The sequence below is a fragment of the Oncorhynchus clarkii genome, chromosome 1 (assembly GCF_045791955.1).
Source record: "Oncorhynchus clarkii lewisi isolate Uvic-CL-2024 chromosome 1, UVic_Ocla_1.0, whole genome shotgun sequence".
Lineage (NCBI taxonomy): Eukaryota > Metazoa > Chordata > Actinopteri > Salmoniformes > Salmonidae > Oncorhynchus > Oncorhynchus clarkii.
Window position 1 is genome coordinate 50,188,581 of NC_092147.1, and position 72,089 is coordinate 50,260,669.

Sequence of the window (72,089 nt, forward strand, 5' to 3'; positions counted from 1 at the left end):
ACCAATCAGATGGAAAAGGCCACTTTGCTTATTGCTGGCCGAGCTTTCTGATTCTCTGACTTGCAACACTTTTCTGAGACTTGACAGTCACTGGGGAAGATAACTAGAATGGGATTTTATCCTGCTCGAGTATAAATAGTTTCCATGCGTAATTGACCTCTTTCCTGGACGCACGTTCACGCACACACCCACACACTCTACCAGATCAAAAGGCTATATCCTCTAGACTCCTAAACCCACTGATTAAACACATTTCAGAAGTATTTTCTTTTTATTTCCTGGGCAAATCCGGCCAGAGCCAACTAGATGTGTTTCATTAAGCTGCACTGTGGAGTGCGTATGCGTGAGCGCTATGTGCGTGGAACACGTACAGTACATGCGTATGTGTATAGACTACAGTATACGGTAAGTGTTTGTGAGGAGACAGACGGGTTCTGTTGGAAGTGATGTGGCGTGTAGCCAGATGAGTCTCAGTCTTACAAGAAGAGAAAACTGGGGATATGGCATTGTTCCAAAAGCAGATACCAGCTTTAGCTCTCCAAATCCCCACCGGCCCAGACTGAAATTTCAGCCATGTAAAGCGAGCAGGAGCGGAGCACGGCTTCACAAAAGATGACATTGGCTTGTATGTTTTAGGCAATCACGCTCAGGGGGATTCTATTATGCGGCAAGTCACACAGAGTTAGGCGAGACACCAAACACTTTCATGTGTGGATTAACGTTCACCCATTGCCAGATAATAGATATTTGCTTTCGCAAATCCATTCCCCCTATTGATTTTTTTCAACCCCTTTAATAACTTCTTGCAAGCAAGGCACATTTTAATAAGAGCAAGAATGCTGACATCTAAGATGTTGGGGGACAAAGGGTTTGCTCTGTTTGACAAAGATAAGCAGCTTATTTTATTTTTTCCATATATTGATATATCAAATATGAATTTCAATATGATTAGTTCGTTTTTGGTTTCATATGTTTCAGGGCAAAAACGCATGCATATAGATCGAAAGAAAGTGGTGTATTTGATTGTAATTAAGACATTTGTATACATCCCATGCGTGGATTCTAGTGTTTAAACACTGTATAAACTGTGTATACGCAGTAGGCCTGTGAACTGGACTAGAACTCATATGGGGAGAATCAGTGGAAGGTTATTTCCAGATCCTAATATAACCCAAATACTACCATGAATGGAGATTTAGAAATGGCTACACCTCACTTTTCTTTTTTTTGCCTTTCCTTTTTTTTAGACTTTCTCCCTTTGATGAAAACGTTTGGCAACTTAACTTTCTCTGGCTACTCAGTGACTTCATTGACTTTTAGTCTCTTAATGAAATACCATACCATAAATGAATAGGTCGACCAGGGGGAATCACGTTACATGGCAGTATCATGATGACACAATCGGGTGGGAGGAGCAGAAGGCTTAGTGGGACTGCCGTATCATGTCTGTCTCAAAGAATTCCAGGTCTTTCTGATGTACGTACCGTATCCCTTTAAAGGATTTACGAGCAACAACAATTTCACTGAAGTTGTTCACTGAAAATGCCTTGATGCATTACAGTAAATCAGAAGAGATTTACTTAGATGTCTCCTTCGTAAGTGTGCTGAGTACATATCTGCATGGTGCAGTCATATTACAGTATCATGACAAAGATATAGAACAGTGGCCAGTCAGCCAGACAAGACAAGACAGGTATTACGGAGATAATGCAGAGAGGGAGTACTGTGTAAATATGATTGTGAATGTCTTGAGATAAAGGTAAGTAGCTAAGCCTCCACTTTAACTATGGGCTCTTCTTTGTGTGCGTGTGTGTGTGTGTGTGTGTGTGTGTGTGTGTGTGTGTGTGTGTGTGTGTGTGTGTGTGCGTGCGCATATGTGTGTGTGTGCATGTAGTCCTGTAATGCCAACTAAATGAAAAGCACAGCCACCACTTCCTCTAAGCAACCGTTTCCTCCCTGCTCGTCCCTCCTCCTCCCTCCTCCTCCCGTTTCCTCCCTCTCTCACTGTGTGTTTCCATCCATCCGCTCCTCATGTAACCGCATGTGGAGACAGCACCAGACGTCACTTAAAATAGTCTTCTTCATTGAACGTCACAAATCCAAAGGGGTGGAACATAAGCTGTGTTATTTCTCCGAAACTGTCCTCCCTCCCATTTCTTAAAGGGGTTTTGATTGTCTGCAAAGCTTCTTAGCTGTCCATCACACTTCAAAGTTTCACCAACAACAGGTTAGGCCGTTTGAACCAAATGAATGAAATCGAAGAGTTACAGAATGTACATTTGTTTTATACCTTCGCTTCTCTCCTCGTCTGATTGGTATGTAAACCTAACATTAAAAATACCCTTGTCATTGCTTATGATTTCAACAGCTCCCAACAGTGCACGTATGCCTATGATTTCAACAGCTCCCAACAGTGCACGTATGCCTATGATTTCAACAGCTCCCAACAGTGCACGTATGCCTATGATTTCAACAGCTCCTAACAGTGCACGTCTGCCTATGATTTCAACAGCTCCCAACAGTGCACGTATGCCTATGATTTCAACAGCTCCCAACAGTGCACGTATGCCTATGATTTCAACAGCTCCCAACAGTGCACGTATGCCTATGATTTCCTTGTGCAATTCTTTTTGGAATTGAGTTCATGTTGCACCTCTGAAACATAATTTCATGCAATTAGCAGCGATCCACAATCTTTCCATATCCTCCAGGACCTTCAAAGACACGGGACGCAGCCATGGGAACACCTGTTTCCCTTGGTTTCACCATCATCATACTCTTGTTTGCCCCGAGGGGGGGTGTTGATGTAGAATCTTAGCTATTCTAAAGGGGCGTTTGTGACAGCTGTATGCAATGATTTCCTAGTTACAAAATGTTGTAAAGATTCTGGGATCTTTTTTAACAAACCTAGCGCAATGGTAAATCTCAGTGCTGGCAGTAGCACTATAGGTCCGGGGGTGTGACAGAAATATTTTTGCTATTTTCACAGCAGTTATTATGAGCGCAATAACTGGCCGTAGTGCGAAAGGGCTGGGTTTTGATGAAACTTGTAGGTGTGACGAGGGCTTGGCCACTCACTGGCCAATCAAGGCATCCCATGGCTTTATATTTGTCATCAACTCCAATTTGGCTTTTCCTAGTCCATTGTGGATTTATTCTCCTGTTTATTAAATAGCATAGGCTACACTAGTGAGTAATAGCAACAGTAAAAAAAAATCCAGTGTTATATCAATATAATAGGAGCGTTGACAGTCAACATTGTTTTAATTGACTTCAATGAATATAGGCCTTTACCAGTAGCGTAGCCAGAAATTTGTTGGTGGGTAGGCCTGCAGAAAGGTTAACCCCCCCCCCCAGCTCAAAAAAGTGTGGGCAGAGAATGATGTGAAGTTTTATTGGTAATCTCATACTGTTCTACACATTTTGCCAAGAGGCTGTGAAAATGTAGCAACTTTTAAAGCTAATTAAAGCTCAAATATATGTCTGTTTACTGTGATAAAGAAACTGGATTATGAGCTGTTTGCTAAATGTACAAATGAAGTAGGTAGTGTCATGGAGCGTATAGCCATAGAAGCACAGTGACACATGCCTCAATGCCGTCATAGTTGTGGCATTTTGGGGGCGTGGCTTTCAGTCAGAATTTTTTGGGGCCACCCATGCCATGAGAGTGAATGTCATTCCAGTGCTAGCTATGAATTCTATCTGATGGTTTCATTGCCGCAGAAAGTATGTTTGGAGTGGGGGTGCGTGCTGTCAGGGGTGCTGTAAGGTGGAGGGTGGTGGGCAGAGGTGGTGGTGGGGTGCTGAGGAGTATTTTTCTCTGCTCTGCTGACAAGTATTTTTCTCTGATCGTACAGGAGTAATAAAGGCCTAGTGCATTCATTTGGTGGATTGTGTTATTTTTAAGATTCAGTTTTTATATACATTTTTTGTATCTATTTTTTATTAATCAAGTGGTGTTATAGCACCCTCAGCACATCTGGTAAATAAAATTGCATTGGTCAAAATGCTTGTGTTCCTAAAAAACACTTTGAATTTTGTGGAAATGTGAAATGAATGTAGGAGAATATAACACATTAGATATGATAAAAGATTACGTTTTTATTTTTTGTACCATCATCTTTGGAATGCAAGAGAAAGGCCATAATGTATTATTCCATCCCATGCGCAATTTAGATTTTGACCACTAGATGGCAGCAGTGTACGTGCAACGTTTTAGACTGATCCAATAAACCGTTTCTGTTCAAATGCTGCTGTATCAAGACTGCCCAAATGTGCCTAATTGTTTTATTCATATATTTTCAAGTTCATGACGCTGCACTATTATCAAACAATAGAATGGTATTATTACACTGTAATAGCTACTGTAAATTGAACAGTGCAGTTTGATTAACAGGAATTTAAGCTTTCTGCCAATATCAGATATGTCTATGTCCTGGGAAATGTTCTTGTTACTTACAACCTCATGCTAATCACATTAGCATACGTTAGTTCAACCATCCCGGGAAACATAACAATAATAACATGGGTAAATAACCCTACGCACGCCAGGACAAACGTGCACAAACACTTACAAATAACAATCACCGACAAGGACATGAGGGGAAACAGAGGGTTAAATACACAACATATAATTGATGGGATTGGAACAAGGTGTGATACAAGACAAGACAAAACCAATAGAAAATGAAAAGGTGACTTCGACCTCAGAACGCCGCCTGAACAAGGAGAGGGACCAACTTCGGCGGAAGTCGTGACAACAGCTTTGCACACGCTTGGCATTATCTCAACCAGCATCACCTGGAATACTTTTCCAACAGTGCAACAGTTGTCAAACGAGCGTGCGTTTGCCAATTGCGCTGGCTTTACGCCGGCTGAAGATAGAACCCTATATCTGTAGGAATTTGCTCTTCTAGAACAAATAATTTGTGTGTGTGTGTGTGTGTGTGTGTGTGTGTGTGTGTGTGTGTGTGTGTGCATGGGTCTGTATTTTAAGGAGTTTCATAGCCGAGCATGGAGTGCCAGGTTCATTGGGGACTGCACCTGACAATCAGATGCATGTTCTTGTTTTATATTTGACAGACTGTGTCAGATGAGTTTCTTGCTCCCAGTGCTCTATATCTTTCATCTCACCTCACATTCTCTATCTACAGTCTACATGTCAATAAATTACTACAGGGATTTCCTCAAATGTACCCCATAAAGTGCAAACCAACGTAAATCTGCAAGTTGACAAGAGTTTCATGGCCAAGCTTTTTACATTCATTGTTATAACTCTTGATATCCACTTCAGTCCTGTCAGCAACTCCCACCAGCTACAGAAACCCTTTAATCAAATTCAAATGTATTTTATAAAGCTGTTTTTTACATCAGCAAGTTGTCACAAGTTCAACAACAAAAACATGGTCACGGTTCACAATTTCCTTTCAGTTAATGCCATTATATAATGAAATAATGATCCATCTGGGTGCGATTAATTCATGGCTTTGTAGATGGATTGCCCTAGACTAGCCTGCCTCCCACAAACAAACATTGTGCTGATGAGTTACTGCCCATTAGGGAAAAAAGTGTTCAATGAGAGACAAAAAAAAGTACATGCGCACACAGTTTGTTCTCTCATTTGGGCTCATGTGGGATTGTGTGAGATCGGAAGGCCCTGTGCTCTTCCTGAACTGCACTGTCGGTTAAGGGCTTGTAAGTAAGCATTTCACAGTAAGGTCTACACTTCTTTCAATGTTTGATTTTATTTTATTTTATTTAGTCTCAGCCCCCCCCCCCCCCCCCCCCCCCCCCCCCATCACTTCTGACTATCATGGCGACCTAGTCCTCCTTCCCTATAGCAGTAGCCAGAGGATTACATTAGTGTCACATAATGGGATTTCTCAGAAGAACTGGTTAAGGTGTGTTTAAATGAATGTGATTTCTCAGAAGAACTGGTCAAGGTTTTTAAATGAATGTGATTTCTCAGAAGAACTGGTCAAGGAGTGTTTAAATGAATGTGATTTCTCAGAAGAACTGCTCAAGGTGTGTTTAAATGAATGTTGTTTCTCAGAAGAACTGGTCAAGGAGTGTTTAAATGAATGGGATTTCTCAGAAGAACTGGTCAAGGAGTGTTTAAATTAATGTGATTTCTCAGAAGAACTGCTCAAGGTGTGTTTAAATGAATGTGGTTTCTCAGAAGAACTGGTCAAGGAGTGTTTAAATGAATGTGATTTCTCAGAAGAACTGGTCAAGGATTGTTTAAATGAATGGGATTCAATATTTAGGTGATAGCTGAGGATACACACACCATAAAATGTTGGTGTGGTACAGTTCAATGGAAAATAAACTATGACATGTAAAGACTGCACACTTTACGTTACTCACAATCCTTTTATGAATTAAGGTTTCTTGTTGTTCTATCTATTTTAACTCGCATCAATAGATAATTGAACAATTTTGCATTCATTCATGGAAGCTCTATAGAAAATAACATTTCAAGGAGAACGAAGCAATTTTAATTTCCATGCTGTAATTATCCAGAGTGACCTCTCTTCAGTGGTTTACCTTTAAATGCCCTTGATAATGATTGCAATCTTTTCCCACTCCAGTCTCAAGGCTAAGATTCACTCCAAATCCTCACCCTCGTCCTATAGGACTGCCTGGATTGCAGTGACAAGTGTTACTGTGTTGACTGTACTGGTTCCACCCATACAAAATGTCCCTACATCGGACCCAACCCCCCCATTATAATCTCTATTTAATCCTTTAGCCAATACAGTCTCTTAATTGGACATAAATTAAGGTCTGAATGTACGAAGGTACAATGACTACAATGACTGCAACTCCAATCCCAAGGCTATAGTATGATTCAAACCCAACTTCATCGAGCCATCAGACCCCAATCCCCTTATTATCTTTTGATCCCCTTTTCTAATACCGAATCTTAATTGGGCACAAGGCAAGGTCTGACTGAAGCAGGGATAGGGTTAATTGCCTACAATCCCAGGTAGCCTAAAGGTCTGGGCAGGGTGCCCTTATGCTTGCCTGATGTTACATTATTTATTTATTCAGGACCCCAGATGGAGGGGGTTTCAGGCCGGCTGTGAGAGGACGTAATCCCTGAAGCACCCACACGCACTGCCACCAGACCAGGCCTGTGTGTCTGAGTCTACTAGCCCTGGGGCCAGCAGGGACTAAGCCACACATACACACGCAGGCACACACACACACACACACACACACGCAGGCACACACACACACACACACACACACACACACACACACACACACACACACACACACACACACACACACGCACACACACACACACACACACACGCACACACACACACACACACACACACACACACACACTAGCTCCCTTTGGTTTGCGCTGGGGACCGTGATGATGTCACCCACCCTAGCCAAGCCCAGGCCTGGGTACCTTGGCTGAGTGGCCGGGGGGGACGGAAGCCCAGTTAATGCCCCTGGCCCAGTGGCCCAGCAACAGAGTCAACACCTCCCCACGGACCTCCGCTGTCTGGCCCTGGTCCTCCGTTCCAACCGGCTGACCCGGCCTACCGGCTGCTGCCTCCTGTCCTCCCTTTGTCTGGGGCCTAGCTGGGACATTATCACCACAGACGGACCTCTGTTGTTCTCCAAAAGTGCGTATGTGTATGGGGGGTGGGTGCTGTGTGTGTGTGTGTGTGTGTGTGTGTGTGTGTGTGTGTGTGTGTGTGTGTGTGTGTGCGTGCGTGCGTTTTAGGATGTTTTCAAAGGGAAAGGAAGGATCTCTATCTCATTCACCACATTGTTATTTTATTAACTGAATACTGAATAAATTGGTCATTTGGGTGGGTTCTGTGTATCTAATAGGCTACATGGTGCGAGTCTCCAGAGAAAGCATGGCTAATTGGAGAGAAAATGGGGTCGCTTGAGGTCTTTTGATACAAGGCCAAGGGTCCAGATACAGGTCAAAGTCAATTATAAATGTGAAAACAAGCACGTATTCTAATACAAAATGTTTTTGGATTATTACGTAAATATTTCTACCATTCATATACACCCAGTAGTAATCCATCAGTCTACAGTATACTACTACTATTTACACACTGCTATAATCACATTAGCCCGTTTATTTACATAATAATTGGTAATCCCTCACACTCTTGCTCTATCTTGATGGCCTTATACCCCGTCGGGGGCGCTGGTGTTGCTAGCCTCTATAAACCCTTTCCCTTGGAAGACGTAAGCGCTGTAGACGATCGACTACTAAATAGCTACTTCATGGTATTGAACTAACTTTGGTGCCTTTAGCGTTTCTCAAGAGTTTTCCTCGGAAGAAAACTACCATCGGTTTAGATTCTCTTCTCAAATGATTGTTCTCAAAAGTCCTTTCTGAAAATGCAGAAACAGGAGGTAAAGTGAATTGAGAGAGTAGTCAGGTTTATAGGCTGTGACATCCAGGCTGGGAGCACTGTCAGCTAATGCCGAGGGGAAATTGAGCATCCATCCCCCATCCTCCCAAATATCTACAGTACCTCTACCTTGGGCAACAGCCAGGAAAATACAGTCGGGACAAGAAACATTTCTGTGTCTGCATTTTGTACCCATATAGAAGGTCTGCGATTAAACTAGGGAAAAACTTAGACAAAGACTACTGTCGAAACATGTGAGCTTTTTTGTATAAAAGAGCACTATGTATTTATAATTATGGTTCTGACTCACTGTTCCCTCTTGGTCTGGTTGTTATTGTAAAAGAGAATGCATTCTCACTTACTTCCCTGGTTAATTAAAGGCAATTACTGTCCATCTTTGGGTGTTGCTGTCCTCATCCCTCTTTTCAAAGCTTAGCATTAGCGAGAATACTGTATAATTTGTATCTGCCCTACTTTACAGAGTAATGCAGGTTTTGTTTCTATTGTGTCTCAGAACAACACACAGCCCAGTGGTTGATATTCATTACTGCCATAACATAATAATGAATTCAGCATCAGCCTGTCCTACTGTATATTGAAATATGCTAAAGAGTGTAGGAACGATTGGTGTAATCGAATTATGTCTGAGTGAGATATGGGTTGTATGACAGTGTGTGTGTGTGTTTCTTTGTATGTTCCTGTGTGTGTGTAACAACAGGGTTTTATGAGGATATGTGAGACGAACCGCTGCTGTGTGTGTGTGTGTGTGTGTGTGTGTGTGTGTGTGTGTGTGTGTGTGTCTCCACGTTGTTGTCACAGGGAGAGGTGGAGGTGTGTGATTGTGGTGGTGGATTACCGCAGTATCTCACTGCACACTCTCTAAGACACCGTGGGGGGCTGTCGACTCAATATAACTGATTTCACTTCATCCCTCAATGGACCTTCTCCAACACTTTCAGCAGGCTGCGAGAAGAGGAAACGATATTTCACACTTCCAGCTCCCTGAATAGGACTTTGGATGTCTGATCGTATCCCCTTCACTTGCATTGTACTTCCTCCATTTTTCTTCACTGGCAAAATAAGTGTGTTTGATGTTTTTCAAAAACTTTCCCAGTGAGTCAACAGAAGTCAATATATGTGTCCCAAATGGTACCCTATTCCTTATGTAGTGGACTACTTGTGACCAGAGCTCTGGGCCCTGGTCACAAGTAGTGCACTATATAGGTAACAGGGTGCTATTTGGGACTCACTTAAAGTCACTCTGCTGCTTCCCAGAAAGGTAGTGAAGAAGACAAACTCCAGGCCATTGTTTTCCAGTTTCAGAGATCACAGTCCATGTTTCCTCTATGATACACGGGCTCTAAATAGTTGATGTTTTTTTTTAGAAGTTGTAGTTTGGGAGCGGGTCTTATCACAGACTGCTGCTCTGGTGCCGCCACCGCTGAGGAACAGATCAGGTTCAAAAAGTGTTTGTTTTCTTTCATATACTTTAAGTGTTTGACGGAGCCTGCCTGGAATGCCAAACGGGACGGATTTTGAACTTCTGGGACTATTCCTTTGGTTCCGTTGCGTCGGGCTAGCTCAATCAAGGGAAGCTAAAGTATTTAAAAATATGTATATATACTATTTGAAGCCAGGTCTGAGAGAGGAAGCTGCTTATATCATCTCTGTTTTGCTCCGGGCCCAGCTGTTTCAGCTCTCCGGGTTATCCAGCTATCTGCCGATGCCGATCGCCTTTGATGTGAAGAGCGCAGAGAGGCTGCAGAGAGGCGCAGCGTCAAGGGGAATCACTCTGGCACCAGTGACCCCGAATTAGCCTGTTTGAGTTCAAGTTTAAACAAATGGGAAGGACTGGGCTTTTCTTTGTGACACAGGACAGCAGACCATCTGTCTTGTTTCCTCTTGACTCAGTTTTGACTAATAAAAGCTAATGGAGACGTTTTCTCTCCAGAGCTAAAGAAGATGTTTTCCATTCATCCTAGTCATCGAACAATGGCTCTCGAGTGAGTTACTGCCTGTTGTGACCGATTTGGATCTTCGTTCGCCTAAAGAGCAGTCGGCGACCCGAAGTATCCCCAGTTACAAGGACGGTTAAATACCAAAGGATCCTCATAATGATTCATTCAAACGCCACGACGATTATTTCCAACGCTTCTTTCAAAACAAGAGCTTGGGATCAATCAACAATCGAAGCGAAACAAGCTTTGAGAGGTCTGTCATGGCGACGGTTTGGAGAGAACGAGCAAACACTAGTTTCTCAGGCATCACAAATGATTATGTCATGGTTCCCTGCCTGAAGGTTATTCCATGGTCTCCCTCCGCTCTGCCTTTTATGACTAATGTACACTTAATCTTCCACAGATGAACCGCTCAACTCGTTCCAGCATTTCCCCCTCTTTTCGATTGCGCTAACAATGCTGCCAAGCTTTCATTTAACAATAAAGACTGTTATTCTATTGGAATGACTGTGGTTTTTGTTTCAGACCCTCCTTCCCCCCCCCCCCCCCCCCCCCCCTCCTTTCCTCCCTCCACCATCATACTTTTTTTTTTTTGTCTAATGCTCGTCGGTTCACTTCATTTGTCTTCTCTGCCATTCATGAGGATTTGAGAGCAGGGATCATCATGAACTCATAAAGTTGAATCCATCCCAGATCATTTTCTTCATTATATGATTTTGTTCTCTGGAAAAGGGTTGAGAGGGAGTTCTTTCCCTGGCCTAGAGGAATTAGAGGAGGAGCTGGTGCTGGGGAGGTGGGGAGTAGACAGCTGGGGGCTACACATCTGAGATGTAACACTTGTGCGTGCCGTGAAGTAGCTTAATACACTCGGTCTGTGACGGACTGGTCAAACTGACTTAAGATGGGTCAAAACAGATTATATACAGTCTATGACAGACTGCACACAGTCCATGACAGACTAAACACAGTCTATAGGACAGACTACACACAGTCTATGACAGACTACACGCAGTCTATGACAGACCACATACAATCGATTACAGACTACACACAGTATATGACAGACTACACACAGTCTATGACAGACTACACACAATCTAAGACAGACTACACACAGTCTGTATGACAGACTACAAACAGTCTATGACAGACTACACACAGTATATGACAGACAGCACACAGTATTCGACAGACTACACACAGTCTATATGACAGACTACGCACAGTCTATATGACTGACTACACACAGAATATGACAGACTACATATAATCAATTACAGACTACACACAGTCTATGACAGACAATACAGTCTGTAATACAGACTACACACAGTCTATTACAGACTACACACAGTCTATATGACAGACTACAAACAGTCCATGTTAGACTACACACAGTCTATGACAGACTCCACACAGCATATGACAGAGTGCACACAGTATATGACAGACTACACACAGTATATGACAGACTACACACAGTCTATGACAGACTACACACAGTATATGACAGACTCCACACAGTATATGACAGACTCCACACAGTATATGACAGACTACACACATTCTTTGACAGACTCCACACAGTATATGACAGACTACACACAGTCTATGATAGACTCCACACAGTATATGACAGACTACACACAGTCTATGATAGACTCCACACAGTATATGACAGACTACACACAGTCTATGACAGACTCCACAAAGTCTATGACAGACTTCATACAGTATATGATAGACTAGACACAGTCTATATGACAAACTACACACAGTATATGACAGACTACACACAGTATATGATAGACTAGACACAGTCTATATGACAGACTACAAACAGTATATGACAGACTACACACAGTCAATATGACAGACTACGCACAGTATATGACAGACTACACACAGTCTATAATACAGACTACAAACTGCCTATGATATACTACACACAGTCTATAACAGACCACACACAGTATACAACAATCTTGGTCAAAACAGAATGACTAGAAGGTCATATATCATCACACAGCTGTAGGTGAGAAGCAGACCTACAGTACCAGTCAAAAGTTTGGAATAACAGTGAAGACATCAAAACTTGATGGTTTTTTGAGACTGCACTTGAAGAAACTTTCAACGTTCTTGAAATGTTCTGCTTTGACTGACCTTCATGTCTTAAAGTAATGATGGACTGTCTCCATGATTCCACGTGTGTTATTTCATAGTTGTGATGTCTTCACTGTTATTCTATCATGTAGAACATAGTACAAATAAAGAAAAACAACCTTTTGACTTGTACTGTATGCGTCAGAGAAACATGGTAGGCAATGATGAACGGAGAACTTGACCATGACAACGGGCGAAAGAAACCCTGTTAAAAAATCATTCACTATTTCTGTTAGTTCTGCTCGGCTGCAGGAGAGGGTTTTATAACGCTGACTAGACTTGTCAACCTTCCCTGACTTCTAAACCTTATCATTGAATGATTCTACCAGATCCAGCTACAGTTTATAATGCGTACATCACCAGGAACATCATGTGAAACACAGTTCATACACGATGTACTATGTTTATGCTACAGTCGCTTTCTTGCAACTTAAAATGTCATTTAAAGTCAATGTGATTTAGGCCGAAGTAAAGATTACAACAGTTTATAATACGCGAGCAGACTAAAACATATTCCTTCATTCCAACTCTCATCACTGACATACAGAGCATTTGGAAAGTATTCAGACCCCTTGACTTTTCCGCATTTTGTTACGTTACATCCTTATTCTAAAATTGATTAAATTGTTCCCCCCCCCCCCTCATCAATCCTCACACAATACCTCTAATGACAAAGCAAAAACAGTTTTTTAGACATTTCTGCAAATTTATTAAAATAAAAAATGGAAATATAACATTCACATAAGTATTCAGACCCTTTACTCAGCACTTTGTTGAAGCACCTTTGGCAGCGATCACAGCCTCAAGTCTTCTTGGGTATGACACTACAAGCTTGGCACATCTGTATTTGGGGAGTTTCTCCCATTCTTCTCTGCAGATCCTCTCAAGCTCTGTCAGGTTGGATGGGGAGCGTTGCTGGACAGATATTTTCAGGTCTCTCCAGAGATGTTCGATCGGGTTCAAGTCCGGGCTCTAGCTGAGCCACTCAAGGATATTCAGAGACTTGTCCTGAAGCCACTCCTGCATTGTCTTGGCTGTGTGCTTAGGGTTGTTGTCTTGTTGGAAGGTTAACCTTTGACACAGTCTGAGGTCCTGGAGCAGGTTTTCATCAAGGATCTCTCTGTACTTTGCTCCATTCATCTTTCCCTCAACCCTAACTAGTCTCCCATTCCTTACCGCTTAAAAACATCCCCACAGCATGATGCTGCCACCCATGCTTCACCGTAAGGATGGTGCCAGGAATCCTCCAGAAGTGACGCTTGGCATTCAGGCCAAAGAGTTCAATCCTGTATTCATCAGACCAGAGAATCTTGTTTCTCATGGTCTGAGAGTCCTTTAGGTGCCTTTTGGCAAACTCCAAGTGGGCTGTCGTGCCTTTTACTGAGGAGTGGCTTCCTGTTTGGCCTGGCGGCCAGCTCTAGGAAGATTCTTGGTGGTTCCAAACTTCTTCCATTTAAGAATGATGGAGGCCACTGTGTTCCTGGGTCATTCAACACTAAATACATTGTTTGGTACCTTTCCCCAGATCTGTGCCTCAACACAATCCTGTCTTGGAGCTCTACGGACAATTCCTTGGATCTCATGGCTTGGTTTTTGCTCTGACATGCACAGTCAACTGCGGGACCTTGTATAGACAGGTTCGTGCCTTTCCAAATCATGTCCAATCAATTGTATTTACCACAGGTGGACTCCAATCAAGCTGTAGAAACATCTCAAGGATGATCAATGAAGCCAGGATGCACCTGAGCTCAATTTTGAGTCTCATAGCAACGTTTCTGAATACCTATTTCTGTTTTTTATTTGTAATACATTTGCTAACATTTCTAAAAACTTGTTTTTGCTTTGTCATTATGGGGTATTGTGTGTAGATTGATGAGAAATCGTTTAAAAAAAAATCCATTTTAGAATGGCCGTATCCTCATTCCCTTCTGCTTGTAACACCTCTCTAACTTTCCCTTCGTCAAATCAGTACCAGACACTTTTAGTGTCCTGAAAGTACGGTTGTTGGTTTTGTGTTAAGAAACTGTTTCAATATTAAAGGAAACCATTACTTTATCCCCTTTGCCAAGTGTGTACAGCTGGTCCTGGTGTCGTTGTGGGTGCAGCTGATTAGTAAGCTGGGGGCTGTTGGCGAGGCAAGGAAAATACTGCAAGATTCTATCTGTAACACAGGCATTTCTCTTCTTCTCCCTGTGTTTGATTAGCTCACAGGGATAGAGGATGCCAAGTCTGCCTGCCATGTCTATTTCTTCCATTTCTTTGAAATACATTCAAATCTCAAAAAGAGACCAAGTGATCAAATGTTAGTCATTAGGTTTGTTTCTCAGCATTTTCTTTTAACCCCAATGTGTGATTAGAGTTCATTTCAGATCACTTGCAGGGTTATTTTCCTGACTATAAATACGGTTCCATTAACTACCTTAATTATCTTGAATTGACTACAAAGCTCATTATTGCTTTGGCCTCCACAGTAACTGTTATTCTAAGAGCTGAAAGAAAACCTTAAAACTGTCTTTTCTTTCTTGGGTGATTGATTTCAGATGTTTAGATTTTATTAGGATCCCCATTAGCCGATGCCAATGGCGACAGCTAGTGTTACTGGGGTCCGACACTAGAAAGAGAAATTAAAGACGAAAGACGTGACAATTTACAGTACATACAATTAAAAACATTATCGTGTTGTGTGTGTGTGTGTGTGTGTGTGTGTGTGTGTGTGTGTGTGTGTGTGTGTGTGTGTGCATCTATCAAGTTACACATGCAGTACATGTCAGTATATACAAACAATAAGTAGGTCACATAAGGGAGAGGCGTTGTGCCGCGGGGTGTTGCTTTATTTGTTTTTTGAGAACCAGGTTTTCTGTTTATGAGATGGACGAGAGTTCCGTGTAATCATGGCTCTGTATAACACTGCACATTTCCTTGAACCCGTTCTGGACCTGGGGACTGGGAAAAGACCCCAGGTGGCATGCCTGGTGGGGTAACTGTGTGTGTCAGTGCTGTGCGTGTAAGTTGACAACGCAAACCATTTGGAATTTCCAACACATTCATTTCTCTTATGAAAACAAGAAGCGAATGCAGTGCCTGCATGAAGGTTGGAAACGGACTCTGGAAATCTGCCCCAGTACCGATTACGGGACATTGGTAGAGCACTGGAGTTGATTCCGTCCAATGTTCAATGCCAAAAGAAAAGCTATTTGTTTGGCCATAGTGCTGCCAGAATGTCCAAGAAAATGATACAAGATTCAGATCCAAGAATATGTATCTGTGCCTTACATGAATATTCATAAAGACCTTGCTATATAAAAAATTTAAAAAACAAATAACACCTCAAAGCACTTATTGCTTTCATCTTATTATCTACGTGCCCATATAAGGAGAATGGCCCTGGAATGACGGGACACCTCCTATGAAGGAAATCTTATCTTGTCTGTGCAGAGGTTCAGCTAATATAGAAGCTAAGCTCAAAATGATTTCCAAAGGGATCTAAAGAAAGGGGGATGTGATGACCGGCATGGATAGAGGTCATCCTCTCATCCTCTCTCACTCAGTCTGAGTACATTTAGCTGGGAGTTAAACAGCTTACCGCCGGCAGGCTGCAGCGCACTGTGTATGGTGTGGCGGTGCCCTGTGGCCCTGCGTAGCCATGGCGGATCAGCCCTGTCTCAGCCCTGTGGAGAGTACCGTGCACGTTGTGTATGGTGCCCCATGCTGGAGCTGTGGCTCAGCAAGCCCTGTGGAGATTGTGCCCTGCCCCTTTGGCAGCCGTGGGTCATGGGTCAGCTCTGTCTCAGCACTGTGGAGACACAAAGGGTCTGAGGAATGGAGGGCTCAATGCAGACCGAAGGCCATGCGCTCTGGTTTCTGTTGGCCTGATAATCATGTTGCTCGTGGGGCTGTAAATCTAATTGGTCTCTGTGGAGTCGTCCCCCTTGTCTCACATTCCTGGCATGCAGTCTGGCACACAGTCTTAATCATTTGTACGTTGTCCGGGGTGATGTTTCAGACACTTAGCTTCTGTAAGTTAGCGGGGAAAGGGAACCAGATTTAAAATGTTACAAATCAAAGAGGAACTGAGCTAAATAGCTGTAACGCTGTGAACAATTGACACTACTTAGATCCTAATTCCACTTAATAGATCAACAATTCACATGTTGTGGACTACTGACCGAGGCAAATCCTTCTAAGCCGTGCAAATTCCAAGAAGGCGTCAGTCAGCACCTTACAGTAATCCGAGAACGTTATACATCAGAGTGGTGGAAGTGAGAAAATGGAACTAGTCGACACTAGATGGACGTTGTCCGGCAACCCAGAAATAGAAAAGAGTGAGAGCAGGCAAAGAGGGTAATATAATGTCAGAAATAAATACATGTAGATTGCGCTCTTTCCTCTGGACATGGACCCCACTATATCCATGCTGGCTCTGTTGAAATCAAAGCAAAGCAAGCTGCTGATCAGACGACCGAGATAAGGCAATACAGAGAGCAATGTTATGCTGAGAAACGGAAGACAGTAAACAGTGACATCATCCACTGCTTTGGAACTGGGCATCTCTTATAATTGGATACATGAGCCTTTCCTCGTATTTTTTCTCCAACCACGTCTTATTCTGGATACATCCGCTATAGGAGAATATAATACTGTATATAATACAGTATGTCATTGTTCCTTTAGGGTTAAAGTGACTTACAGTGAAAATCTGTTAAATCTGTCAAATCCTCCCATGTCTTTCATAGAGAGGATGGAACAGGGACCTCTCAGATGGAGAGAGCATGGGACCAGAACTAATGAAGACATCCACAGTTCCTCTCAGGACAAAACAGACATTTACAAGGAGACATGAATATGGCTTTAATAAAAAGGCCATAATCGAGTGCTTGGTATCCATTGCTTTGTTAGAAAAAAAACATTCTCAATGCCAAACCATCTTGTGAAAAATGTCTGCGATATGCAAGTCTTCACACGGATGACTGCACGCGCACGAGCACACGCACACACACACAAACAAGTACACACGCACACACATACTCTCCGCCGTTGATAATGGCTGACCCTGGCCATGACCCCACTCTCCGAGGGTATCTCAAGGGCAGTTGGGACATGCAAAAACACACAACCAAAATAGGACAAATACATAAGCACCCAGCACCCACACCCACACAGACTGATGCTATGGTGTAGAGGGCTGCAGGGACAGATTGTCCATCTGGGAGTTCTGGCAAATACTAGAAGGGCTAGACAATTTTTTTGTTGGTTGAGCTGGTTGAAATTGACACAGACGAAATTGCCCCCCTGGGTGCACATTTTGGTTTTTGGCCTAGCACCACACAGCTGATTCAAATAACCAACGTATCATCCAGCTTTGATTATTTGAATCAGCTGTGTACTGCTAGGGCAAAAACACTAAATGTGCACCCAGGGTGGGCCCCGGGACCGAGTTTGGGAAACGCTGACAGACAGCCCAGAAACGTATAAACGTATGTATAAAGAGCACAATCTACATAGTCGCCTCACTCAAAATTTGGACTGTTACTATACCAGAATCGCAATATTTTTGCCATGCCAAAAATGAAAACACCAAGCAAACTTGCTGTTTGTAAAATATTGTGTGCTATAGATTGGACTCTGGATGACAAGATGATGATGTTGGGTTGCCTGTTTTACTTTGGCATATCAGTTTGCAAACAATGTAAACAAAAAACAAAAATCATTGACTCTCTTTTTTGCTTTCTCCCGTAAGGCAGCTCCAAAATGTAGGTGTTTCAGCCTAATTCAGTGCTTTCTGTGGTGGTGGGGCAGCCAGCGGAAAATAAGTGGTAATGTTCTCTAGTTGCGCAGTGATTGGCTCAGTGTTCTGTCATTCATGGGGACACTACAGTGCCTTGCGAAAGTATTCGGCCCCCTTGAACTTTGCGACCTTTTGCCACATTTCAGGCTTCAAACATAAAGATATAAAACTGTATTTTTTTGTGAAAAATCAACAACAAGTGGGACACAATCATGAAGTGGAACGACATTTATTGGACATTTCAAACTTTTTTAACAAATCAAAAACTGAAAAATTGGGCGTGCAAAATTATTCAGCCCCTTTACTTTCAGTGCAGCAAACTCTCTCCAGAAGTTCAGTGAGGATCTCTGAATGATCCAATGTTGACCTAAATGACTAATGATGATAAATACAATCCACCTGTGTGTAATCAAGTTTCCGTATAAATGCACCTGCACTGTGATAGTCTCAGAGGTTTGTTAAAAGCGCAGAGAGCATCATGAAGAACATGGAACACACCAGGCAGGTCCGAGATACTGTTGTGAAGAAGTTTAAAGCCGGATTTGGATACAAAAAGATTTCCCAAGCTTTAAACATCCCAAGGAGCACTGTGCAAGCGCTAATATTGAAATGGAAGGAGTGTCAGACCACTGCAAATCTACCAAGACCTGGCTGTCCCTCTAAACTTTCAGCTCATACAAGGAGAAGACTGATCAGAGATGCAGCCAACAGGCCCATGATCACTCTGGATGAACTGCAGAGATCTACAGCTGAGGTGGGAGACTCTGTCCATAGGACAACAATCAGTCATATATTGCACAAATCTGGCCTTTATGGAAGAGTGGCAAGAAAACTAAAATTGAACTTTTTGGCAACAATGCAAAACGTTATGTTTGGCGTAAAAGCAACACAGCTGAACACACCATCCCCACTGTCAAACATGGTGGTGGCAGCATCATGGTTTGGGCCTGCTTTTCTTCAGCAGGGACAGGGAAGATGGTTAAAATTGATGGGAAGATGGATGGAGCCAAATACAGGACCATTCTGGAAGAAAACCTGATGGAGTCTGAAAAAAGACCTGAGACTGGGACGGAGATTTGTCTTCCAACAAGACAATGATCCAAAACATAAAGGAAAATCTACAATGGAATGGTTCAAAAATAAACATATCCAGGTGTTAGAATGGCCAAGTCAAAGTCCAGACCTGAATCCAATCGAGAATCTGTGGAAAGAACTGAAAACTGCTGTTCACAAATGCTCTCCATCCAACCTTACTGAGCTCGAGCTGTTTTGCAAGGAGGAATGGGAAAAAATGTCAGTCTCTCGATGTGCAAAACTGATAGAGACATACCCCAAGCGACTTACAGCTGTAATCGCAGCAAAAGGTGGCGCTACAAAGTATTAACTTAAGGGGGCTGAATAATTTTGCACACCCAATTTTTCAGTTTTTGATTTGTTAAAAAAGTTTGAAATATCCAATAAATGTCGTTCCACTTCATGATTGTGTCCCACTTGTTGTTGATTCTTCACAAAAAAATACAGTTTTATATCTTTATGTTTGAAGCCTGAAATGTGGCAAAAGGTCGCAAAGTTCAAGGGGGCCGAATACTTTCGCAAGGCACTGTACGTCACCGCCAAATCTAAAGGTAGAGCTAGAAAATTCAAGCCCATTGGGTGCTGCCATAGAGTTACATTGGAAGTGCCAATGCAAGAAGGCTCAAGGTCTTTGGCCGCAGATAAAATTATGTTAAATCACGTTATATCTACAGTAGCTTAGATTGGACTGTCAACATCCGACTTTCAAAATCTTAGCTAGCAGTCATCATCATGAATCAAGTCGAGAATCTACTGGAAAATTATTTTTAATCCTTGTCATATGAAGAGAAATAATGAAGAGAAATTACAGACAAAACGTATCAGTGCTCATCAGCCATTGGACATAACAAGTTGGAAAATTCTAATTCAACAATGAGTGGTTTAGAAGGAATCAGAGGCTAACTGCAAGCATTGCAAAGCAATCACTAGCCTGCTATTCAGTGGAGTGGGTGTGTGGTCCCAAGTCTGGGTTTAAGGTTATCTTTTACAAGCTTAAAATTAGAAACATTTAACATTGGCTAAGCTGTCAATCCAGCATGACTTCTGCCACACTGAAAACAACTGTTAACTCGGAACTGGGAAATTTGATTTCAGTGAGTTCAAGACAGCTGGGAACTCTGGAAAAAACAAGCTCTGATTGGGAAAATACGTTTTTAACGGTCATCCAACTCGGAATTGTAAGTCAGGAACTCGGGCCTCTTTCTAGAGCTACAACCTGAAGATCACTGACGTCATCATGATTCAACCTTGTTTTTTTCAGAGTTCCCAGTTGTCTTGAAAGCACCATAAATCCAGAGAATGCCAGACCATCATGACAAAATGTGATGACAAAATTTGACCACGAAGGACCGCCAAGCCACCTTCCTGTTCAAGTGAGCACAGCACAACAAGTTGAGTCCAAAAATGTCTTGTATGCTGCTGCATAAATTATGTAATATGCCAGGGAGATATGTATACTAGCTAAGAAAGTAATACTACGCGTATGGTGTGTAGTAAGCTGTTAGTAGCCCATATGCCTCACCCTAATAATTAGGTCTATTTTCCCCTCTTTATTTTACCTACTGTTCTGACTTGATATTGTAAGAGCTTTTATTGTCTGCTTATATGCCCCCTTTATTTATCCTACGGTTCTGACTTGGTGTACAGGGAGAACACTGTATGAACGGCCCATGTTCTGAATTCTGTTGCTGTACATTTCAAAAGTGCTGAACAAATAGTTATATTAACTACGTCCTTACTAGCGCGCTCAGTAATGTCTTAATCGAAAGTACCTATCGCCTCTTATCCGCTTGTCGTCCCCTTATGCCATAGTTTGTACAAATCTCAATTGTCAGTAGAAACCACATTTGTTTAAGCAAGTCAGCCATATCAGCAAAGTTTTTTTAAAAGGCAGTAAATGAGGCTGAATGAACTGTTTCGCTGCCAGACCCATTTATTTGTCTCCATCAGAAGACGTCCCACTCCTAATAGTTAGGCTATGAAACGTAATACCGATAGTCTAATATAATGGGCCACGTGAATCTCCGGTAATTTAACCTATTTCTTAGGTTATTTTTGCGCATTTTGTTATTGCCTATCCCTTACTTTATGTTCGATTCGGCTATACAGGAGTTATGTCCCGGATCAAGTTGAGCCGGTACAGTAAGTATAGTAAACACAGACAGCAACAAGCAAAGCAAGTCCAGTTTTCTAAATATTTCTGAGAATGTCCTCTTTCAGATGCCCCAACCGTTCAAATGTAAAACGTCATAAATCCATCAGATTGTCGGTGATCCAACGTTGTAAATCATCATTTGTCAAAACACAGTTTTAGTTCAACTTCAAATCAGTGATGCTCAGCCTCTGAACGTCTATTTTATTATGTTTTACAAGTTTGAGACCCGTATCTAGGAGAGTAGATGAAGGGACATGTTCATGATTCTTCATCTAGTAGTATTTCAGTGATTCCATGGCAAGTCAGCTGCGTCACATACGCCTTAAATATCATTGCGGGACTGCGATTGGGTTTGGCACCAGTTATGGCGGGAGCTGAAGGGAGACGGCCAGAAAGCCAGCGGGAGAGGGCGGCTGCGGTATGAAGAAATCAGTCCGGCGCAGACCTCTACAGTACTATGGTGTCAGAAGATTAACAGTGGTGGAAGCCCATAGCTAGCTGGCTAACAGAACAGAGCTCTGGGAGAGGCCCAACTTTTCAGAGCCCAATAAACCCAGACATACAGATGGATAGAGTATTAACATCCAGTGGTAGATGAACACTGTGGGATCCATAGTGAACAACGTAACCCTTGACTTTAGGCCCCTTTTATGAAGGGGGCTCCCGAGTGGCGCAGCGGTCTAAGGCACTGCATCTCAGTGCAAGAGGCGTCACCACAGTCTCTGGTTTGAATCCAGGGTGAATCACATCCGGCTGTGATTGGGAGTCCCACAGGGCAGAGCACAATCGGCCGAGCGTTGTCCGAGTTTGGCCGGGGTAGGCCGTCATTGTAAATAAGTATTTGTTCTGAACTGACTTGCCTAGTTAATGAATTAAATCATAATAATAAAATATGAAGGCTAATGCATCGTCAGATCCCTTATAGGCAGTCATGAACATGATGCTTCCTGTGTTTCACATCTAGGCTATATTTCAGTTTTCTATGACACCTAAAAGAAACACATGGGAAAATGTTGGGGGAATTTCAAAGTCAGGTGTGTGTTTAGAAATCATGAAGAGAATACAGGGCATTAGTGATTCTACTGAGAAAGCTGGTGAATGTGCCTCCGTTTGCCCACTTGTGACATGTGCTGTCGTCACAGATGACAGTAGTGGGAGGTCTCGTACCAACACTATAGAGAGGTCTCTGTGAGTGAAGCCTGAACGTGGGTTGGCAGAGGGACTCTGCAGTTTGCACTTTGTCTCTTGTCTGCACTGCTGCCAAAAAGGACAGAGAGATGGAAAAGAAAGTGAAAAATGAGAGAAACATTTTAGAAATCCCCTTTAGTGCATATGCCATTTTAATATGGACATTATGTGTTTGGGTAAAATAATGTTTGACAGCACTAACAAACTTAAAAATACAGTAGAGTGTTATTTTGTAGAATGGCAGCAAAGCTCTAATATAGCTATTTTTCGATATTCCTTAATTAAATTGAATAAAAGCCCTCAGTTGGGATCCACAGCTGATGCAGATAAGCGCTGTGGTTCAATCTGTACTGCTAGTATTCAATGTGAGTAGGCCCGAGCCAACGTGATGCGAGATGGCTAGTTTTGACAAGGACCATTTATAGCAAAATCAAATAAATTAGGGGAAAATGTCAAATGCCTCTTTAATCTGCCATAATAATGGCATACAGGTCAGCAATGTTTGACATATAGCCCTTTCCTTGGGTCTACACACTCATCCACACACACGCGCACGCGCACACAACACAACCCCAGACACCCCCTGTCCTGTCAGGCAGGCAGGTAAACTAGAGGTCAGGGATTATCCAGGGATAGCCAGGGCCTTACACACTCCCTGTGTGTGCAAATCCACCCACCGCCGGCTGTGTTTATGAAAACATTCCCTAAAGCCCTTGCTAAATATTACATAGGCTTCCAAAACAGGACGTCATGCAGTGCAGAGCAGTGATTTGGTGGGGCTGGGTTTTTTTTACGCGTCTGTCTGGCCTATTGAAAGAGAAAGTGTGTGTGTGCGTGTTTGTGTGTGCGTGCGTGCGTGCACAAATCTGTATGTCCATGTGAGTGTTACATCTACGTACAGTATGACGACTCTACAAACTTCATGCCTTCCCTCTCTTGAGACACTCCTAGCCCTCAGGTGACGTTATTGACTCAATTGCTGCTTCTGTTTCCCTTCCTACCTGGCTTCCTTTTCTCTTCTTCATTGTCTCCGCATGAATAAACTCCTGTCACTTAAATTCTCTGCCCACAGTACAAGTTTGCTTGAACTCCCTCCAAAAGTCACTGTCTGAGAAGCAATTCAATCAAATGTCACAGTGTCTGAATGGAATTGCCATTAATGGTAGGACTAATTAGCTTCAGCTTGCCCCATTCTACATTCTAAAAATGCTCCATTCTAATTATGAAATAGTTTTTTCATGTTATGATTTCTGTTACTGAACAGTTTAAACATATGTTATGATTGCTAGCAGCAGAAACATTCTGCTTCAAATCTTAGGATGTTTTGTCTTCGAACCATTTATCTGGGGTTCTCCAAAAATAATGCAAGTTTGCTCCAATTGTGCTGCATCCACTCACTATGGTAAAAACATTGTACATTTTTATTTCACCTTTATTTAACCAGGTAGGCCAGTTGAGAACAAGTTCTCATTTACAACTGCAACCTGGCCAAGATAAAGCAAAGCAGTGCGACACAAACAACAACAGAGTTACACATGGAATAAACAAACGTACAATAGAAAAAAATCTATATACAGTGTGTGTAAATGAGGTAAGATTAGGGAGGTAAGGCAATACATAGGTGGTAGTGGCAAAGTAATTACAATTTAGAAATTAAACACTGGAGTAATAGATGTCCAGAAGATGAATGTGCAAGTAGAGCTACTGGAGCAAAAATAAATCAATGACAATATGGGGATGAGGTAGTTGGATGGGCAATTTACAGATGGGCTATGTACAGGTGCAGTGATCTGTGAGCTGCTTTGACAGCTGATGCTTAAAGTTAGTGAGGGAGATATGAGTCTCCACCTTCAGTGATTTTTGCAATTTGTTCCAGTCATTGGCAGCAGAGAACTGGAAGGAAAGGCATCCAAAGGAGGAATAGGATTTGGGGGTGATAAGTGAAATACCTGCTGGAGTGCGTGCTACGGGTGGGTGCTGCTATGGTGACCAGTGAGCTGAGATAGGCGGGGCTATACCTAGCAAAGACTTACAGATGACCTGGAGCCAGTGGGTTTGGCAACGAATATGAAGGGTGGGCCTGCCAAAGAGAGCATACAGGTCGCAGTGGTGGGTAGTATATGGGGCTTGGTGACAAAACGGATGGCACTGTGATAGACTGCATCCAATTTGCTGAGTAGAGTGTTGGAGGCTATTTTATAAATGACATCGCCGATGTCAAGGATAGGTAGGACAGTCAGTTTTACGAGGGTTTGTTTGGCAGCATGAGTGAAGGATGCTTTTTTGCAAAATAGGAAGCCGATTCTAGATGTAACTTTAGATTGAAGATGCTTAATGTGAGTCTGGAAGGAGAGTTTACAGTCTAACCAGACACCTAGGTATTTGTAATTGACCACATATTTTAAGTCAGAACCGTCCAGAGTAGTGATGCTGGACGGGCGGGCAGGTGCGGGCAGCAATCGGTTGAAGAGCATGCATTTAGTTTTACTTGCATTTATGAGCAGTTGGAGGCCACGGAAGGAGAGTTGTATGGCATTGAAGCTCGCCTGGAGGTTAGTTAACACAGTGTCCAAAGAAGGGCAGAAGTATACAGAATGGTGTCGTCTGCGTAGAGGTGGATCAGACAATCACCAGCAGCAAGAGCAACATCACTGACATATACAGAGAAAAGAGTCGGTCCGAGAATTGAACCCTGTGGCACCCCCAAAGAGACTGCCAGAGGTCCGTACAACCGGCCCTCCGATTTGACACACTGAACTCTGCCTGAGAAGTAGTTGGTGAACCAGGCGAGGCAGTCATTTGAAAAACCAAGGTTGTTGAGTCTGCCAATAAGAATGTGGTGATTGACAGTCGAAAGCCTTGGCCAGGTCGATGAATACGGCTGCACAGTATTGTCTTTTATCGATGGCTGTTATGATATCGTTTAGGACCTTGAGCGTGGCTGAGGTGCACCCATGACCAGCTTGGAAACCAGATTGCAATGTGGAGAAGGTACTTTATGTACCATATCTTGGATACAGTATGAGCTGATACCCTAGCCTGAGGAACTGTATTGACAGATTTGATTTAGTCTGTCTTCTTTGTGTGCTATTCTGTAGAGATACAATGTGTCATTTCTCATGTTTAGTCATCTCCAGCACAAATTCCAATGATCTTAACTCCTGCAAGCTGTTTACAGCAGCATTATGGGCTGCGATGATCCGATTGTCACTGAGGACTGTCTTTATTTGCTTTCAATTTCATCAGAGTCTGTCAGCTTCTGTGGTGACTCTCTTTGGGAAAGTATGGCAAAAATAGAACAGATTTTTTTGTGCATATTTCCTATCCCTCTGTCATCTCACTTTTTCTTGCTTTGTGAACTATCTTTGATTGTACAGACTACTGAGACCACAGTGCAGTAGTTATGTTGTGCAGTAGAAATGCTTCCTGTTGTTGATGAGCTGAATAAGTATCCATATATAGACATAAGCCCATCTCGTTAGAAATATGTCAGCATGTTGACATTTAACCATAGTAGCTATATGTCATTCAACGTGACATATTTGTTTTATAACACAAGAGATAGTCTGCCATACATAGGATCCTGAATATGTCTTATAGGGCAGCTGGACATGGTAATTGTAAAGCGAATGGAGTGGAAAACATAACAAGTAGTGAGTAACTATGTGGTGTTTTAGCAGAGTGGGGACAAAGAGAAGGGAATGTTATGTTGTTGATTATGTTTTGGGTGTTTTATTGTCTTGAAAAAAAGTATGTCATTTCTATTGGGCAAAGCAATGATTTATATGATCTGACAGGACAGATATATAACTGGAGGGTGATGTTGGATCGGTATTGGTGCATTTCAGTTGAATGTTGATGCACCAGGGGTATTCAACTCTTATCCTACGAGGTCTGGAGCCCGCTTGATTTCTGTTCTTGCTGATACTTAATTGCACTCACCTGGTGTCTGGTGTCCCAGGTCTAAATTGGTCCGTGATTAGGGGGGAACAATGAACAAAAGCAGTGGAAATGGCTTCGAGGTCCAGAGTTGGGTTTGAGGACACTACACCTAGACACTGCCACAAACACCCTTAGTCACCAGTACATCCAGAACCTAACAAGTATATTTTTTTTAACACAAGTTGATAGGCATATCATTGGAAAAATCTGATGTCTCAGATTTTCTCACAGAGATTTCAGAGAGTGTGACGAGCTGGATAAAACTGATCCAGATGTGTGATCCAATCCACTCCTCTTTTCATAAAACCTCATTGGACCAACCCAGCTTGTTCCCAAATCTCTCCATGTTTGGCATGACAACGGCCATATGAGTTGGCTATAGCCTATAGCACAAACAGACCTGGGACCAGGGCAGTCTATTTGAAGAAAGATAATTACGAACAGTAAGAATTCTCTGACTTGAACATTTTCACTCCCACTGTACTTTTCTGCCCAAAGCATCACCGGGGGCACACTGCCTGCCCTTCAGGACACCTACAGCGCCCAATGTCACAGGAAGTCAAAAAACATAATCAAAGACATCAACCACCCGTGCCACAGCCTGTTCACCCCGCTATCATCCAGAAGGCAAGGTCAGTACAGGTGCATCAAAGCTTGGACTGAGAGACTGAAAAACTGTTTCATTCTCAAGGCCATTAGACCATTAAATAGCCATCTCTAGCTGACTACCACCTGGTTACTCAACCCTGCACCTTAGAGGCTGCTGCCCTACATCTATAGACATGGAATCACTGGCCACCTTAATAATGGAACACTAGTCACTTGAATAATGTTTACATACTTTACTCATCTCATATGTATATACTGTATTCTAGTCAATGCCACGTCGACATTGCTCATTCTAATATTTATATATTTCTTAATTCCATTCTTTTACTTTTAGATTTGTGTATTGTTGTGAATTGTTGTGAATACTATTCCACTGTTGGAGCTAGGAGCACAAGCATTTCGCTACACCCGCAATATAATCTGCTAAATATGTGTATGGGTTCAAACTGTGAGGTTGGTGAACAAGATGAACTGTAATACATTGACATCACCTGACCTTCTCTCTAATCAGTTCCAAATGTTATCTCACTATGGACAAAACCTTCGCCCTGCAATCCACTCTACTTCCCTGTTAACAAGTGCATTTACCTAGCCCTGACCTTGCAGATATTGGATCTTGTTCACTAGGCACCAAACAGAAGGAAATTACCCAAAAACAGGGAGGGACTACTACCCAACTTGCCCAATAAGAAACGCACATTTTTGTTTTCTGTTGCGAAATCTTTAAAAATGTTTTCCATTGTGTGCCCTAATGAACAGGAGCCAGGTCTGTAAGCCTAGCTAAGTCAAGGACCGGGGTTAAGGGTGCATCAAGGATTGGTCAGGCTCAGAGGTCAAGCCTGACAGATTTCATGCTTTAATTTGGACTGTCATGCTCTAGATTACCACAGGAGATGGAGAACTCTGAGTCAACCCAAATAAGTCAACCTAGAACGATGCTGACTTTGCCAGGTTTTTCCTAACATGGTTTGTACAAATCTCAGGGTATGTTTCGTTCATGACCCTTGGACAAGTCGTCATTGTACGTAATTACAGCATGCAAAGCTAGCAAAGTAATTATGTCATCAGTTCCATTTGAGAAAGGTTGGTAGTTCATTGAACATACCATATCTCATCGCCGCAACTATTCAAAAAACTCTACAAACAATGTTTCAGTTCAGTTGACTTGGGGTTTCAGTTCTTGCTTTCTTTTTTAGGTTACACGTTATTAACTTTAGGGTTAGGATAAGGATTCGGGTTGCCGTGGCTTGTGAAAGTATTCACCCCCTTGGCATTTTTCCTAATTCTAACCTATAATTAACATTGTTTTTTTTTGTGGAGGGGGGAGGGTTGTATCATTTGATTTACACAACATGCCTACCACTTTGAAGATGCAATTGTGAAACAAACAAGAAATAAGACAAAAAAACATAACAAAAAAACATAACTATTCACCCCCAAAAGTCAATACTTTGTAGAGCCACCTTTTGCAGCAATTACAGCTGCAAGTCTCTTGGGGTAGGTCTCTATAAGCTTGGCGCATCAAGCCACTGGGATTTTTGCCCATTTTTCAAGGCAAAACTGCTCTAGTATCCTTCAAGTTGGATGGGTTCCGCTGGTGTACAGCAATAATTAAGTCATACCACAGATTCTCAATTGGAGTGAGGTCTAGGTTTTGACTTGGCCATTCCAAGACATTTAAATGTGTCCCCTTAAACCACTTGAGTGTTGTTTTAGCAGTGTGCTTAGGGTCATTGTCCTGCTGGAAGGTGAACCGCCGTCCCAGTCCAAAATCTCAGGTTTCCCTCAAGAATTTCCCTATATTTAGCGCCATCCATCATTCCTTCAATTCTGACCAGTTTCCCAGTCCCTGCCGATGAAAAATCCCGACAGCATGATGCTGCCACCACCATGCTTCACTGGTGTTCTCGGGGTGATGAGAGGTGTTGGGTTTGCGCCAGACATAGCGTTTATCTTGATGGCCAAAAAGCTCAATTTTAGTCTCATCTGACCAGAGTACCTTCTTCCATATGTTTGAAGAGTCTTCCACATGCCTTTTGGCAAACACCGAACGTGTTTGGTTATTTTTTTCTTTAAGCAATGGCTTTTTTTCTGGCCACTCTTCCGTAAAGCACAGCTCTGTGGAGTGTATGGCTTAAAGTGGTCCTATGGACAGATACTCCAATCTCTGATGTGAGCTTTGCAGCTCCTTCAGGGTTGTCTTTTGTCTCTTTGTTGCCTTTCTGATTAATGCCCTTCTTGCCTGGTCTGTGAGTTTTGGTGGGCAGCCCTCTCTTGGCAGGTTTGTTGTGGTGCCATATTCTTTCCATTTTTTAATAATGGGTTTAATGATGCTCCATGGGATGTTCAAAGTTTCTGATATTTGTTTATAACCCAACCCTGATCTGTACTTCTCCACAACTTTGTCCCTGACCTGTTTGGAGAGTCCTTGGTCTTTATGGTGCCGCTTGCTTGGTGGTGGCCCTTGCTTAGTGGTGTTGCAGAATCTGGGGCCTTTCAGAACAGGTGTATATATACTGAGATCATGTGACACTTATATTGCACACAGGTGGACTTTATTCAACAAATTATGTGACTTCTGACGGTAATTGGTTGCACCAGATCTTATTTAGGGGCTTCCTAACAAAGGAGGTGAATACATATGCACGCAGCACTTTTCCGTTTGTAATTATTTTTGAATTATTTTAAACACGTTTTTTTTTTCACTTCAACAATTTTGACTATTTTGTGTATGTCCATTACATGAAATCCAAATAAAAATCCATTTAAATTACAGGTTGTAATGCAACCTGTAATTCAGTTTTTAAAAACCTTATGGTATCAGTTTCAGATACAAAATGCTTCTTAACCTTTAAGGCCAACCTTAGCGGAGTTTCTCCAAAGCATGGTGATGCATGATCCTCGATGCAGATCTTCTAGAAGATGTGTGAGGGGGTGGGGACTAGAACTCTAGGCCCAGGGTGTGGGGCTTACTAAAGGGAGATGCCAAGCCAAGTAATCTAACAGCACCTACATGTATGATAAACTACATGTGGGTACACCATCCAGGAATGAAGGTAGGAGGAGGATGGCAGTATAATTAGCCTTTGCTTCAGACAGACTATACATTTCGGAGAGATTTAAAAGAACATTCCCTTGAAAAATCCTCATCATACAGTTATTACCACATTCCATATAATTCATAGTAAACCATTATTTGAAATATTGTTTGTGGTTAATATGAACACCCAGCCCAAACTCCATTTTCATCCTCCTACTTATTCTAAATCAAGCAAGACTTTGTTGATGACTTTCCGTGAACTTTCTGTCCCGCAGTATATTTCTGTTATCAAGGGGATTTGCTCAAAGTCAGTAAATCATTTTGTGGTGTTCCAAGACAGAGCAATGATGATCAAAGTTCTTCTTAACCCAGCTGGCTAATTATGTCATTTGAATTCAACAAATCAGTTTGACAAGAATTCAATGTATCCCAATTATGATCAATTTGTTAGGTGACGTCCTTACAACCTTAAGCCCTGCATTTAAAATGCTTAAAAGCCACATAGTTTAATACACAATTCAACCTGAGTCTATCTGTTAGTTGACAAGAATGTGCCTAGGGTAAAAAGCAGAAAATAGCCCTTTGAGAGCAGAACAGAGGGGAGCAGAGTGGAGCACGCCAAACCCTTTGAGATACAATCACATCTCCACATTTACCAGGGCAGATCTGAATGTTCTTTCTCTCTGGGCCAAGTAACCACCCAGAGGTTTAAAGGTCTAAAGCCGCCCACTTAGCAAGGCCCACCCTGGCCACTTCCTGTGGATGGCTGATCTCCTGTAGCATGTTGCTGGCCCGGGGTGAAAGTAAGACGAATCCGAGATCTGTTTGTGCTGTCTTCTGTGACAGTGAACATAGAAATTGGCAAGATTGCGGAAACAGATCTGGGACCAGGCTAGGGAGAATGTGGAGAACTGAGGAGGATGTGGGGGGCAGGTGTGTGACCTGGCCTGGGATGAGGCAGGAGTGAGCTGCCACTATGCCCTTGGCCTAGTGTGACTACACTGTTGGAGGGGAGATGTTATCGGCTGGTCCGTCCCGACAGGGGATTCTGGAACTAGGGCAGTGGGCAGCACCTCTCAGGCTAATGACACTTCTTCCTTGCTCTCCCCTGGCTGGTAATTGTTGCCTTGGCTTACAGCCTTAGACTCAAGCCCTTTGTGGTGTTCCAAGAGGCAGGAGTCATGATCAAAGTTGTTCTTAACCCAGCAATATCTTAATCGGCTAGCTAATAAACAAGGCTCTGGTTTCAGAAGGTCTTTGTGTGTGTGTGTGTGCGTGTGTCTTTGTGTGTGTGTGTGTGTGTGTGTGTGTGTGTGTGTGTGTGTGTGTGTGTGTGTGTGTGTGTGTGTGTGTGTGTGTGTGTGTGTGTGTGTGTGTGTGTGTGTGTGTGTGTGTGTGTGTGTGTGTGTGTGTGTGTAAAGCTTGCTCTTTAAGTTGGACATAACACGGGCATTTAGGTTTACCTCAGCCTAGACCTGGCTCTGTGTCTGTGCAGATGTTGGCTGTCATGCAGACTTAGCTATGATCTCTGATGACTGATGTTCACTGCAGCACTAACACATCATACAATACAGTTTGTTCATTGGGGAGGATTGAGCTGTTCCATTTATTAGAAGATATACTGTAAGACACACCTTATCTTTGTGGGATTAGAGGAAGATCTAAAACAATCTGGAGAGAATAAAATGCACAAGCTGCTCCAGCCATCCCAAAGATTCCACTGCTAGATACCAAGAGGCATGTCAAGGTGATGTGGAAAGAAAGGTATTTGAAGCGAAAAACTGACCTTCATTGAGGTTCTTGGCAACACTTTACATTAGGTTGCTTTAGTACAGCAGGGTTTCACAAACTCGGTCCTCAGTCCAAGTTTAGTTTTTTGACCGAGCACAACACAGCTGATTCAAATAAGCAACACATAATTAAGCTTTGATTATTTGCAACAGCTGTGTAGTCCTAGGGCAAAGAAAACGTCCACCCAGGGGGGGACACAAATTCCATCTTTCACAAAAAGGTTTTTTCTGTCCACAAGCTCTGATGAGCAACAGCCCTCCAGCTCTGCTATAGCTGAAGGCTATCTGAACAAACAGAACTACACAAATGTAGGTCGATGGAGGTCGAAACATTGCGCAATATGGTAATAATAGGAAGTAAGGTGCTTTGATGTGAACTCTAAATAGGCTAATATTGGATGGCATTTTAAAATCCCAAATATATATTTTATTAGGTTGTCCAACTGTCATTTCAGACCATGCCTTTTTCTCCCCAATTTCGATCTTGTCTCATCGCTGCAACTCCCCAACGGGCTCAGGAGGCGAAGGTCAAGTCATGCGTCCTCCGAAACATGACCCGCCAAACCGCGCTTCTTAACACCTGCCCATTTAACCAGGAAGCCAGCCGCACCAATGTGTCGGAGGAAAGACTGTTCAGACTGACGACCGAGGTCAGAATGCAGGCGCCGGGCCTGGGTCGCCACAAGGAGTCCCTAAAGAACAATGAGCCAAGTTAAGCCCCACTTGCCAAACCCTTCCCTAACCCAGACGATGCTGGACCAATTGTGAACCGCCCGATGGGACAACCGATCACTAGCACTGCGATGCAGTGTCTTAGACCACCGCGCGACTCGGGAGCCCCTCAGACAATATCTTAGATTCAGCTGAACACCAAGCTGCTTCTTGCGATTGAAAGTTTTCATGAAGTGTTGCCTGTATTTGTGAGAAAAAAAAGCTTCTATATATACAGCTAATATGAATCATTTAGTTTGAAATGAACTGAGCATGTGTGTGTGTGCATGCACGCAAACACACACAAACAAGCACACGCACAGAGGCCTCCATTATGATAGACAGTGGTGGTGTGAGTCAATTTATGACTCTGTGTGTCACACAAATATGCCCACACATTCTGTGTCACCACTGTCTCTGTCTGGCATATGTGGTCTTAACAGTCCACCCAACACGTGCACAAAACTCAATCTCCCTAGTGATGGTGAAAAACATGTTCCTTTTTCTCTTTCTATCCATTTCCCCTGCTCAGTTCAGCGAACTGCGATATTATAGAACAGGGTTCCCCAACTGGCCCGCGGGTGGTTTTACTTGTCCGCCCAAGTTTTCTGAGCACCAAAAAAATGTTGAATTTTTTTTTCCATTGTTGGACATAAAATGCTGTAAAAACACCCGGAAATCGGCTCCACGTGATTTTAATTCTGGAAATATGTTTACATGTATTCTCACGCATAATAGAGAGAAACGTGATCGTGTACAAATGTAAGCAAGGTTTCGAAATGAGTATGTTGTGGTCAAACATTATATCTGTTCGGGCTTCTTGGTGTCAATTTGCAGTTTACAAATGATTTTTGATTACGTTCCGACCCCCCCCCCCCCCCCCCCCCACCATCTGCTTAAGAAAACATCAGCCTGTGTCTGAATCTAGTTGCTGATCCCTGTTGTGAAACATCTTCAATATGTTCACTGTAATGACATTGTGTCACAGAGAACATATGATTTGCTTACAGGAAATAACCAGCCCCTTTGCACACATATCCTGGAAGATATACAGTGGGTGTATCTATAGGCAAACGGATACTGTAGTAGAGTGTCTATACTGTACTGTAACCCACCACAAGAGCACCGAACACACACCTGTGTTCACGTACACACCAGAGTCTTACTTACTTAAGCCAATAGACACTCGTATTCTTTTTGAAATATTGTACTGTAAATGTATAAGCAATCAGCTCACAATTGTCCCTCCTAAGTTCAAGAATGTTAATCATTTTCCACTCTGTGTTGAGTGATTTTAGAAAGTGAAAATGTCTATTTGGGTTCTCTTTGATGAGCAACAGTTAAAAGGACTTCATATGAATATGTGTAAGCATATGCAGGCCTATCTGACTGCAATGAGTGAAGGGATACCACTGTTTTAGGAAAATGTATCAAGGAATTCCTTACTTACTTATGAGTGACACGTTGCTGTCATCCCCACCTGACTAGAACATGGGCTCCCCAATGTGCCCATCCCAAGTCTGGGGTTCTGGCTGGGGTTTAGGCCTAACTCACGAGCCCCCTGTCACGACCATCAGCACAGCTGAAACAAAAGGCAGACAACCACCCACTATATTTCCTCTGATGTACTATCCAGCTGCCCACAGTGGGTTCTGTGTTGGCAGGGAAGAGCGAGTGTGTGTGTGTGTGTGTGTGTGTGTGTGTGTGTGTGTGTGTGTGTGTGTGTGTGTGTGTGTGTGTGTGTGTGTGTGTGTGTGTGTGTGTGTGTGTGTGTGCGCGTGTTGGCAGGGAGGAGCGTGAGGATTATTGCCAGCCGAGACTGAGGACATGAAATATTTATATACTAGACTGACGCTCTGCTCAGCGGTGGCAAACAAAACCCCATTTTATAGGATAGGGTTAGCACTGCTAGCCTGGTTAAACCACCACACTGAATGCCCCATCATTGGTGATGCTGCTAGTCCAGTTTAACCAGTCTGAATACTGCACTCAATAGTGATACTGCTCTCCTGGTTAAATCAGACTGAATGCTGCACTCAGTGTTGAGTCCTGAAGCACAAGCTCTATTGATTGCATTTGTTTGTATATCTGTTACGATATCGGTTTGAAAATGGATCGATTGTTGTTGTTTTTTGTTCAATAACGGCCAAACCCGAAAGGGAACAAAATGCACCAAAAGAGACCATACCAAGAGACCAGTCTGTTGGGTCAGAAATAAAAGGCCTTTGAAAATGGTTTCTAACTCTTCAGTGAGGGACCGTGGATTGCTGAAAGGGCCGTATGCCGTGTCAACAGAAAGCTGCCTGGCTGTGCGTGGCAGCAGTAATGGGAGCTCTACTCGAACTCCAACCAAAGGTGTGACTGTGGTGTGTGGATGTTAGGCTAGTTAATCCCAATGCCGTAGAGAATGGAAAAGAGGGATTAACCCATGGTCCTTCACTGAAGAGTTTAACCCTAGCCTCCCTGAGGACGGTCCCTTTCTAAAGAAACCCAATGTTGGATTGGGGAAGAACGGGAACAGCCTTGCCCTCTCTCTCTCTCTCTGTTGGGGATCCCCTCTTCTTCATTGTCCCATCACGAAGGCCAGCTGTCATTGTCCTCAGGAGGATGAAGGGATGAAGGAGGAAAATAAACCATTGATGGGTGCATCCATCTGTGTCTGTCTGTCAGCTCCCGGTGTGTTTTAAAGAGATGGACCCCCTCACTGTGGAACTCAAATGACTTCAGGGCAATAAGGGGGGTCTAAGTTGGGGATCTAAGGGGGATCAAATGGGCGATCAAATGGCTTTATCACATCTAAATGAGATGCAATTAGTCTTGATTCAGGTTTGTTATCTTACAGCCATGATGACTTTGTTAAAAAAATGTAGATAAGACATAAGACAGGGAAACTCAGGCATTGACATGACTAAGCATGGCCCATTGACAAACATGACTAAGCATGGCCCATTGGCAAACATGACTAAGCATGACCCATTGGCAAACATGACTAAGCATGGGCCATTGACAAACATTAGTAAGCAAGTGCATGTCAACGTGTATAACGTGTCTAACTATTGCGTCATGCTTAGCTAAGTGATCTTGGTCCCATTGATTACAGGTTCAATACCAATGGGTGTTAATGCAGTGCAACGATGCCAGGGTGGAACAATAACAAACTAGCCAAGCGAAAGAGAACTGAACACTAACAGCTCTTTTGTGAAAGAGCCATGTTTTCCATAGGCAGGTCAGGCGAGGTCAGTAGAGCTACGGGCATGGATCTGTATAGAACCAACTGACTTGTACAAATCAAATTAATTGTGTAGATATTGGCAGCGTTCCAATATCCATACCAGCATACCACTTCACACTTCATGCTGCGTGGTTTGCTGGTGTGGATTTCAGAATAGAGCAATATCCTCTATAAGTCCGTCCCCGTGAAGAAGATATGTGTTGTAATAACTAGACTGACGTAAATGTGCTGTGTATCAGCAAATTGAATATCCCTGACACTATCATGTAAACCACTGTGAGATAGCTAATTCACAACAACAGAAGAATCTGAGAATCTGCCCTCTAACTATTCGATCGGACAGCATAATCCACTTTTTGAATTACAGGAAGAGAATATGTATGTCAAATAAAATTGCATTTGTCACATGCGCCGAATACAACAGTTGTAGACCTTACCGTGAAATTCTTACTTACAAGCCCATAACCAACAACTCAGTTTTAAGAAAATTGTGTTAAGAAAATATTTACTAAATTAACAAAAGTAAAACATTTAGAAATAAAGTATCACAATAAAATATTAATGATGAGGCTATAAACAGGGGGTACCAGTACCGAGTCAATGTGCGGGGGTGCAGAAGTCAAGGTAATTTGTACATGTAAGTAGGAGTAAAGTGACTATGCATAGATAATAAACAGCAGGAAGCTGATGTACTGGGCTCTGTAGCGCCTTACGGTCGAGTGCCGTGCAGTTGCCATACCAGGCAGTGATGCAACTGGTCAGGATGCTCTCAATGGTGCAGCTGTAGGACTTTTGAGAATCTGTACCAAGGCCAAATCTTTTCAGTCTCCTGAGGGGGAAAAGACGTTGTTGTGTACTCTTGATGACTTTATTGGTGTGTTTGGACCATGATAGTTTGTTGGTGATGTGGACACCAAGGAACTTGGAACTCTCAACCCGCTCCACTACAGCCCCGTCGATGTGAATGGGGGCCCTGCTTTTCCTGTAGTCCACAACCTTCTCCTTTGTCTTGCTCACGTAGAAGGAGAGGTTGTTTTCCTAGCACCACACTGTCAGATCTCTGACCTCCTCCCTATAGGCTGTCTCATCATTGTCAGTGGTCAGGCCTACCACCGTTATGTTGTCAGCAAACGTAATGATGGTGTTGGAGTTGTGCTTGGCCATGCAGTCGTTGGTGAACGGGGAGTACAGGAGGGGACTGAGCACGCACCCCTGAGGGACCCCCGTGTTGAGGAGCAGCGTGGCAGATGTGTTGTTGCCTACCTGTACCACCTAGGGGCGGCCCGTCAGGAAGTTTAGGATCCAGTTGCAGAGGGGAGGTGTTTAGTCCCAGGGTCGTAGGAGAATATATGGAGAACATAATATGTTCATTAATATGTTCATTAATCATGTACCTTATGGCAGGCCTCCAAAGATGGAGAGAGAGAGAGACAGGGAGAGTGAGAGAGGAGCTGGGCCACCGCTAGCTATCTCGTTTAGACTCACTACACCTGTACTTTTTTATGAGAGACTGAGAGGGGATGGCAACAACAGAGCCTCTTCACAGAGCTCATTCTTCTCACAGCTGTAGAGGACTGTTCTGTAGGTGGTCCCGTTCCCCACACACACCTGCTTGAATGTGGATAACCGGGCCTTCACCACGCTGTGCTGAGCAGAGCAGCTGCAGCACAATAGCAGGGCTGATATTTAGAGCTGGGTCTGACATCGTTTAACACCCATGCTTTAACAGTATCACTGCATGAAAGGTATTTGTGCGGTTTGGCCCCGGGCAGGTAATGTCAGCTGTATGCCATAGCCTTGTGGAGTTAGGCTAAAGCTGGCGATCAAAACACATTGCTGATAAGGCTAATGTTGGAGCTGATTGATGGCAATAGAGATCCTTTTTTTCAGGTGTGGAACTAATTCCACATATGTGACTGGCTCTGACAAACAGACGCTTGAGGGGGCAAAATCTACATTTAGATTTTACATTTCATCATAGTAGGCTGAACTAACGTGTTAGTAATGTGTGGTGGATGTCATGATGTGGTTGACTCACCTCGAGTGGTTAGGGGTTGGAGGGGGGTGTCCATGGCCAACTGTTCTCCCGACTGTGGTCACCATAGAGGTCTGTCTCGGTCTAAGCCCTGTGGCCCAGTGGATGTTGTCCACACCCCTCCCTACCTGGAAGTGAGTTATACTGTCAGCAGCTTCTGTGAGTGGCCGGATCCTACCCTTTCATCCTGGGATGACGACTCAGAGGTCGGGAAAGACTGGGAGAGCATTCCCAGCTCCACCTCTCCACCCACTTTACAATCAACTCTTAATCAATGAGCAATGGTTGGTCGTGGGACACATTGAACGTATCATGCTACTTCAATGGCTATTGTGCCTTTTCAATTGATGATGGTTTATGACAAATTCAAGGATGCTGGACACATCTGATGGAAATGAACCTCCTATTGGTAGTGGTGAGAGGTTAGCATGTCTTAGGCCTAAGTTTCCGCTTATGTTTCCGACATTATGGCAGGCTATTTGTTAGTCAACATCTCTATAATTAGATATGTGAAATAACACATATGGAATCATGTAGTAACCCAAAAAAGTGATAAACAAATCGAAATATATTATGTATTTTCTATTTCTTCAAAGTAGCCACCCTATGCCTTTTTTGGTCATTGTCCTGATGAAAAACAAACGATAGTCCCACTAAGCGCAAACTAGATGGGGTGGCGTATCGCTGCAGAATGCTGTGGTTGCCATGCTGGTTAAGTATGCCTTGAATTCTAAATAAATCACCAACAGTGTCAACAGCAAAGATCCCACACCTTAACACCTCCTCCTCCGTGCTTCACAATGGGAACCACACATGTGGAGATCATCCATTCACTTACTCTGCATCTCACACGGCGGTTGGAACCAAAAATCTATAATTTGGACTCATCAGACCAAATTACAGATTTCCACCTGTCTAATGTCGATTGCTTGTGTTTCTTGGCCCAATCAAGTCTCTTCTTCTTATTGGTGTCCTTTAGTAGTGGTTTCTTTGCAGAAATTTGACCATGAAGGCCTGATTCACACAGTCTCCTCTGAACAGTTGATGTTGAGATGTGTATGTTTCTTTAACTCTATGAAGCATTTATTTGGGCTGCAATTTCTCAGGCTGGTATCTCTAATGAACTTATGCTCTGAAGCAAAGGTAACTCTGGGTCTTCCTTTCCTGTGGCAGTCCTCATGAGAGCCAGATTGATCATAGCGCTTGATGGTTTTTGTGACTGCATTTGAAATGTTCTGCATTGACTGACCTTCATGTCTTAAAGTATTGATGGAATGCCATTTCTCTTTGCTTATTTGAGCTCTTCTTGCCATAATATGGACTTTGTCTTTAACCTCTTCATCCTACCCCCTCCTTTTTTGAAAATTCTGTTAAAAATCGCGCAACTTTTCAGCGTCCTGCTACTCATGCCAGGAATATAGTATATGCATATGATTAGTATGTGTGGATAGAAAACACTCTGAAGTTTATAAAACTGGTTAAATCACGGCTGTGACTATAACAGAGCGTGTGTTTCATTGAAAAACGCAAGAAAAACTGCTCTCTGAAAGCAAAAAATAATTTCCATAAGTCACTTCCACCAGTTGTTAAAGGAGAACAGAATTTAATGGGAATTTGCCTGCACCATCTACAAATTCCGCACGATGGCGCCATTGTACTAATTTTCAATCGAATTAATTGTTGGAAAATCCATCTGTCTGACCCCAAGTTCTCCAGTCTTCACCCGGATGCAGTTTAGCGAGAGATCAGATTGCATTGTTGTTGAAGTGAGGACCTATTGAAGAGACATCGCCCTGTAATCGTTTTGATAGATTATAAACGTTTACTAATACCTAAAGTTGGATTACAAAAGGATTTCGAAGTGTTTTGTGAAAGTTTATCGTCGACTTTTTTAATTTTAAAAAATTACGCAGCGTTTAAAAACGATGATTTTTTCTGAATGACAAAGATCCCATACAAAGCTATTTTGGGTATATATGGACCGATTTAAACGAAAAAAAGACCCAATAGTGATGTTTATGGGGCATATAGGAGTGCCAAGAAAGAAGCTCGTCTAAGGTAATGAATGTTTTATATTTTATTTCTGCGTTTTGGGTAGCGCCGTCTATCGCAAAATCTGTTGTTTACGTGTCGAGCTGGCATTTTGGGGGGTGCATGCTATCAGATAATAGCTTCTGATGCTTTCGCCGAAAAGCATTTTAAAAATCTGACTTGCTGGCTAGGTTCACAACGAGTGTAGCTTTAATTTAATACCCTGCTTGTGAATTTTGATCAAGGTTTGAGTTTTAACGAGTACATTTAGCATTTAGCGTAGCGCATTTGCATTTCCAGGTGCCTACTTGGGACATATGCGTCTCAAGTAGGGGCAAGAAGTTTTAACCAAATAGGGCTATCTTCTGAATACCAACCCTACCTTGTTACAACACAACTGATTGGCTCAAACGCATTAAGAAGGAAAGAAATTCCACAAATGAACTTTTAACAATGCACACATGTTAATTGAAATGCATTCCATAGAGATGGTTGAGAGAATGCCAACTGTATGCAAAGCTGTCATCAAGGCAAAGGGTGGCTACTTTGAAGAATCTCAAATACAAAACATACATTTTGATTTGTTTTACACTTTTTTGGTTACTACATGATTCCATATGTGTTATTTCATAGGTTGATGTCTTCACGATTATTCTACAGTGTAGAAAATAGTACAAATAAAGAAAAAACCTTGAATGAGTAGACGTATCCAAACTTTTGACTGGTACTTTATCTAATTATAGAGATGTTGACTAACAAATAGCCTGCCAAAATGCCGGAAACTTTAGCGGAAACTTAGGCCTAAGACATGCTAACCTCTCACCATTACCAATAGCAGTGGAGGTTAGCATGTTTTGGGGGTATAATTTTGACCCTCTGTAACTTTGTCACTAATCATTATTCATAATTAATTCAGGATTATCCATAATCATGGTAGCATCCACATACATTTGGAAGTGTTTAGAAACATATGCTGTTCTTATTTATAATTAAAGTGACTCAAAATGACACAATACATTATTTACCATTCATTTCCATTGGGCACAAAATGATCTGAAACACAACCAAAACAAATAGCAAATGATTCAACAAGTTTGTAGAGTCACAGGCTTGATGTAGTCATTGTGTGCTGGGAATATGGAACCAAATACTAAACTTGACTACTTTATTTATAAGAATCTTTAGGGGTGTCATTCATTTTGACCCCTACCTTTGAAATTCATTTTACATTTTTTGTTCAACCAAAATCTTTTCTCTGAGCAATTGTACTACTGTAAAATAATATAATTTCCCCCTTTTTTCAAATCAAATCAAATCAAATCAAATTTTATTTGTCACATACACATGGTTAGCAGATGTTAATGCGAGTGTAGCGAAATGCTTGTGCTTCTAGTTCCGACAATGCAGTAATAACAAGTAATCTAACTAACAATTCCAAAACTACTGTCTTGTACACAGTGTAAGGGGATAAAGAATATGTACATAAGGATATATGAATGAGTGATGGTACAGAGCAGCATAGGCAAGATACAGTAGATGGTATCGAGTACAGTATGTACAAATGAGATGAGTATGTCAACAAAGTGGCATAGTTTAAAGTGGCTAGTGATACATGTATTACATAAGGATACAGTCGATGATATAGAGTACAGTATATACGTATGCATATGAGATGAATAATGTAGGGTAAGTAACATTATATAAGGTAGCATTGTTTAAAGTGGCTAGTGATATATTTACATCATTTCCCATCAATTCCCATTATTAAAGTGGCTGGAGTTGAGTCAGTGTCAGTGTGTTGGCAGCAGCCACTCAGTGTTAGTGGTGGCTGTTTAACAGTCTGATGGCCTTGAGATAGAAGCTGTTTTTCAGTCTCTCGGTCCCAGCTTTGATGCACCTGTACTGACCTCGCCTTCTGGATGATAGCGGGGTGAACAGGCAGTGGCTCGGGTGGTTGATGTCCTTGATGATCTTTATGGCCTTCCTGTGACATCGGGTGGTGTAGGTGTCCTGGAGGGCAGGTAGTTTGCCCCCGGTGATGCGTTGTGCAGACCTCACTACCCTCTGGAGAGCCTTACGGTTGAGGGCGGTGCAGTTGCCATACCAGGCGGTGATACAGCCCGCCAGGATGCTCTCGATTGTGCATCTGTAGAAGTTTGTGAGTGCTTTTGGTGACAAGCCGAATTTCTTCAGCCTCCTGAGGTTGAAGAGGCGAGGAGAGGGCTCAGAACGCACCCTTGTGGGGCCCCAGTGTTGAGGATCAGCGGGGAGGAGATGTTGTTGCCTACCCTCACCACCTGGGGGCGGCCCGTCAGGAAGTCCAGTACCCAGTTGCACAGGGCGGGGTCGAGACCCAGGGTCTCGAGCTTGATGACGAGCTTGGAGGGTACTATGGTGTTGAATGCCGAGCTGTAGTCGATGAACAGCATTCTCACATAGGTATTCCTCTTGTCCAGATGGGTTAGGGCAGTGTGCAGTGTGGTTGAGATTGCATCGTCTGTGGACCTATTTGGGCGATAAGCAAATTGGAGTGGGTCTAGGGTGTCAGGTAGGGTGGAGGTGATATGGTCCTTGACTAGTCTCTCAAAGCACTTCATGATGACGGAAGTGAGTGCTACGGGGCGGTACTCGTTTAGCTCAGTTACCTTAGCTTTCTTGGGAACAGGAACAATGGTGGCCCTCTTGAAGCATGTGGGAACAGCAGACTGGTATAGGGATTGATTGAATATGTCCGTAAACACACCGGCCAGCTGGTCTGCGCATGCTCTGAGGGCGCGGCTGGGGATGCCGTCTGGGCCTGCAGCCTTGCAAGGGTTAACACGTTTAAATGTCTTACTCACCTCGGCTGCAGTGAAGGAGAGACCGCATGTTTTCGTTGCAGGCCGTGTCAGTGGCACTGTATTGTCCTCAAAGCGGGCAAAAAAGTTATTTAGTCTGCCTGGAAGCAAGACATCCTGGTCCGTGACTGGGCTGGATTTCTTCCTGTAGTCCGTGATTGACTGTAGACCCTGCCACATACCTCTTGTGTCTGAGCCGTTGAATTGAGATTCTACTTTGTCTCTGTACTGGCGCTTAGCTTGTTTGATAGCCTTGCGGAGGGAATAGCTGCACTGTTTGTATTCGGTCATGTTACCAGACACCTTGCCCTGATTAAAAGCAGTGGTTCGCGCTTTCAGTTTCACACGAATGCTGCCACCAATCCACGGTTTCTGGTTAGGGAATGTTTTAATCGTTGCTATGGGAACGACATCTTCAACGTACGTTCTAATGAAGTCGCACACCGAATCGGCGTATTCGTCAATGTTGTTGTCTGACGCAATACAAAACATCTCCCAGTCCACGTGATGGAAGCAGTCTTGAAGTGTGGAGTCAGCTTGGTCGGACCAGCGTTGGACAGACCTCAGTGTGGGAGCCTCTTGTTTTAGTTTCTGTCTGTAGGCAGGGATCAACAAAATGGAGTCGTGGTCAGCTTTTCCGAAAAGGGGGCGGGGCAGGGCCTTATATGCGTCGCGGAAGTTAGAGTAACAATGATCCAAGGTCTTTCCACCCCTTTTGCATACAATATACTGTAGCTCAGTATTGGAATTATTTATTTTATACAGTCATTGTTGGTCTTTATCAAGGGTGTCAATTTGGGACCCGACTCTAGAGCGTATTTTCTATATTTGCAGATTAGGTTCGAGTGCAGGCCTCAGATTTGTATTTTATACCATATAGTCGGGCGGTTGCGGCTGGGTTATTATTAATTGTGGGCGGCTGTGGATCAACAAACAGCTGACCACTAGAAGGCGCGCCTCACACTTTGAAAACCTCCGCTCTCTACCTTTGCTCTCCCTTTATTGCTCGTTTTGTCACGTAAACCGAAGTGGCGGTTTATGTGGCAAAACATCTTTCTGTGGTGTAATGATCATACACATTTAAATGAATTGCTTCAACCTGCATCTATTCAACTTCAATAACATGCTCATAAAGTATCTCAGCCCCCTGCCAGCACAGCCCTGTGTTAGGCGACTAGTGTATGTGTCTGTGTGTTCCATTTGTCTCTGTGGATCAGATGTCCCAGGCCAGGGAGTGGGACATCACTAGTCTTCCTTATATGGGCTCGAGCAGGGCGAGCAGCAGAGCCTGTATAACCAAGCCCTACTAAACCTGTCCCTTTTATTTACATGTGCGTGTGTGCATGCATGACTGTGTGTGTGTGTGTGTGTCTGTTGCTGCTTTGATATATGCTCCAGGGATATACTGTAAAGTCCAGATACTTTGACTGTCTCTACTGTCTCACAGACAGCCATCTTGATTTATCATGTCATCTGTGCTGAGACTAACTGAAGTCAGGCAGCAGCAACAGTAGCAGCAGTCAAATATGAGCTATGATTTGCCCCGTTTTATATTTTTTTCTCATAACCTGGGTGGTATTGTGAGAAATGTGTTGTTGGAACTGTCATTGTTTAATGGAACTGTTTTATCAAACTATAATTCCCATAAAGCCATGCTTCTCCTCTTTCTAGCATCGTAGGCAATCTCACATAGCATACATAGCAGCTGATTTGTTCAGTTTTGTCTGTTTTTTTTTATCAAGTCAATGTTTTGTATCTAGCATTTCATTTAGTATGTACCGGCCATGTGAAATAATCATTTTCGATACGGTGTCCATATTAAGACAGTCACACATCCATGGAACTTGGGTTAGTGTCACTGGCAGTTTGGACTTGGTGTCATTAACGCTTGAAGTAGGAGTCCTAATATGGACACCGTACTCCTGGTCCTGGGGGATTTTCTCTTCAGATTTGGCCATGTGACCACTTGAGCAAACATGTATTTAGAGGAGCGGTTGTAAGAACAGAACCCTTATTCAGACCAGCAGCAACACTAGGGCAGCAGACTCTGCAGTCTCCCCTAGCCTAGTCATCCCTTTAAATGTATCTCTACAACTCAACAGAACATGTCCTTTGATCCTACCTACATATATTGCTCTGTGTCTTGAGTTTTCTATATCACTTTGCTCATTGTGTATTCATGAACAAGGTTCCATATCTTCCTGAGACCCAGCAATTCATTTTTGTCCTCTCTAGTGAACATCAATTCTTGTTCAGTATCTCTGAGGCCATACAATCCACTGTAATAAGTCTTGTTGTCCCTTTGAGAGGATATTCTGGGCTTTTCAATGATGCAGTATCACTTGTGGGGGTGTGACCTTGACAACTTTTTCTTCCTGGTTCTTTAAAAAATGGCTGCCGTCAAAATTAGCAGTGAAGAAGTGTGTGTAATTATGAATGATCATTTTTTCAGAGTTTGATATTCAAATTGTTTCTAGTAAGTGAAGACCTCAGGAATAGTTAAGTCGTCAAGACTGTGTAATAATTTTTTTCACATGGCATAATAACTAAATAAGAGCTTATCAAGAAATGTCCTCTGTAGTGGACACCCGGATGCCGTAACTATCTTTCTCACTTATTGTACCCATTGACTGTAATGCAATTTTTTCTCTCACATTTACATCCTAATGACCACTACAGAGGACAATTTTGCACTTACAATTAAAGATAAATACCAATATTTTTTTTTATTCATGCTAGGTAGCACAAAGTACACTTAGCCATTTTTCTAAGTCTCCCAGAGACAATATAACATGATTAAAAGCTTACTTTATAAGTGCAACACTAATGGGAACTTAAAGGTAACAGGATTGTGGTTCCGTTTGTCAGTAGCAGCTCATTTCAGAGGCTTTTAGGGGTTTTAATTATCACTCACAGTTCCCAGACCAGTCTAGCCTGGGTCAATTAAAAATTCTGTATGGTTTTCTGTAGAAATTAGTGCTCTCAAGTGTGTGTGTGTGTGTGTGTGTGTGTGTGTGTGTGTGTGTGTGTGTGTGTGTGTGTGTGTGTGTGTGTGTGTGTGTGTGTGTGTGTGTGTGTGTGTGTGTGTGTTCGCAGGAAACTCACATCTATCAAACTAACAACCCTGTCCATTTAGGCTCTTGACAAAACACTACAGGACTCACTGAGTAATCTGATTGGTTGACACTGAATGCTGCTAAGAACAACTTTAAACTGAAGTACTAGTGTGAATGGAATGAGTATTCTGTATTATGGTAAGGCCTTCTCACCTAGAAAAGTTTTGATGAAACGATGTTGAAAAGACGACTATGCCTGAAGTCCAATCTATGATCAGGTTTTGTTTGAACGTGAAAGTTGAAAATACCTATTTTCCAAAGACTTCAAAACAACTTATTTTCAATGTACTTGCAGCCAATACACATGGATGCAGTATAAAAAAAAGGAAAATGTTTATTAATCAAATTGTATTACTCACACGCTGAATAAAACAGGTGTAGGTAGACCTTACAGTGAAATGCTTACTTACGAGCCCCTAATCAACAATGCAGTTAAAAATAAAATAAGAGTAAGAATAAGAAATAAAAGTAACGTGTAATTAAAGAGCAGCAGTAAAATAACAATAGCGAGACTATATACAGGGGGTACCAGTACAGAGTCAATGTGCGTAGGCACCGGTTAGTTCAAGGTAATATGTACATGAAGGTAGAGTTATTAAAGTGACTATGCATAGATGATAAAAACAGAGAGTAGCAGCAGTGAAAAAGAGGGGGAAGTTTGGGGGGGGGGTCAATGCAAATAGTCTGGGTAGCCATTTGATTAGATGTTCAAGAGTCTTATGGCTTGGAGGTAGAAGCTGTTTAGAAGCCTCTTGAACCTAGACTTGGCACTCCGGTACTGCTTGCCGTGCGGTAGCAGAGAGAACAGCCTATGACTAGGGTGGCTGGGGTCTTTGACAATTGCAAATAGTCTGGGTAGCCATTTAACAATCATACACTGTCTACAGTATCACTCCAGTATTTACATACAGTATTTCTTTAAACATTCAAGTGCTAATTCTCTTTATTCCACTACTGAAGAAGCATGAATCAAATCATCCTACTTATTCATATTTCATATTTTGGACATCCAGCATGACAAAATATATTTTTTATTATTATTTATCTATTATTTATTGACTATTCGAAACATACAATATACTTGCAGTGAAGCCACTCTATAACTACATCATACCAGTTATCCAACAACCACATCATACCAGTTATCCAACAGATTCCCATTCAGAGCGACACACAGAAGCATCCAGGGTCAATGCCCTGCTCAATGGCATGTTGACCGATCTACCACCAGGCCAAAAAAAACGAACCCTCCAAGATCTCCCCCACAGTTCCCCAATAGCTGCCCCTCAACCAATCGAGACCCCTCCCACAGTCCCCCCGAGTATTTTTTATTTGTATATTTTTAAATACAATTCAGTCCAATCCTCACCCCCAAAGAACCCCCCAATGCACTAACAACCAAGAGAATGAACCAAAGAGAAAAAAGGAACTAAAGAGAAAAAGACAGCAAAGAACAATGCAAAAAAATAATTTAGAAAGATAATACATTTAAAACAAAGGACATCAAGGACAACTAAAATCATAACAGCAATGCCAACTGTATATGTTTGTGTGCATGTCTGGCACTATTACATGTATGTGTGTGTTCTTGTATGTGTTTATTTGAATGAGTGTGTGTACAGTGCCTTGCGAAAGTATTCGGCCCCCTTGAACTTTGCAACCTTTTGCCACATTTCAGGCTTCAAACATAAAGATATAAAACTGTATTTTTTTGTGAAGAATCAACAACAAGTGGGACACAATCATAAAGTGGAACGACATTTATTGGATATTTCAAACTTTTTTAACAAATCAAAAACTGAAAAATTGGGCGTGCAAAATTATTCAGCCCCCTTAAGTTAATACTTTGTAGCGCCACCTTTTGCTGCGATTACAGTTGTAAGTCACTTGGGGTATGTCTCTATCAGTTTTGCACATCGAGAGACTGAAATGTTTTCCCATTCCTCCTTGCAAAACAGCTCGAGCTCAGTGAGGTTGGATGGAGAGCATTTGTGAACAGCAGTTTTCAGTTCTTTCCACAGATTCTCGATTGGATTCAAGTCTGGACTTTGACTTGGCCATTCTAACACCTGGATATGTTTATTTTTGAACCATTCCATTGTAGATTTTGCTTTATGTTTTGGATCATTGTCATGTTGGAAGACAAATCTCCGTCCCAGTCTCAGGTCTTTAGCAGACTCCATCAGGTTTTCTTCCAGAATGGTCCTGTATTTGGCTCCATCCATCTTCCCATCAATTTTAACCATCTTCCCTGTCCCTGCTGAAGAAAAGCAGGCCCAAACCATGATGCTGCCACCACCATGTTTGACAGTGGGGATGGTGTGTTCAGCTGTGTTGCTTTTACGCCAAACATAACGTTTTGCATTGTTGCTAAAAAGTTACATATTGGTTTCATCTGACCAGAGCACCTTCTTCCACATGTTTGGTGTGTCTCCCAGGTGGCTTGTGGCAAACTTTAAACGACACTTTTTATGGATATCTTTAAGAAATGGCTTTCTTCTTGCCACTCTTCCATAAAGGCCAGATTTGTGCAATATACGACTGATTGTTGTCCTATGGACAGAGTCTCCCACCTCAGCTGTAGATCTCTGCAGTTCATCCAGAGTGATCATGGGCCTCTTGGCTGCATCTCTGATCAGTCTTCTCCTTGTATGAGCTGAAAGTTTAGAGGGACGGCCAGGTCTTGGTAGATTTGCAGTGGTCTGATACTCCTTCCATTTCAATATTATCGCTTGCACAGTGCTCCTTGGGATGTTTAAAGCTTGGGAAATCTTTTTGTATCCAAATCCGGCTTTAAACTTCTTCACAACAGTATCTCGAACCTGCCTGGTGTGTTCCTTGTTCTTCATGATGCTCTCTGCGCTTTTAACGGACCTTTGAGACTATCACAGTGCAGGTGCATTTATACGGAGACTTGATTACACACAGGTGGATTGTATTTATCATCATTAGTCATTTAGGTCAACATTGGATCATTCAGAGTTCCTCACTGAACTTCTGGAGAGAGTTTGCTGCACTGAAAGTAAAGGGGCTGAATAATTTTGCACGCCCAATTTTTCAGTTTTTGATTTGTTAAAACAGTTTGAAATATCCAATAAATGTCGTTCCACTTCATGATTGTGTCCCACTTGTTGTTGATTCTTCACAAAAAAATATAGTTTTATATCTTTATGTTTGAAGCCTGAAATGTGGAAAAAGGTCGCAAAGTTCAAGGGGGTCGAATACTTTCGCAAGGCACTGTACATGAATGTGTACAAACACCTGCACGGCATCAGCCTCAGGCAAACCGGCATTAGTTGTAAAAACACTGCCACTTAGTATACTTTTAATTATGTTTTATTTTGACTTAAAAATATATATATATAATAATCTTTGACCATCATTCTCTCTCTCACACAGCAACTCCACTCCCACTTGTCTCCAATTCCACATACCAACCCTCAGCTTCCCTCAGCCCATTCCATCTATCTCTGCTGGCCACCCACTTCGGGTTTCTTCTATGCAGCACATATCTTTCAACTGTGCTGTGATGTTTAATGTACTATTTCAATCTATCTAATCGAATAGAATCCACAGATTGCGAGTTGAAGATAAATACTTTTACTAAGAGTATTAGTATATTAGTAATTGACTGACCCGGTCTCTCCAGATCTCCTAACAGTACTCTTTCTAGGGTCAATTTTAGATCAATGCTATGCATTTTCAGCATTCCTGAACCTGAGACCAGAAACAGGCTACCTGAGGGCAATACCAAAATAAATGGTCTATTGATTCTGTATCCTCACAACAAAATCTGCAGCGCTTCGATGATTTTATGCCCCAAATATTCAACATTTTGCTTTGGCAAGAATTCTAATTCTAATTTTAGCTGAAAAGCACAGTCTTGAATCTTGCGTTGTTTTATATATCAACTCATACACCCTCTATACCATGGAATCGTGACATCAAAAATCTCTTCCCAACTATTTTGCAATCTGTATGGCAAAGATACATTTTTTATTACTAAATGCCTCACCATTAATTTAATTATTGCCAATACATATTAAGAAAGGGGATTGCGTTGAGTTTTGATATGAACATTTCATGTAACATTTAGTAATCATTATTATTTATGCAACCAACAGAGAATTGATTTGTACAAGCTTATATTTTGGGTTGGGCATACTCCTTTAATCACTGGCATCAACATACTGATATTGAGACACTCCCCCACCATGCGCCTCACACGCACTATGGTGCTCTCCAGGTGGCTATGCAATCCTCCCAGCATACATTGCAGTAGCTCTGACAGGGGGAAGGACATCAGGGTCGTGATCATTAGGCACCAAACAGAAGAAAACTGACGGGACTATATGGACACGTCCCATAACAAAACTCTCATTGTTGGGTTTTTTCCATTTCTCAAATTAACAAATGGACAGGTCTCTGATCGTGTGACATAATACTGTGCCATAGTGTTGGGGGTGTTACTTGAGCGTAGCTCCTGTACTGTAGCTCTGCATCACACAGTAGCCCCACGTACAGCATCAGAGCCTGGTTCACATAGAGCTGCTGCTCCAGAGGGGGTTGGCCCACACGCACGCACACAGTCACACACGCAGTCAACAACATTGTAATTAAATACACATCATCACAACACTCACCTGTATCAGTAGTGGCCTCTCTCTGTCCTGAGCCAGGTAGCCTAGAAGAATCCTGCAAACACAAGTCTGGGAATGAAGTTGAAGACTTCAGCTATGACAGAGGCTTTTTCAATTCAAACAATGATAGACTGACTACACTCATAGTACAGAATGAATGACTGACTGCCCAGTTCACCATCAGTTCACTGTCTCACCTCATACTTGTATTGGAGCAGCAGCAGTTTATGGGTGATAACAAACTGGGCCTTTTTGTTCCTCAAAACCAGGTTCCCCATGATCCTTGAGCTCTGTCAGTCCCGGAGGAAAAAGAAGACTTGCTTTACAAGAGAAAGAGATGGGACAAAGACACAGACTGTTTTTGACACCTTTTGATAGCTAGAAGTTATCTCCCCATCCCTTACCTGATGACAGCCTGCACCGGCCCAGTGAGCACTCCTTCCAGCCAGCACCCCGGGACGTTCTCCAGCAGCTTCCAGCACACCATGTCTGAGCGTGTGCAGGAGGAGAAGAGAGGGGCCAGCACTTCAAACACTAAACCTGCAGCAAGAGACACACAATCATGTAAGATGACACAATGGAAAAGTGTTGCAGTTGACAATCATCAGTGCAGGAGGAACACATCATGCTGAATGCAGCCTAGCTTAGCACTGTGTCCCTGAACACAGGCCTTCCCCAATGCATGGGACACAAACATTAGGGAGCCGTCATTTCCATCTGGTAACAACAGTGAGTGACATACAGAACAACATACATGCTTGATGTAAACAGTTAAAAGTTAAAAACAGCAATAAATAGGCCCATAATCAGAATGTAATATACTGCGTTAAATAATTACTATGTTCTGCATTATATCAATTAGACATACAGATGGATGGATATACAAACCTCTAGGAGCCTGAGAGGTTCTCTCTAGAGCTGTTTAAGGATGTTTATAAAACCCAATAAAAAGCTTAGTCCCCCCCGCCCATAATCAAACAGAAGATATCCTCTATTTGGTAAAAGACCAAGTCCATTTTCTAAATGTTTGATTTTTAGTTCCAACCAAGTAGGTGAACGGATGATCTCCGCATGTGTGGTACCCACCGTGATGCATGGAGGATAAGGTGTGATAGTTTGGGGGTGCTTTGCTGGTGATACTGTCAGTGATTTATTTAGAATTCAAGGCACATTTAACCAGCATGGCTACCACAGCATTCTGAGGTGATACGCCATCCCATCTAGTTTGTGCTTAGTGGGACTATCTTTTGTTACAACAGGAAATTGACCCAAAACACACCTCCAGCCTGTGTAAGGGATATTTGGCCAAGAAGGAGAGCGATGGATGACCATCATCAGATGACCTGGCCCCCACAATCACCCGACCTCAACCCAATTGAGATGATTTGGGAGGAGTTGGACCGCAGAGTGAAGGAAAAGCAGCCAATAAGTGCTCAGCATATGTGGGAACTGCTTCAAGATTGTTGGAAAAGCATTCCTCATGAAGCTGGTTGAGAGAATGTCAAAAGTGTGCAAAGCTGTCATCAAGGCATAGGGTGGCTACTTTGAAGAATCTAAAATCGAAAATATATTTAGATTACTACATGATTCCATGTGTGTTATTTCATAGTTTTGAATGTCTTCACTATTATTCTACAATGCAAAAAATATAAAACATTAAGAAAAACCCTTGAATGAGTAGGTGTGTCCAAACGTTTGACTGGTACTGTAAAAGTCAAGGGGTCTGAATACTTTCCGAATGCACTGTATATATACACTTCACATGCGACTCTCAATAAGACTGAGCAATTAGCTTATTAAAATGTTTTCTGACTTCCTAAAGATAATTAAGATATACCGTACAAGGAAGCATTTGTCAATGAGTTGACATTGACTAGCAAAAATTGGTCTGAGAACTGTCTAAATCACAGGCAGATATTTAATTAACATTGTACAATGAATGTATTCACATACAAGGCATGAAGCTTAACTTACAAAGCAAACAAAGATCCAAAGGTTAACAAAGCATTAACAAAGAGATGCCTATTAGGCCAGAGGCCTAGAAGCATAGGAAATGAAACTTGATCATGCAACCTTCCTCCATGGACTGAATAGAAGATAAGAGAGAGAGAGCAAAGGCCTTTAATTCCATTTATAACATCTGAAGGTGTAACCTTTCAACCCATAACCTACCACCAATGACCAACCAAACAATACCAAGCTTACAGTGTAACCAGCATCTAAAAGCTTGTGTGGGGGATGAGACCAAAATAAATAAGAAATAATTACTGAGAAGACAATAAAATCTCTCTGTATAGAGTAATTCCGAGTTCCCTCTGTGCAGATACATGTAACCACAGAGGTCATACATCCATATAGATAGCATCAGAGTTTTCCTCAGTCAACAAGTTTCAGATAGAACAATGCTATATGATCTATGTTTGGTATCTATCACAATAGTCAGTACTCTGGATACTGTAGATGTCACGACTTCTTCCGAAGTCGGTTCCTCTCCTTGTTCGGGCGGCGTTCAGCGGTCGACGTCACCGGTCTTCTAGCCATCGCTGATCCACCTTTCATTTTCCAATTGTTTTGATTTGTTTTCCCACACACCTGGTTTACATTCCCTCATTACGTGACGTGTATAATACCCTCTGTTCCCCCCATATCTGTGTGTGGAATTGTTTGTTGTAAAGTGATTGTGCATTTCTAACTGGTTTGAGACAGGTTATTTCGACCCGTATTTTGTTGTTTCTGGGTGCAGTTTGTTTTGCCTAAATAAACTGCTCCGGTTGTTACCCATGTCTGCTCTCCTGCGCCTGACTTCCCTGCAGCCAGTTACGCACCTCTTATAGTAGATACCAAATATAGGTCATATACAGTGCCTTGCGAAAGTATTCGGCCCACTTGAACTTTGCGACCTTTTGCCACATTTCAGGCTTCAAACATAAAGATATAAAATTATATTTTTTTGTGAGAAATCAACAACAAGTGGGACACAATCATGAAGTGGAACGACATTTATTGAATATTTCAAACCAAAATTATTCAGCCCCTTTACTTTCAGTGCAGCAAACTCTCTCCAGAAGTTCAGTGAGGATCTCTGAATGATCCAATGTTGATCTAAATGACTAATGATGATAAATACAATCCACCTGTGTGTAATCAAGTCTCCATATAAATGCACCTGCACTGTGATAGTTTCAGAGGTCCGTTAAAAGCGCAGAGAGCATCATGAAGAACAAGGAACACACCAGGCAGGTCCGAGATACTGTTGTGAAGAAGTTTAAAGCCGGATTTGGATACAAAAAGATTTCCCAAGCTTTAAACATCCCAAGGAGCACTGTGCAAGCGATAATATTGAAATGGAAGGAGTATCAGACCACTGCAAATCTACCAAGACCTGGCCGTCCCTCTAAACTTTCAGCTCATACAAGGAGAAGACTGATCAGAGATGCAGCCAAGAGGCCCATGATCACTCTGGATGAACTGCAGAGATCTACAGCTGAGGTGGGAGACTCTGTCCATAGGACAACAATCAGTCGTATATTGCACAAATCTGGCCTTTATGGAAGAGTGGCAAGAAGAAAGCCATTTCTTAAAGATATCCATAAAAAGTGTCGTTTAAAGTTTGCCACAAGCCACCTGGGAGACACACCAAACATGTGGAAGAAGGTGCTCTGGTCAGATGAAACCAAAATTGAACTTTTTGGCAATAATGCAAAACGTTATGTTTGGCGTAAAACGTAAAAGCAACACAGCTGAACACACCATCCCCACTGTCAAACATGGTGGTGGCAGCATCATGGTTTGGGCCTGCTTTTCTTCAGCAGGGACAGGGAAGATGGTTAAAATTGATGGGAAGATGGATGGAGCCAAATACAGGACCATTCTGGAAGAAAACCTGATGGAGTCTGCAAAAGACCTGAGACTGGGACGGAGATTTGTCTTCCAACAAGACAATGATCCAAAACATAAAGCAAAATCTACAATGGAATGGTTAAAAAATAAACATATCCAGGTGTTAGAATGGCCAAGTCAAAGTCCAGACCTGAATCCAATCGAGAATCTGTGGAAAGAACTGAAAACTGCTGTTCACAAATGCTCTCCATCCAACCTCACTGAGCTCGAGCTGTTTTGCAAGGAGGAATGGGAAAAAAATTCAGTCTCTCGATGTGAAAAACTGATAGAGACATACCCCAAGCGACTTACAGCTGTAATCGCAGCAAAAGGTGGCGCTACAAAGTATTAACTTAAGGGGGCTGAATAATTTTGCATGCCCAATTTTTCAATTTTTGATTTGTTAAAAAAGTTTTAAATATCCAATAAATGTCGTTCCACTTCATGATTGTGTCCCACTTGTTGTTGATTCTTCACAAAAAAATACAGTTTTATATCTTTATGTTTGAAGCCTGAAATGTGGCAAAAGGTCGCAAAGTTCAAGGGGGCCGAATACTTTCGCAAGGCACTGTAGCATTGTTCTATCACAATAGTCAGTGCTCTGGATGCTGTAGATACCAAACATAGGTCATATAGCATTGTTCTATCACCATAGTCAGTGCTCTGGATGCAGTAGATACCAAACATAGGTCATATAGCATTGTTCTATCACCATAGTCAGTGCTCTGGATAATGTCACATAGACATACATTTTGACCCTTCAGAGGGGGAAGGGCTGACTAGTCCTTAGGCATTGACCAATTGGACCATTTTCCATGAAGCTCCAGGTAACAGAGAGAACATTCATTCAGGCCATGCCTACACGTGTGTGAGCCAGGGCTTCAGACAGACAATAACGTCATCAGTGGCATGTGTCAGTGGAGGGTCATTGCTGCCAGACAGACAGTGAGGGCCAAGGCACCAATTAGCAGAGCAGACCTTTACAAAGTCAACACATAGGCAGAGCCATGGTGACAATAGATGATGCATCTCAGGCTATGCAAAAGTATATCCCCTGCTATGTCTGGCCTGGAGGTTCAGTTTCTCAGGACCATTCTCAATATGTGTTATTTGATATTACAGGGATCTGTCATTGTATTGTGATAAATATGATATTGATTCAATATTAGTCTGATTTCACAGATGGGCCTTTTGTTTATCACAATCAGATTGGACTGTAGGCTATTTACTAATGCAATCGAGGTTATGGCTTTTCCCATTCTCACAAGCGACAACAACTCTAAGGTAATTTCACGTGAATAACAAAAGTGAAGGCGAACAAATCATTCAAAGACAGATATCCATTAGGCAAAGGAGAATTCCTCTCATCCATTTTTACGAAGCTGGATTCACGAGCCCCATGCTGATGTTCTTTGATTGGGTGGCTGGGTTGGAAGGTGGACTGGAGAGAGAGAAAATGAGAGCTTGTTTCTTTCTGCAGAGTGGTGGTCGGGCAGTCAGTCTAGGCAAGCCAGTTAAATGCATACAGCAGGGCGGGCGCCCTGGGGGTGTCTTGGTAATTGCTGGCGAGTCATAAAGGGCAAATAGAATGTTTACACTACCCTGGGGTCACCAGCATCATGTGTGCGCACACACTAACGTGGTGAGCACCACCCAGCTAACACATTTCTGTTAGTTCTTCTGAGAACCTTTTTAGTATGTGTTGGCATAAGATTTAGGAGAACATTCCCTTACTGTCAAACAAAACATACCCAGAACGTGGTTACCATGTTCTCAGAATATGCAATATTAATGTTCTAGACACGTTTCGTGGGACGTTGCAAGAACATTCATGTGTCCAGTTTTCTGTGGGTTAGGAGAATATTCTATCAACATCCCACCAACATACGCTTTGCCTAGTTAAATAAAGGTTAAATAACAATAAAATAAAATACACAGAACATGGTCGCCATGTTCTCATATACGTTTCTTGAGGACATGAAATGTGTCTGGAGCATTAAAATCTTATATTCTGAGAAAATGGCGACCATGTTCTGTATATGTTTAGTTTGACATTGACGGAACAATATTCTCCTAACCCACAGAAACTGGACATATTAATGTTCTTGCAACATTCATGAAACGTGTCAAGAACATTAACATATTATGTTCTGAGAACATGGCAACCATGTTCTGTGTAAGTTCTATTTGACATTAAAGGGATAGTCTCTTGGAAACATTCCTTGCACATCACGGGAACATTCCTATGAAAATGTTAGCTAATGACCCGAGACTATTAAATTAATGTTCTCTAAAGTTGTGGGAACGATTGTTGCTAGCTGGGCACTCTCCAAAAGCTCCTGAAGATTTGCAGTGGGGCCCACTCTGTTTTTGTTATCCCGCTTTAAAAGCTAATTAGCCTTTCACCGTATCCCCATTTAATGCCTCCAGTACATGTCCATGTTTATATAGCTTGTGGAGGCTATCATTGCAACTGAGTAGTCTAAGAGAGGGTGTCATGTTAAAGGGCAATTTCACCCTGGCTCTGCCACGGAATACAGTCATTACTATATTAACAACATTCAAGTTTTTGTATAAACATCACAATTATCTAAACCATAAGCTAGCACAAGCACATTTTAATTTCACTGCTAGAATCGGGAAGTTTCGACACCCTGTGTATTCGTCTGCTCATAGGGAACCAAAAAGTCCGGCATTCATAGCGAATGCCTGGCTGTACTAATTACAAACAAGTGTGTAAATTAGATATCCTTCACCATTCTACCTACCACAGATTCACCGCAAATCCATTTCGACGACAGCTGAGAGGTGATGCGATATCATACATGTTTTCCCCCTTCACAACAAAGCAGAAGATTCTCTATTAGAGGTAACCAAACATTTTCTAGCTTGCTAGCCTAGCTGGGTAAGTTAGCTAGCTAACGTTACAGTCCTGCAATGAACTCTGAAAGCCATCAGCTACAGTGGGGCAAAAAAGAATTTAGTCAGCCACCAATTGTGCAAGTTCTCCCACTTAAAAAGATGAGAGAGGCCTGTAATTTTCATCATAGGTACACTTCAACCATGACAGAAAAAATGAGGAAAAAAAAATCCTGAAAATCACATTGTAGGATTTTTAATGAATTTATTTGCAAATTATGGTGGAAAATAAGTATTTGGTCAATAACAAAAGTTTATCTCAATACTTTGTTATATACCCTTTGTTGGCAATGACAGAGGTCAAACGTTTTCTGTAAGTCTTCACAAGGTTTTCACACACTGTTGCTGGTATTTTGGCCCATTACTCCATGCAGATCTCCTCTAGATCAGTGATGTTTTGGGGCTGTTGCTGGGCAACACGGACTTTCAACTCCCTCCTAAGATTTTCTAGGGGGTTGAGATCTGGAGACTGGCTAGGCCACTCCAGGACCTTGAAATGCTTCTTACGAAGCCACTCCTTCGTTGCCCGGGCGGTGTGTTTGGGATCATTGTCATGCTGAAAGACCCAGCCACGTTTCATCTTCAATGCCCTTGCTGATGGAAGGCGGTTTTCACTCAAAATCTCACGATACATGGCCCCATTCATTCTTTCCTTTACACGGATCAGTCGTCCTGGTCCCTTTGCAGAAAAACAGCCCCAAAGCATGATGTTTCCACCCCCATGCTTCACAGTAGGTATGGTGTTCTTTGGATGCAACTCAGCATTCTTTGTCCTCCAAACACGACGAGTTGAGTTTTTACCAAAAAGTTATATTTTGGTTTCATCTGACCATATGACATTCTCCCAATCTTCTTCTGGATCATCCAAATGCTCTCTAGCAAACTTCAGACGGGCCTGGACATGTACTGGCTTAAGCAGGGGGACACGTCTGGCACTGCAGGATTTGAGTCCTTGGCAGCGTAGTGTGTTACTGATGGTAGGCTTTGTTACTTTGGTCCCAGCTCTCTGCAGGTCATTCACTAGGTCCCCCCGTGTGGTTCTGGGATTTTTGCTCACTGTTCTTGTGATAATTTTGACCCCACGGGGTAAGATCTTGCGTGGAGCCCCAGATCGAGGGAGATTATCAGTGGTCTTGTATGTCTTCCATTTCCTAATAATTGCTCCCACAGCTGATTTCTTCAAACCAAGCTGCTTACCTATTGCAGATTAAGTCTTCCCAGCCTGGTGCAGGTCTACAATTTTGTTTCTGGTGTCCTTTGACAGCTCTTTGGTCTTGGCCATAGTGGAGTTTGGAGTGTGACTATTTGAGGTTGTGGACAGGTGTCTTTTATACTGATAACAAGTTCAAACAGGTGCCATTAATACAGGTAACGAGTGGAGGACAGTTACAGGTCTGTGAGAGCCAGAAATCTTGCTTGTTTGTTATTGACCAAATACTTATTTTCCACCATAATTTGCAAATAAATTAATTAAAAATCCTACAATGTGATTTTCTGGATTTTTTTCTCCTCATTTTGTCTGTCATAGTTGAAGTGTACCTATGATGAAAATTACAGGCCTCTCTCATCTTTTTAAGTGGGAGAACTTGAACAATTGGTGGCTGACTAAATACTTTTTTTGCCCCACTGTAAATCATATAGCTATCTTTTGGTATACACACTGTCAATCAATTTCGCCGATGCCATGGTAGTCAATGCTAAACTGGTAGCTAGCTCCCTTCAGCAGAGTAAAAATGTTTGTTTGTTCGGTCTACCTTTAACTGACGTAAGCTAACACAAGCTAGCTAATGCTACCAAATAAAGAGTCTCTCAATTTGGTATCCATCTATTCCACCCTTGTCTGGAAAACACTCTGTTACCAAAAATAGAATTGTTGATATAGCTAACGCACTCTGTTTGTGTGTTGATAGCAACGACGAATGTCTATAAATCATGTATGATTGGTTCTCAGCCATTCTCAGCTGGCTAGCAATATTACTGCCAATGTAGTGATGCTAGTTAGCTAACAGCAAACTGACAATATTGAAATGCTTAGTTAGTCAGTCTAATAGAGATCAATACAATTAGTGGGGTGGTTAAATTGTCTATTGTTGTGTATTTTGTTGTAGATGGTACAGAATCTTATTCCACCAACATGCGCTTCCAACTCCTAGCTCTGCACGTGGTTTAGGTAATTTGGCCAAAATATTTCAAGCTGAGGGCTAAGGTACCTCAATTTATAGTATGGTATAAATATGAATTGGGCAGTGTTTGCAGAGTTTCTGTTTGTGTTATGGGGTTATAGGTGGTTAGACGTAGCCTAAGGACCATAGAGTACCTTCCAGATCATGTAATCAATCTGCCCCTCTTCTCTTTTAACCTTTTATTTTTGTAAAACTCAGGTTATTTGGAGTCATTCCACAGTACCCTGCTGAAAAATACCCCAATGCGGGGATATTTTGGGTACACAAGCATGAGGGAGTAGACATGCAGTTATGGAGCACAACAAGGTTGTGGGACAGAAACCAGCAAGGGACACTGAAAGATATAAAAACTGACTACAACAGTAATGACACAACCACCTCAGTATTCTCTCTGCAAATTCTCAAAACAAAATACAAAGAAATGTCTACAAAATTCCCCTGCAAAGGGCGACTGTTGACAATAATGATCTGTCAAAGTCAATGGGCCGGGGGAGGTTTACAGGCAGTACTTTTTTGTTGTGCCGGGTTGTGCTTAGTAAATCGAGGTGAGAACGATCGAGGTGCCATTTCTCCTCGATCTCCCATACACAACAATTCATACTGTGTAAGAACTGCCCTCCTAAGACTTTTCACACCTTCTTCACTTACTGTAGTTGAGTGATCTTTCCTCTTAAAAGCAGCTCCCAATGTCCACTCATTATCCCTAAACAATATGCTTGCCAGTCCCACTCGGTTGATACCTTTACCAACAAAAGCATGTTGCCCTACATCCCTTCCACAAAAAAAGAGTAAAATGCTTAAGACCACAACCATGACTTTCCAGGAGATGTGCAGTATCACCAAATCTTTTTTTCGCCAATTGGTCTTTGATCAAAATCACAGAATATATTTATATAAACTGTACATGGCTCTGTAGCATCAAACAGACGCTTCAGATTCAGATCTCAAATCTAAAATACAGGAGTGTACACTATTTAATGCTAACTCGGGACAACTGGGTATTCAACAACAAATATGGTAAAAGCAACATACCAAAAAAATATTGTATGAACAGTGTGATACAGTTCTGTGAGACACACAAATGCAGAGAACTGAAGTAACAGATAATGTGATTTACCCAAATATTTTTGCGAACATTTTGTCTATTTCAAGTCTTCTCTCATTGATCGAGATAGGTGGGTGTCCACCCCAAAGTGCTGCATGTCATGATGACAGACCTTTCTCAATCAATAAGTGAGAAGACTTGAAATAGACACGAGGGCATTGTCCTTATTTTAGTATTACTTTATGGAGCAAAAAAAGTATTTATTTTAAAAACAAAGCATTTTCTAAATTCAAACCGACCCCCTGCAACTGAAGACATTTTATGAGACTCCTTTTTCCCCGAATTGACGACGAAGACGGCATTGCTAAGGTTGGTAGAAAATTATCTGTGCTGCAACAAACAGTACCTATCCTGTAACTCCTAGTAATGAATACCAAAAATCGTTGGTTAAATCACATTATCTAGTGTAACAATCTGTCGCTAAGAGAACTGGTAATGAGCAGATGATGGGAGAGGTGGTCATGATGAAATTGCCTTACCAAATAAACATACAGTAAGTTCAGGGAATACGTGTAAGGCTGTGGGAGGAGTGTTGTCCTGATCAAATTGACATTCAGCTCCTCATGAGTCATCTGCCTGAAATCCAGCGAAATGTCTAATACCTTGAGGGATTAGTTCATGGGATGCAGTTCTGCTACAATGACACACGCATGCAAAGGAATTCTGTATCTAGAATCCACTCCAGCAAGAAGCCCAGGCAGCACACGGTATTATACTCTACTGTACAGTTTGAACGACAGTTGAACCATGCAAGCATAACATCAATATTAGGGTAGACTAGTTTAACATGCAAATATGTGCACAGGCACAGATATTACATTTGCAACAGTATCTAGCCTAATAGAAAAAAACATGGCATAACCCTTAACATTTGCACAGTAACCAGGTAGGTAGGCAGACAGTATCTACCTACAGCCATGTCTATCAGGCATGCTTAGGCAAATATTTTGATAGTCAAACCAGCTTCGTGTCTATTTCATCCAAGGTCATAATCAAAACCAATGTCAACCCTCATCAATGATGTTACATTGCTAGCTAGTAAAATTATTTACAGTTGCTAATGTTACACGTTTGCTAACAAGTTACTAATGTGAGGCGTGGCGCATAAGAAGTTAGCCAGGCTAACTAGCTAGCCAACTCCAGTCATGTGCTAACGTTTGCTGGTAAACCTAGTTTAGTTGGCTGGTTGTAATTTTGTATCTTGCTGTTCAGTAGCTAGCCAAATATATGACTAAAAAGAAAATAGTTTTTACAATTAAGATACAAAAGTAATCCGATTGTAAAACCTTTTTATTTTTAGTCATAGATATGGCTACCGGTAGTTGTTTAGCTGGCTAACTTAGCTAGTTAGCTAGCTACATAGCTAGCTATGTTAGCAAACAGAAAAATAACTTAATTTCCCCCCACTGTAACACAGAAGTTTGTTGGCCAGCAATACACACTAGTGTTTCAGTAGATAAACTAAAGTTAGCTAGCTAGCTAGGTGGCTTGCAGGACAAATAACTTAGATAGGTGCCCTATTTCTCATCTGTCCTCTCGGTGCTGGCACAAGCTGTATCTGAGCTTCTAATTTGAGCAAAATCCAACTCTTTGTTTCAAATCCTCTTCGCTATATTCCAGTTGAAACATTCATAATGTACAGTGCATTCTGAAAGTAATCAGAACCCTTCACTTTTTCCACATTTTGTTACGTTACAGCCTTATTCTAAAATTAATTGAATTTTTTAAATCATCAATCTACACACAATACCCCATAATGATATAGCGAAAACAGGTTTAGACATTTTTGTAAATGTATTAAAAACAAAAAACAGATGCCTATTTACATAACTATTCAGACCCTTTGCTATTAGACTCAAAATTGAGCTCAGGTGCATCCTGTTTCCATTGATGATCCTTGAGATTGTTCTACAACTTGATTGGAGTCCGCCTGTGGTAAATTCAATTGATTGGACATGATTTGGAAAGGCACACACCTGTCTATATAAGGTCTTACAGTTGACAGTGCATGTTAGGGGAAAAACCAAGCCATGAGGTCGAAGGAATTGTCTGTAGAGCACCGAGACAAGATTGTGTCGAGGCACAGATCTGGAGAAGGGAACTAAAACATTTCTGCAGCATTGAAGATCCCCAAGAACACAGTGGCCTCCATCATTTTTTAATGGAAGAAGTTTGGAACCACCAAGAATATTACTATAGCAGGCCCAGTCAAACTGAGCAATCGGGGGAGAAGGGCCTTGGTCAGGGAGGTGACCAAGAACCCGATGGTCACTCTGACAGAGCTCAAGAGTTCCCTGTGGAGATGGGAGAACCTTCCAGAAGGAAAACCATCTCTGCAGCACTCCACCAAGCAGGAATTGATGGTAAAGTGGCCAGGTGGAAGCCATACCTCAGTAAACTACCGCTTGGAGTTAGCCAAAAGGCACCTATAGGACTCTCAGACCATGAGAAACAATACACAGGAAGCTGTCATAGGGTATATCATTCAGCGTGTGAAGCTCTGACCTGCCTTCCTCGTGGGCAATTATGTGTGAAACACATCTCACTGTCCTATAAATGCTTCAAACATGATGAAAACAAGCCCAGATTCCGCCAAGGTGAAATTCCCCTTTAAAGCAAAGAGGAGTCCATTTAGCTGGTATGTCTGTCAGACTCACCGATTGACTCTTTCAAATCATAGAAAAAAATGCAAGACACAATTGAAGCTGACAATTGTGCTATTCTTTGTAGATTAGTAGTGGAAAATTTTGGACCTTAAGGTCTTTATTAGAACCATCAGAATTATTGACTAAAAGTCCTGAGCTATGGTTCTCATCTAGCATTCAACACATCTCAGCTGCATTCTAGTCATGGCATAACAATATGCTGTAAATTATGTAGAACACCAGGATCAACTGATCAACATGCTGGTCATACAATGAGGATGAGGATCCTGCTCATGAATTAACATTAGAATTTGGGTTGTGAATGTTATGACCGCAGGAAAACTAGCTATCGTCATGGCGTCAGCTACTGGGGATCCTAATCAAATAAAATAAAATGTCTACCTTATATCTAACTGTTGATGTTGTTGTTTGTCGTGTTCTTTCCCACCATGCCCTCCCACTGGGCACAGACATTAATTAAATGTCTATTCTACGTTGATTCAACCAGTGTGTGCCCAGTGGGCTGTGGCAGCTGACCTCTGACCCCTGATGACCCCCAGGCTCTGAGTTCAGTCTGTGGTGAACCGTGGGTCTCTGAAATGAGGGCACGCCTTCCTGCCCTCCCTTCCTGGCTGGCTGTGAACTACCCAGACACCCCTAGGGCATGTTGGAGACAAACTACCCGCCACAACAAAACCAAAATTGGGTTCACAGCTCTCAATGCAGAAACCACAAGCCCTAGCCTTGCCATCAGGGAGACTGTTGAGCCTTGTGGTTAACACAGTCATTTAATAGTGGTTTAACTTTTTTGTTTTGTTGAGTCTCCGTGTGAGTGAGAATAGTAATAGGCCATATATAATGTAGAACACACATGCCTCTATGACATGCAGAATAGGGAAACACATCAGCTCTCTTCTTCTTCCAGCCCCTTCCCTCACTCCTGGGCCCCTGAGCTCCTGTCAGTTTCAGATTTATTCTACCTCCAGAAGACTCCAACTGACAAAACCAACGGCCGTTTTACCTGACATGTTAAATGTAAGGGAGAAAGTCCTCTGGGGTTTGGCTATAACTCTGAAAACGTCTCTCCTCTCTTGATTGATGTTCTATGCAATATCACATGCAGACAAATGATGTGAGGTTAAAGACTTTTAGAATTAAAAAGCAATTTGTATTTAATCAAATGTAGACAATGAATGTAATGTTTCTACATGAGCTTTGGACCTATTCGTAGTGTTAGAATGATCTTGTTTCCTGCACCAAGTTGCTGTTCTTGGCAGTAAACAACTTGCAGCGTCCAAACCAAAGTCTGTGGTTGTAATCTTTTTTTTTTCCACTCTCACTCCAAATTGGCTTTTGCGTCAGCTTAGTCTCAGCCTAAGCACACCCTCCAGAAACTCCACAGGTTTAAATGTTGTTTAGAATGTCTTTAAAATTTCAGCAACAGTTTTCTAACCGTCTTTAATTGTGGGCACTTTCAATGTCTGTGCACTCTATATTACCAATTTCAGGCACTACTTTTGGCCAGGGCCAATAGGGCCACTAGTAGGGAATAGGATGCAATTTGGTTACGCATGCCATGCTCCAGAGATCCCTGGTGGGATAAGCAGCACTGCTTCCCACCACAACAAAGTGAAGCACCATGGGAGGGTCCCCCTTCGATTCCAGGCCAAGACTCTGGGAGCTTTACTGAGCTAGAGCCAGACATCCACTGGTAATGGAGCTGTGAATCATATCAAGATCCTGCGAGAGGGGAATGTAATGAAATGGATTTCAGACATTCCACATCTAGCTTTTCCAATGTTCTGTGGATGGGTAAGCACGACTGCTGAAGTCACAGAGATAGAGAGAGAGAAAGAGGGAGCGAGAGAGAGAATGAAAAACAGAGCTGTGTAGTATGTCTGCCATAGAGAGATAGGGCTACAGTACACAGTGTTACTGTAAGAATGCATGAATAGCGGACTCCGGTAACCTGCAGATATAACAACTTAGAGGATATAAAATATTTTTCGCTACATACTTTATGAATCAGACCCGTGAATCAGGCCATCTTGGAAAAAATGTATGCCCGCCATGTAGAGACTTGGGCTAGTAGCTACAGTACACAGTGTTACTGTAAGACTGCTAGACTCAAACAGTGGCCTCCGGTAAACCGCTGAGAGAACAACAGAGAAGTATTTATTTAACTTCTGCTGCGTGAGGATCAGAGACCATCTAGAGACAAAAGTGCCAACGGAAGAAAGGAGAGTTGTTTTGAAACCTGGCCCACGTCAGGGTTGCCTATGTGGAGCCTGAATCTCACCCCCACCTGCCGTCAGTACAGGCGTACAGCACATCTCTCTGGCATGGAGGTGTATACTGTGATCCCTGCTCCCATAGGGGCGACCCCAGGCCCAGGAGCATGGTCGATACTGGCATGCATGTCCACATAGGGGTGTTCCTAGGCCATGTTAGACACCAACACAGATATCCATGCTCACAGTGAGAGCATAGAGATAGGGAGAAGAGACTACCCAGTCTGCTGACAGTGATACAGTAAATGTCATCACTACATGCTAGTGGTTAAATAAAAACAAATGACCCATTAATTACGCAATAAGGCATGAGAACCCGGGGATTATCGTGCGATAACTCCCAATTAAGAGCTGTTCTGAGACCCGAGGCGAAGCAAAGGGCTGGAAAACAGCCCTTAGGAGGGAGTTAGCACACGATAATCCCCAGGTTCGAGGGCCTTATTGATTTTATGAAACGGTTGCCAACACATAACAAAAAAAACATCATTTTAATTGGTAAATTAGTTTCATTTCGTCCTTCCACCAGACGATATAGTATGGGCAAAAGCAAGTTGTTGGTTCTGAAGTTGCTAACCATACCGGCTGGTCGTAAATTCTGTTCTCATGTTTTGACCTAGTCGTTCATTCCATTTATTCCACGTTGCCATGCTAAATAAATCATTGGCATGTAGCTAGCTAGCAGAGTTTTAATGATGACAAGAGACAAGAATTTCAATAAATAGTAAACAAGAACTTCAGCAAATAATGATTTAACAAATAATTTATAAATAGGCAACAACTACACAGAAACTACACAGGTTTATTGGCTGATTGTCAAGTCAGTATGATACAGTAGTTATGGAGGATAGCTAGGCTAACGTTACTGCTCCTTTGCTAGCTAGCTAGCCAGTTTAAGCTAAGACACAATCACATCAAGCGGCAGAAATGACAGAGAACTATGTGCATTTTAGTTTGTTTTACCTTGGTTTCTATTGCCAATTCCTTGGATATAGCATTATAATGATCCTGATAAATGAATTTGCCTGGATCAGAGAACCTGTCAATCTCGTCACGTTCATATGTATGACATGGTGGAGATAAAAAATTAAACAAAATGCTATATGTTGCACAGGTCAGATAGACAGACAGTGAGGCTTATATTACCCCTGCTGTACCAAACCAAATGTTAGGCAAGAAGCATGGAGAAATAATGTCTAGACTTTTTACAAGGGGAGATTAAGTTATGAATGCCTGGCTGGGCTGCGGGACAGTGGATGCACATTGATACTTGAAATGTCATTATGGCATCAAGGCATTTCTGTTAATTAATGAGGATCAAAATGTACCGTTTTATAAGCTTGATCTATGGATGTCCTCACTGTTCTGACGAGAAGACAATTATGGGGTTCTGAGAAGTACTTGTTTGTTTGTATATTTAATGTATTCTACTTGTTCACAAAGACAATTTTGTCACTATACAATCAACTTGTTTGAGTGAGATAAGGGAAAAAACCTACATTCACTTTACCTCCCTTTATTCTCTGATTGCTTTTACATGCATGCAACATCACCTCAATTGATTGCAATGGCTGATGTCATCAATGCATGGCTTCAAGCTTCGCGCAACTCCTGTTCTCTCTAAGAATCAAGTTAGAATGGGACATTCAGTACTTTTACCTGGCATTCGTCTGACCTGAGCTGACTGTAGGTATGCTCTGGGACAAATGTACAAGAGACAGGCAGTCCAGCGCATAGAAATTAGAATAACTGGATTGGACAATCCCATTCAAGTTGATGTTCTGTGATGATAGGCTTTTATCCATTCTATTTCTATGTGACCATGATGGCAGAGTTAGTTTGCCCTGTGGCGTGGGACATTCAGCCAAGCCATCATTAGTTCCTGTAAGTGCTGTGACGGTGATGACACATTAGGCTGCAGTACATTCAGCTCAACCATCTGGAGATCTAACGGCAGGCCAAAACACAGGCAGGATATATGGACGGATGTGCAACAGCATGCCAACTGTTTCCATGAACACCAAGTAAGTCCCTAAGATCATTGAATGTCGTCGGCAGTATAGTGATGATCAACGGTTAAGAACATCTGAGGGATCGTTCGTATGATACATGGGGGAAAAAAGGAGTAAGTCCAGACAAAGCAATGACGTGATAGATACCAGACAAATTCCTTAATAAAACCAAGAAGCTGAAATGAAATGACTGTCCAGGTCTAAAAACCACTTGCAATGAAGAAGCGAAATTCCATTGAACATTATTTTTAGTCTAGGACTAAGCTTATTCTGTGTCTGGGAAACCAGCCCAAAGTCTGAACAGCATAGTTGAAATTGGGATTAGATCAATTAGACTGTAAATGTCTATTAACATGTGTAGACAATCCCCTGTGCCTGTACAGCATCTTGCTGTGATCAGGAATGCCGGTTCACTTCCTTGCCGTCTGTACTTACCTTTAATTAAAGGGCTGTGATATATCCTTGGCTCGTTTACAGCACTATCAGAAAGTGCCCCAGTGTGTTTCAAAACCTTGTTGGGACAGTTATCTAACTAACTTACAGTGCTGTAGTAAAGTTTCACCAATGTGCGTGTGTGTGTCAAAGATACACTTGCATTTTTATACTAAGTGAAGGATTAGGAAGCATGAGTTTAATACAGTTTCCCCCCCTGTCTCTTTGCTCAGATCTGTGCCAAATCGCTTTACACTTCTTATTGCATAGAGCGAGAAAGTGCATATTCTTTGGCAACGTGCTGCTGCTGTATAATTGAAAAATGCAGAGTATCGAATGAACGGCCGTGATCCAGGTGTGTATAAGCAAACACTTTTTTTCAGGAATGCTGTGGCTTGAGAAAACAGCTAGGTAGCTGTGAAGCGAAGGTGGGGGAATGAAAACAACTTGGTATGAATGCAGGGTCTCAGAGAGAGAGAAGAGTCAGAAACCAGCCAGCTCTGATTAGAGGCCTTCACGGGTCAAAAATGTTGTACCCATTCCGAAATTGACCTGGGCCTTTCCCATCCGGACCCGATATGCATAATTTTCTTCATACAGTACCAGTCAAAAGTTTGGACACACCTACTCATTCAAGGGTTTTTCTTTATTTTTTATATTTTCTACATTGTAGAATAATAGTGAAGACATCAAAACTATGAAATAACATTTCTGGAGTTATGTAGTAACCAAAAAAAGTGTTCAAAAAATATATTTTATATTTAAGATTCTTCAAAGTAGCTACCCTTTGAAATGATGACAGCTTTGCACACACTTGGAATTCTCTCAACCGGCTTCATGAGGTACTCACCTGGAATGCATTTAAATGAAAAGGCTTGCCTTTTAATGTGGAATTTCTATCCTTCTTAGTGTGTTTGAGCTAATCAGTTGTGTTGTGACAATGTAGGGGTGGTATACAGTGGTAAACCACTAAATCCATATTACAGCAAGAACAGCTCAAATAGGCAAAGAGAAACGACATGGCCAGTCAATGTGGAAAATGTCAAGATTTTTGTACAGTAGCAAAAACCATCAAGCACTATGATGAAACTAGCTCTCATGAGGACCGACACAGGAAAGGAAGACCCAGAGGTACCTCTGCTACAGAGGCTAAGTTAGAGTTACCAGCCTGAGAAATTGCAGCCTAAATAAATGCTTCAGAGTTCAAGTAACAGACACATCTCAACATCAACTGTTCAGAGGAGACTGTGTGAATTACGCGTTCCTGGTCGAATTGCTGCAAAGAAGTCACTAGAAAAGGACACCAATAAGAAGAGACTTGCTTGGGTCAAGAAACACAAGCAATGGACATTAGACTGGTGGAAATCTGTCCAAATTAGATTTTTGGTGTCTTTGTGAGACGCGGAGTAGGTGAACGATGATCTCTGCATGTGTGGTTCCCACCGTGAAGCATGGAGGAGGAGGAGGTGCGATGTGTGGGGGTGCTTTGCTGGTTACACTATCCGTGATTCATTTAGAGTTCAAGGCGCACTTAACCAGCATGGCTACCACAGCATTCTGCAGCAATACGCCATCCCATCTGGTTTGCACTTATTGGCATTATAATTTGTTTTTCAACAGGACAATGACCCAACACACCTCCAGGCTGTGTAAGGGCTATTTGATCAAGAAGGAAAGTGATGGAGTGCTGCATCAGATGACATGTCCTCCACAATCACCTGACCTCAACCCAATTGAGATGGTTTGGGATGTTTTGGACCGCAGAGTGAAGGAAAAGCAGCCAACAAGTGCTCAGAAAATGTGGGAACACCTTTAAGACTGTTGGAAAAGCATTCCAGGTGAAGCTGGTTGAGAGAATGCCAAGAGTGTGCAAAGCTGTCATCAATTCAAAGGGTGGCTACTTTGAAGAATCAAAAATATGTTTAACACTTTTTTGGTTACTACATAATTCCATTTGTGTTATTTCATAGTTTTGATGTCTTCACTTTTATTCTACAATATAGAAAATATAAAAAATAAAGAACATCCGTTCGAGCCCAGGCTCTGTCACAGCCGGCCACGACCGGGAGGTCCGTGGGGCGACTCACAATTGGCCTAGCGTCGTCCGGGTTAGGGAGGGTTTGGCCGGAAGGGATATCCTTGTCTCATCACGCACCTGCGACTCCTGTGGCGGGCCGGGCGCAGTGCGTGCTAACCAGGTCGCCAGGTGCACAGTGTTTCCTCCGACACATTGGTGCGGCTGGCTTCCGGGTTGCATGCGCGCTGTGGTAAGAAGCAGTGCGGCTTGGTTGGGTTGTGTTTTGGAGGACGCATGGCTTTCGACCTTCGTCTCTCCCGAGCCCGTACGGGTGTTGTAGCGATGAGACAAGATAGTAACTACTAACAATTGGATACCACGAAATTGTGGAGAAAAGGGGGTAAAATTAAAATACAAATAAAAAACGTTTGTGAGGGTTTTAGGTGACAAGCCACATTTCTTCAACCTCCTGAGGTTTCTTCACCACACTGTCTGTGTGGGTGGACCATTTCAGTTTGTCCGTGATGTGTATGCTAAGGAACTTAAAACTTCCCACCTTCTCCACTACTGTCCCGTCGATGTGGATGGGGTGGTGCTCCCTCTGCTGTTTCCTGAAGTCCACAATCATATTCTTTGTTTTGTTGACATTGAGAGGTTGTTTTCCTGACACCACACTCCGAGTTCCCTCACCTCCTTCCTGTAGGCTGTCTCGTCGTTTGTGGGGAGCCCCAGTGTTGAGGATCAGCGAAGTGGAGGTGTTGTTTCCTACCTTCACCACCTGGGGTGGCCCGTCAGGAAGTCCAGGACCCAGTTGCACAGGGTGGGATTGAGACCCGGGGCCTCAAGCTTAATGATGAGCTTTGAGGGTACTACGGTGTTGAATTCTGAGCTATAGTCAATGAACAGCGTTCTTACATAGGTATTCCTCTTGTCCAGATGGGATAGGGTGATGGCGAATGCATCGTCTATGGACCTATTGGGGCGGTAAGCAAATTGAAGTGGGTCTAGGGTGATAGGTATGATCCTTGACTAGTCTCTCAAAGCACTTTATGATGACAGATTGTCATTTAGTTCAGTTACCTTTGCATTCTTGGGTACAGGAACAATGGTGGCATTCTTCAAGCATGTGGGGACAGCAGACTGGGTTAGGGAGAGATTGAATATGTCTGTAAACACACCAGCCAGCTGGTCTGCGCATGCTCTGAGGACGAGGCTAGGGATGCCGTCTGGGCAGGCAGCCTTGCGAGGGTTATGCATTCAGTTGTGCAACTGACTAGGTATTCCCCCTCCCAAGTACAGTATCTACATACATATACTAGTTGTATATACTAGTTCCAGTGATCCCATCCCTCCATCTCACTCTCCTCCAGCCCCTCTCTCTCACTCCCTCTGTCTAAGGTAGAGGACAGAAGAGGAGGAAGAGGAACCCAAAGCAGACAGACACTACTGTTAAAACTCAAAGTGAGTCAACATGTGGTCTGAAAGTAAGTTCCAAGGCCTTCTGTGTCTCCCAAACCAGCCATTCTTTGAATGAGACCGACCACTGGTCTCACCGGACCTGGACTGGGACAGCCTGTCTCTGTGTGACAAAACCAGTCTGGCTGTCGGGAATAAGCTACAGCCTGTGGTGTGTGTATGTGTGTGTGTGTGTGTGGTGTGTGTGTGTGTGTGTGTGTGTGTGGTGTGTGTGTGTGTGTGTGTGTGTGTGTGTGTGTGTGTGTGTGTGTGTGTGTGTGTGTGTGTGTGTGTGTGTGTGTGTGTGTGTGTGTGTGGCGTATAGTGGTCAGGACTAGAAAGACATAAACCATCCTCTTTATACAACAGCGATTCTGCCTCTAACTCATGTACCACACATCCTGTCGACGTCTCCATACATCACTTACACATACACTCTGCTCTGGAAG